Here is a 71,323-nt window from a genome sequence, read left to right as displayed (position 1 = left end):
AAGACCATGGTGACGTATCTCCTAAACAAATTTTGAGTCTAATTTGCTTAGTCTACAAGAGCTATTACAAATCAATAATATAATCAATAATCTATAGTCCAATAGAAAAGGGTGCAAAGGATACAAAAAGGCAGCCACCGAAAAAGAAATGGAAATGGTCAATAACCATATGAAAAGACGTATAATCCCACTCATAAAGATATGCACACCAAAACAAATATTCCAGCTTGTGGAGACTGTAGTTTCCAAAGAATGGCCGCACCAATACATCGCATCCCACATGCTCTCTTACAGTGTGATGCTGCCACTCCTCCTTGACGAAGTGGCGTCTATGTTCCCTCTCCCTTAAATGAGGGCAGGCCTGTGACTATGGCAGAAATAATGCCATGTGACTTCTGAAGCTAAATCATAAAATTACCTGGTCCTCTTTACAGGATGCTCTTCCTCAGACTCCAGTCACCCCGCTGTGAGGATGCCCAGCAGCCAAGTGGAAAAGACTTTGCAGGTGTTCTCCTCAGCCCCAGCTGAGAGACCCCAGCTATAACCAGACACGCAAGTGACCATTTCAGTACCCAGCCTCTGAGACGCCAGAAATGACATCAAGTAAAGCACAGACAAGTTGTTCCCACCAAGCCCGAACCAAACTGCATATTCATGAGCAAAATAAATGATGATGTTTTAAGCCACTAAGTTTTTTGTTTGTTACTCAGCAATAGAAAACAAAAAGATCTATCTGATTAACCAAACCATTTTAGTCTCTGTCAGGGTTGATGCTAGTAAGGAAAATAATGTTGGAGAAAATATAAAATGGTCCATTTTGGAAGGACGGTGATTTAGCAACAATTATCAAATTTTAAAATGCACATAATATTTGACCAAGAAATTCCACAAATCACAAAAATGTGTGCAAATATGGGCTATAAAAGCAAAAACTGAATAACCACTCAAACTGTGGTATATTCACACAATGGAAAATTGCATAAGCCTTACAAAAACAAAGTGCTAATATGAAACACAAACAAAAGAACAAGAAATTTTAAATGTCCACATAAATAAATACTACTATATACCCTGAATGATGTAGATCGTGAGTTGTTCTAAAAGGAACAGAAAGTAAATATTTCAAGATTTTCAGGATGCATCCTGTCTCCGCAAATTCTTTGGGTTTTTGTTTGTTTGTCTGTAATCCTTTAACGATGTCAAAACCTTTCTTATTTCATCAGTTGTTATAAAAAACCGGTGACCGTTGGCCACAGTTTGCTGACCCCTAATGTAGATACTCACTGAGTTATGAGAAGTTTTAAAGTAGCATTTGATTTGGAAATGTAGTCAAACTTGTTCTGAATACCGTTCCCCTTTCCTATTTCCAGTTCATTTTTTTTTTCAGGTCAGCCATTTATTCTCAGCCTGGGGCCAGGCTAACTGGCATGGAAGAATTAAGGCCCAGGTTAAGTCAGATTACTGCTACTTTGATACACTTTTTTGAGGGACAACAAAAGCAAACCTGGGAGAAAATTAGTTTTCCACATTTCCATGGAAGGTAAAAATGTTGAATTACCAAATCAAGAATTTAAGCTTGATAAATTAGGTCAATCTTTTTAAGAAAATATAAAAGCCCCTTCTACATTATAGCAGTCTCAATCACCTATTTTTTCTAATCTCTTGATCCCAGCTGAAAGACTCACTGTGAAAACTTTTGAAGAACACAGAAATGCTTTAAAACTAGATGCTGCTGGATAGAAAGCAGATGGTGCCAACACCCAATGTTACAGATTTAAACAAACAAACCACCAACTCTGATCTCTCATAAAAACTTTATAGCTCCTGTTCCTAACTGAGAACTTTCTCTGACACAAATTACACAACCTTGGAACGAAAGCGCTTATTTTGACATTAACTCTCCTCTCACTCAAGTTCAAGTAAGTCCTAGAATTTAATTCAGTCATTTACTATGCACTAACAGGCTTCTCCACAAGAAAAGACAAAATTATCTATGTCTCTGAACTTCCTGCATTTCTTATACATTTTGGCTCTGGGTTTTTTTGGTTTTGGGGTTTTTTTTTTAATCTCTACCCTATTCACCCCAATCTTGGTAGGAAGTCCAAACTTGTCCTTTTTCTCCCATGTTTCCCCTGGGTAGTGCTGGTCTAAGAAACAGGCCTTTGTAGTGACAGATCCAGTATTGTTCTCCATGTATGTCTCTCTCATCCTCCCTCTCTCATTCCCCTTTCTTCTATTTTACTTGCTGTTATTTCCTTTACAGACTATGCTAGAACTGTGGGGATACAAACATGGCATTCCCTAGTTTCAGAGTATGTAATCTTTCTAAAGAACCGGAGTTTGGGCACATGAAAAAGCCAGTTTGAGGTAAAAGTATCCAACATATACTTTCAAAGACCGCTTAATTAAAGAACTGTTATTTTAGAAACGTAAGACAGAAGAAAGACACAGAATTACACAGGATGACCTGGAGGATAAAAACTGCAAGACAGAAGACAGCTTCAATGGTCCAAGTGTTAAAAGTAGTATCATGCCTGTAATTTGCTTCAAAATAATTGGGGTGAGGGAGGGAGGACAAGTATTGTTAGTTAGGTATATAGATAAAATAAGATCTACCATGAGGTGATAGTTATTGATAGTTATTACCAATAACAGGTAATAGGTACCTGGGAGTTTATTACATCCCACCCTGTATGTATGCATTTCAACACACATTTATATATAAAATATACATTATATTTCTTTATGCATTGAAATTTCCATAATAAAAAAAGTTTTAAAGTAATATCAATAAGAACAGAAAGAAAGGATGAGACTATATGGGAGCACAAAGACAAAAATGGGCTTAATGGGGAGACTAACCAGATAACGGATATGGTTGAGGACAAAGAGAAGATTGATAAAAGAAATAAAGGAGTTAAAGGACCTCTAGAAATATAAGAACTAATCAATAAAGGTGTTAGGGCAATAGAGTAGCCAACAGGAAAGGGAAAGGGAAGGAAAGAAAAGAAATATGTATATATACAAGAAACATCCTATACCCTATATCAAATCCCAGATGGTTTAAAAATATTCAAATGTAAATAATTAAAGCATAAAAGTATCAAAAGAAACCATGAAGAATTATTTTATAACCTCAAAGGTCTAAGAATGACATAAAACTCTGAAGCTATAAAAAGAAAGAAAAAAAAAATCAATAAAATTTACTATATAAAATGTTTTTAAATTATGCATGACAAAAACTAGCATATATAAAATCAAAGGAAAAAACCTAACAAAAAGATTTTAATTCATATAACAAAGACAATTTCACTAAAACATAAAGAGTTCATATGGGAATTCCCTGGTGGTCCGTGGTTAGGATTCGGCGCTTTCACTGCCAGGAGCCCAGGTTCAATCCCTGGTCGGGGAACTAAGATCCCACAAGCCATGAGGCGCAGCCAAAAATAAAATAAAGAGTTCATAGAACAAAAAGTTCAACCACCCAACAGAAAAACCGACAAAGAATATTAACAGATTAATTCACAGAAAATACAAATAGCACTTAAATAAGAAAAGACTCTCAACCTCACTCATAAGAGAAATGCAACTTAAAACTACACTAAAATTGGCACAGATCACAAAGTCTGATAACATATTCAGAGGCAGGCAGTGGCAAAACAGACACTTCCCTGAAAAAAGTATAATTGGTAAAACCTCTAAGATGGCAATGTGGCAATACCTACCACAATTACAAGTGCATAGATTCTTTGACCCAGAAATTCCACTTCTGCATTTATGTTAACCTTTGAATTGTGATCCACATGAATATATTACCTATCTTTTAAAATAAAACTAAATTTACATATTTAAAAAAACAGAGATGGCAACCAACCCTTAAGCCCAGGTATCTGTGATAGTCATTACCAGAAGCAGTGTGACATAGTGGTAAGAGAGTCAATAATCCTGAACTCAAGGGTGGTTCTAACCACTCACTAGTGGGCAAACCACTCAGTCTCTCTGAGCCTGTTTTCCTTTCCATAAAACAGAGATATTTCCTGCATGCTTACCTCTGTGGGTTATTTTAAGGATCAAATGAAATAATGGACATAAAAGCTCTCTGAGAAACTGTAAAGTATTTTACAAATATAAGGTATTAACAGAAATAGGGATGTCAAGAAAGGGATGTGGTTAGTGTAAAATGACGAATTGGTTTAGGCATTTCTAATCTGAAGTAAAGAGACAGATTTAGAATTCATCTATCTAAATAGAGGTAATAAAGTCACAAGAGTATAACAGATCTCCAAATGACAAACATTCAATAAAGAGAATTATAGAATTACAGAACTGAAAAGGATCTTGAAAGTCATCTAAGCCTTTGCTACTCAGTATCACCTGGGAACCGGTTGGAAATGCAGATTCTCAGGTCCCACTACAGACCTTACTCAATCAGAATCTACATTTTAACAAGATCCCCAGGTAATTTGTGTGTACATTTTGAGTTTAATAAGCACTAGTCTAAGCCATTTTACTCATTTTTTAGATAATAAAATTGAGGTCCTAAGTAAATGGAGCTACCCATGTTTACACTGTTAGTAAGCAGCAAAATCAAGGTTTGCACCCAGGCCTGATCTCCTAGGCTATGTGTACATGTGTGCATGTACACCATGTATTTGCTTTCCAGATACCCTGTTTCAAAGCCTTTGAGACATCTTTGCCTGGCAGATGTCCCATGCCCCTACTCCCATTTCTAATCAACCACCCAGCCCATCAATCCTTTCTTCACAGTTATCTCTGGCATATGTTTCTTCCTCTCCACACTCTTCATTCATTTCCCTAAAGCTATTGTTGTTTATACTGTAAAAACCAGCTTTCTTCTCTTATACACATATCAACTTCCTCTTCTGCAAACAAGAGCTCACAAATAGTAATCTCTAAACAATTCCTTAAACAAGTACAAGCCATTATGCATTTGGCTGCTTGCGGGGGTAGGGATGGTGGGGGGCCCTGCTAAGCCGCATGGCATTGCTGGATCTTAGTTCCCTGACCAAGGATTGAATCCGTGCCCCCTGCAGTGGAAGCACAGAGTCCTAACCACTGGACCACCAGGATATTCCCCATTATGCATTAAATGTTAACATACTGATTTCAGGGAGACTCTATTTTTAAAACCTACCAAGATTAGCAAAATTAGAATCTTTGTGTCTTCATTTCCATTATTTCTTTCCCATTACCCCCCGCCTTCTCTTTGCCCCAGAAATACCCAGGTTGCCTTTATCTAATAAGGTCCTCCCACTACAATCAAGCTTTACTAAATAAATCCAAAGGCCCTAAATCTACTTTCCAGTACCATCTTCAATCCCAATCTGTCGCAATAAGCTCGCAACATTCACAAACATCCTCATGTCTTCATAATTCTCTCCTATACATTGTACCTTAACAAACCAAAGTATTTCAACATTTTTGGAGTACCCATGATGTGCCAGGAACTACACAATGAAATAGAAGACTAAATACCTCTGACTACCTCTCCTACATAAATTCAATAAAATTAAGAGCCCTGGTCTCTGCCCCATTTCCACATCTGCACCAAGAATTTTTGACTTTTTTAAGAGCCAATAATATGGGACTTTTATAGATGCTCAGCCACGAAAGAAATAGATGAAGAGGCAGATTAAGCCACCCACAACATGAGGACTAACTCCTGTGCAACAGCCAGTACACTGCAGCACTAGGGTAAACAGTTCCAGAGACTCCCAGCTACAAACTGAGTTCAATTAAATCAACCTGAGAAAAAACAAAGGGCATGTGCTTCAGAACAAAATCAGATTGTGAGCTATTTATTCCAGTTATACCAAACATTGGTTTTGTGTTGTGGTATAAACTTAGCCAACTTAGGTTTGAGTCCCAGCTCTGCTATTTCCCTTGGGTATGTAACTAATCTCCCTAACCTTCAGACACCTCATCTGTAAAATGGAGCTAATAACAGCTTCTACCTCACAGAGTTGCAACGAATGAAGAGTAAAGGGAAGAACTGCAAAGCACTTAGACACAGTGCTAGCGCATAAGGTAGTTCAATAATGTAACAATTATTACCCTACAGGTTGCCTCAGCTTTTAGTGGTCAGTTTACCCGTAGGTTCAAAATCTATCCACCTAACCGGAGCTATACGGGTTTGTGAAGGTAGAGACAAAGGTGAAACTGGAAAACTGTGCTTTAAATCCAAGAAGCAAACAGACTAAGATAGTGGGAAAAGCTCCAAATTTAGAACCAAAATAGCTGGGTATTCATTGTTCTTTTCTGGGCCTTGATTCTCTCACTGTTAAGTGGGGGAGATGGTTCTAACTACTGTGGCTAAAAATACTATGAGAATGGTTTTAAAGACACAAGGCAGCATGACAAAAGATAAAAGGGTAAGAGTGGAAAATTCATTCATGAATCATTTTTAAAGGATATTTCTGCAGTAGTGTGTGAAAATGAGCCAAGAATCTTGACTGGAGGAAAATATGACAGCAAATGGTAATCACAAAGTTGGACTAAAATGAGTACCTACAATTAAGCAGACAAATGTCAAATCATTCCTCATGACCCAACTCAGAATCTCCACTTTTGAGACATCCTTCCTGACCACCCTGCCCCATCCACTACCCTAAACCAAGATGATAACTTCTCCCCTCTGTGCCATGACTATGCTATATACATGCCACCATCACAGTACTTACCACAATCATGCTCACAATCATGCTTTATCAACTATGTTTATATGGCTGTGTACCCCCAAAAGAGGGGTGAGCCTTAAATAAAGAAACCAAGTTTCATTCCTCTTTTTAACCGTAGCACTTAGCACCTGACACAAAGTAGATACTCAGTAAGTGTTTGATGGGTGAACCAATGAGTAAACCATGGACAAGATTAGATATTTCACAGTGCCATAAGACAGCAGCCTTATGTATATGTCATATTTAACATACACATTAAAGTTATATTTTATATATACCTCTTAATAGCACTTCTATTTTGTCACCACTCTCGGCCTTTCTGTAGCCTCCAGTGACTATAAACTCCTTAAGAACCAAAACCATCTATTTATCCCAAGCACAGCCACATGGATATTCAATAAATGTTTGCTGAAGGAATAAAGGAATGATGAATGAATGAATATCTCACACTGCCTCACAGCTTAGGCCTCAGTCTCCCCTTATTTAGAAACTTCATCAGCAGCCTTCTCCCCACCACCTTCTCAATGACTCTTCTCACCGCCAGTCTCTTCTCAAAACTATCTTCCTACTCTCACAGTACAATGCCAAGGGCAGACTGATAAATGTGGAGGGAGTGTTAAGAGCTTGGAAATCATAATTTTACCACAATGATAGCCAAGATTACCTCAGACAAAAATCATCAATGGGGACTTCCCTCGTAGTCCAGTGGCTCAGACTCCACACTCCCAATGCAGGGGCCCAGGTTCATCCCTGGTTGGGGAACTAGATCCCACACGCCGCAACTAAGTGTTCGTATGACGCAACTAAAGATCCCGTGTGCCACAACTAAGATCCAGCGCAGCCAAATAAATAATTAAAAAAAAAATCATCAATGGATGATAAATCTGGGGCGGGGGTGCAGCGGGGGAAGCAGGATATATTCATGATCTCAAAGTGTCTCCCTACAGACTGTTTATTAGTTAGTTTCAAGGGCAGACACACACATACAGAGTTATATAGTTGAGAAATCAGATAACATCTTGACCGAGTGACCAAAATAAACATCACCAGTAAGGGACAAATGGACATCATGTGCCTCCAGAAGTGATACCCTATGAAGGACGCATCACCACACATGAAATTCCAATTGAAGGGACTTCCCTGGTGTTCCAGTGGTTAAGACTCCAAGCTTCCAATGCAGGGGGTGCGGGTTCAACCCCTGGTTGGGGAACTAAGATCCCACGTGCCATGCGGCATGGCCAAAAAAATGAAAAAAAAGAAAAAGAAATTCCAATTGAGAGAATGCATAATCTGAATCTAATCATGAGGAAATATCAGATAAACAGAAAATGAAGAATAGTCTATTTCAAAAAGGGAGGAAGGGGTCTATCTGTATAATGACACTGACCTTAAAAAAAGAGACAAAGAAAAGCTGCAGAAATGTTCTACCTTAAAGAAGAGATAAAACCACTAAATGCAATACCTGACTCTAGAATGGATCACGAACTGGAGAAAAGAAATGTTCTATAAAGGACATTATGGGATCAACTGACAGATTGTGAACCACAGATTAGATAAAAGCATTATATCAATGTTAATTTACTGAAACTGATAACTATACTGCAGATATAAAAGAGAACATACCTCTTCTAGGAAATACATACTCAAGTATTTAAGGATAAAAGGTCAGGATGTATGTAACTTAACTTCAAATGATTCACACACAAAAAAAACTTATCTATATCTGTATAGACCTAGGAAGAGATAGCTTGCAAATGACAAGGCAAATGGAATGTTAACAATAGATGACCCTGGGTAAAGGGTAGAAAGGTATTCTTGTACAAGTTTTATTTTTGCAATTTTTCAATAAGCTTGTAATTCTTTCTAAACAAAAAGTTTAAAAAAGAAAAGAAAAACAAGTACTAGCTTGTACTAGCAATAAGACAAGAAAAGGTATAAAAGGTATAGAGATTGGGCTTCCCTGGTGGCGCAGTGATTGAGAGTCCGCCTGCCGATGCAGGGGACACGGGTTCGTGCCCCTGTCCGGGAAGATCCCACATGCCGCAGAGCAGCTGGGCCCTGTGAGCCATGGCCACTGAGTCTGTGCGTCCAGAGCCTGTGCTCCGCAACGGGAGAGGCCACAACAGTGAGAGACCGCCAAAAAAAAAAAAAAAAAAAGGTATAGAGATTGAGAAGGAAGAAATAAAACTGTCTTTGTTCAACAGATAACATGATCATCTATGTAGAAAATCTGAGAAAATCAACCACAAACTCCTGTAACTAAGCAATTATCGCAAGGTTGCAGGGTACGAGGTAAATTTACAAAAGCCCATTGCTTTCCTATATACCAGCAATGAACAAAGGGAATTTGCATTTAAAAACATAATATCGTTTACATTATACTCCCCCAAAATGAAATCCTTAGGTATAAATATGAACAAGATCTACATGAGGAAAACTATACAACTCTAATGAAAGATATCAAAGAAGAACTAAATAAATGGAGAAAATCCATATTCATGGATAGGAAGATGCAATATTGTTAAGATGTCAATTCCTTCCAACTTAATCTATAGATTCAGTGCAATCCCTATCAAAATTCCAGCAAGCTATTCTGTGGATACTGACAAACGGAATAAACAAGTAAATCAAAGGAACAGAATAGAGAGCTCAGAAACTTATACCACATAAGTATAGTCAACTGATCTTTGACAGAGGAGCAAAGGCAATACTACACACCTATTAAAATAGCCAAAATCCAGAATACTGACAACACCAAATGCTAACAAGGATGTGGAGCAATTTTCATTCACTCCTGGTGGGGAGGAAGTTGTAGATGTAGCGCAAGGTGTAGGTGTAGAGCAAAGATAGTCTTTCAACAAATGGTGCTGGAACAACTGGACCTCCACACACAAAAGAAGAATCTAGACACAAACCTTACCCCTTCACAAAACCCAACTCAAAATGGACCACAGACCTAAATGTAAAAACGCGAAACTATAAAATTCATAGAAGAAATCTAGGTGACCTTGGGAATGGCAACTACTTTTTAGATACAACAGCAAACACACTCTCCATGAAAGAAATAATTGATAAACTAGACTTCGTTAAAATTTAAAACTTCTGCTCTCTGAAAGACAATGTCAAGAGAATGAGAAAACAAGCCATGGGGGAAAATATATGCAAAAAACACATCTGACAAAGGACTGTTACCTAAAATATACAAAGAACTCTTAACTCAACAACAGAAAAACAAAACCACCTGATTGAAAAATGGGCCAAAGACCTTAACAGACACCTCACCAAATAAGATATACAGACAGCAAATAAGCATATGAAAAGATGTTCCACATCATTTTTCATTAGGGAAATGCAAACTAAAACAAACAAGATACCACTACACACCTATTAAAATAGCCAAAATCCAGAATACTGACCACACCGAACGCTAACAAGGATGTGGAACAATTTTCATCCATGGCTAGTGGGGAGGGAGCTGTAGATGTAGCGCATGGTGTAGGTGTAGCGCAAGGCATTTTTAGGGCAGTGATGCTACTCTGCGTGATACTATATTGGTGAACACATGTCATCATACATATGTTCAAAACCAGAGAATGTATAACACCAAGAGTAAACCCTAATGTAAACTGTGAACTCTGGCTGATGATGATGTGTCAGCGTAGTTCATCAACTGTAACAAACGTATGACTGTGGTGTGGGGTGCTGCTAATGGGGGAGGCTATGTACGTACAGGGGCAGAAAGTACTTGGAAAATCTCTGTACCTTCTGCTCAATTTTGCTATGAACTTAAAATTGCCCTAAAAAATCAAGTCTATTAAAAAAAAAAGACAGTCCTCCCCTCTACCTCCAGGATAACGTCCAAATTCCAAACCATGGCACACATGGCCCTCCATAATCTAATCCCAAACTATACTCCTCCAGCTCGTTTGTTTCCACCATCCTCCTCCAAGATCCTTAAACTCCAGCCTCACATAATTATCTGCCATTTGCTTTTACACCTACTTACCTTTTTGCTCAAGCTGGTCCCTCTGCTAGAATGCTTTTCCTTCTCTTTCCCACCTCAGTATTTAGTTCAAACCATCTCTTATATTACACTAAAATGGTCTGCTGACATAGCTGCCTTAACCATTAGATTATAAATCCCTCCAGGGCAAGGACAGTGCCTTATTTATCGTATCCTCGGAGCCTGACAAACTGCAGCAGTAGTAGTAGTAATGATAGTAGCAAGAGCAGACATTTAGTGAGCATTGAGCAGTTACTATGTACCAAGCACCTTTTTAGGCAAATTTATGATCCACATAATTCTTTCAACAACCCTACAAGGTAGGTGCTATAATGCCCATTTGATCTGAGCCTCCCTGAGACATAGGGAGATTAAGTAACTTCCAGACTGCCAACTAGGAAATAATGGAACCGGATTTGAACCCAAGCATCAGGCTCTAGAAAACATATTCTTCACCACTGTGGTATACATGGTAGAAATGCAAAAAAAACCACAAACTGTTAAACAAATGATAGTGTAGAACAGAGTTGAGCACAATATTTGTGGAATGAAAATGTCAGGGACAGAGACTTCCCTAGTGGTGCAGCGGTTAAGACTCCGCGCTCCCAATGCAGGAGGCCCGGGTTTGATCCCTGGTCAGGGAACTAGATCCCACATGCATGCCACAACTAAGAGTTCGCATGCCACAACTAAGGAGCCCACCACGTGCCACAGCTTAGACCTGGCACAACCAAATAAATAAATATTAAAGGAAAAAAAAAAGAAAAGAAAAAATTATTTGCTTTTAAGAAATTATAAAACCGTATTCAAAGATATTCTGGTACTCCAACAATAAGAGAAGTTAGAGAAAGAAGTACACCAGAGTCTAACGCAGTATTTGGTACACATCAGAAATTTAGTATCAATTAATTAAATTTTTCCATTTTTTAACAGATTTTATGTTTACTTCTAAGTACCAACTTATTTTGTCTTTATTTTTGATATAATATCTAAAATGCACTGTATATTTTGCTAGCTCATTGAAGAGGGCATTGATAAGGTAACCTATTCTTGAAAATACAAGGTAGTAATAGTGCGCAACGATTTTTAGTAATTTGCAGGTAGTTTTAAAACATCCAAGTTTATAAAATATCAAAAATGCAGCTAATGTACAATTAAGAAATTCTGCAATTCTAGTGTCCCCATATAATAATCAGACTGATTTCTTTTGGTAGAAATAAAGGAATATCAAATGTAAACCAGTCAGTCAAGGGCACTGGGACAACTGTTCTTTATTTTTATATTTATATTAAATACCTTGCATGTAGGAAAAACTCCATTTAGTCAATTCATTAAAACAAGCTTGAAATACCTACTATATGTACAGTTCTGTGATGGGACCAACTCCATCCTGTAATGAGTACAGTCCTGTAAAATATCCGATACCTGAAATGAGCACCCTGCAGCCTACCTGCCTATCTTGCTTTCTGATCTATTTTCAGATTGAAAAATTAGAAAGTCCTTCCCATGTTGCTGCTTTTCATATATACCCTTATATTAATATTTTAGGGACTTCCCTGGTGGTCCAGTGGTTAAGACTCCAAACTTCCTTTGCAGGGGTCACATGTTCAATCCCTGGTCGGGGAACTAAGATCCCACATGCCGCGAGACTAAAAACACAGCTTTTTCATACTCCTAAATTAGGTTCATGTTGTGTTAAAAAAATAAAGTGTAGTTTTCCTGTATTAGCTCTTATACAAAAAAAAAAGACTGGAATTGTGACGGGAAATAATTCATATCCTCTGAAAGACTTAAGTAGGTTGGAGGAAACAAGACATAAAGTTGCTAATCCTGTGCTTAACATAAATCAAAGGAGGTACTTTATAAATATCTGTTGAATAAACGGATTACTCAGTCAGTTTCTTCCACTTCTGCACTTAGAACTAGTTTTGACATAGGTTAACATGAACACATGTAGCTCACAGTTAAGCCCTTAGTCAAAAAAATATAGTTATGTTAAAAGAGATCCAAGTTTTTCCAGGAAAAAAATAGACCATAAAAGTCTGATTTCCACTTTCACTCATTTGTATCTTCTCTTTTTTTCTTACCCAGGAATCTACTGACAAAAGCCAAAGGCAGCTGTCAGTTTCAGCTTCCTTGTTTTCCTCATTATTTTCAAAAAAGCCTGACTGCATCTTGTAGGACATTCTAAAAACCATGGTGGGGAAAAAGTACCAGATATTTCAGTGGACCAGCAAACAGAGATTCCTAATTGCTGGGTTCTAATACTCAGCTTTCTCAGCTTCTCAACCAATAAATGCACTTGACTCCAGTTTTTCAATGACTGATAACATTACTAGTAAATGACATCTATGGCAATCAGCATCAAACATTACACAAATAAAATTCCTCACATCAAAAACCCCACAATCACCAGATGGCTGCTGTTTCAGAAATGTGAAGCGGTAAAGAATCAGGACTTCTTAAGTGGGATATTCAAAAAAGGATAGACAGGAACAAAACAGGAAGACTGATCACTCACATTACACAGGGACATTCCAAAGTTTCACTAATACATACCATAACAGGCGGAAAGGGGATGGAGTCTGACAGCTCAGCCTGAAAAGAGAAGTTTAAAATACAGTCTCTCCTACATTTTAATTCTAGCCTAAAATCCCCAAAGTTGTAGGGATAATGTGTCAAAGCCCAGAGATAAGTTTAAGAAACAAATTCTCAAAACTCCAAGCCAAGCACAGTGAAATAAATGCTCATGAGAGACGCAGGATCTGGTCAGGTCTTTGCCACCAGCAGGAAGAGCAGGGCACTCAATTCACATTTGTTAAATTAATACTCTTTACTGACTCCCTGAGGGTGGAAATAAACAGAGGGACCAAGTCTCTGGCCAGGAGAATAGTTTCACCTCTGAGGGCTTCAGAATTTGCATCTATAAAATTCTATGATTCAAAATTCATGCTTCCATCTTAAAATAAGATGGAAAACAAGGGTATATAATATTAAACCAAAAAAGTATACTATGAAATAGGTTTTGGAAAAAATTCCAATGTCAAGTTTCCATTCTCCACGTGCTCCTCTACATGTATAATCTAAGAACACAACTCCTAAGATACAAGACATTTAAAAACTTTAACTGAGAAGTTACTGATGCCATTAAACCTAAAACAAAGTATAAAACCTAAAAATGTTTCAACCCCTCTCTTAATATAGATCTGTCTAATTTTTCTAAAACATCCCTAGTTTGTATCTGCACTCATTCAAGCACATTAAAAATGACAAGTATTTTTTCCCCCAGTAGTAATATGTCTACTGATGAAAATACACAGATTATCAAAAATATACATTTGGAAAATATGAAAACCTAATTCTTTTTTTTTTCATTTTACTACTCACTCAGGCCTAACTTACTAGTTTCAATTCTTCTCTGGCTCTATTTCCAGTCGGTTTCACTTCTGAATTTTCTGCCGCAAAGTTAAGAATTGTGACCCAGTAGAGAAATTTTAAAGTTAACACTGAATAAGAACATAGCTTTTCCTTTCAAAGGAAAACTAAACATTTTCACACACACACACAAAAATTGAAAAACCTTAAATTCCTAATGGCATTTTATCACGTAAAAATAATGATTTTAGGATGCTGATATCTTCTTTGTTTCTGAAGCTTCCTCACACCGATTTGTTTACAAGAACCAAAACAGCTCAAAAATTGCTATCATTTTACTGTATAGCTATACAACACAGCTATACACTATTTTCTTATTAGAGTCACAAGGAAGGGGCTCAACAAATATTTGTGGAAGGAATAAATATACATAACATTGCACGGGGCACATGTTTCCAATAAGATACGGCCTTCTCTCTGCCTTCAGTGGCCTTGCCAACAAAACAAATCTTTTAAACACATAATAAAAAGATGATTAAATCAGACTGACAGAAGTAAGACATCTAATAAACAGAAACATGTAAAGGAAAAATATATATCCTATACAGCTAAATTAAGTTTTAGAAAGCTTTTGTGCTTCTACCATTTTTTTCTTATATGTGTTTCAATCCCATTTCCTTCCTCTCTTTAGGCTGTTAAGTTCTTCAAAGGAATGATCCATATACAAATAAAATTTTAAAACAAAAAACGTACTGAGTTCCTACTACGTAATCAGCACAGTGCTATGTAAAGGTGCTGTGGGAAATAAAATAAAAAGCGTGATGGTCTCAAACCTTGAGATAACTTAAAGCTTTTGTTTTTCACCAGACTCTGAAAAGAATAGGTATCTATGGAAAGTGGGAATCAAAGACCTAAACTGCAGTCCCTGTGATGACACCCTTTGTGACTTTGAGAAAGTTACCCAGACCTTAGATTCCTCATCTGTAAAAGGAAGTGGTTACTGATAGAACTCTCCTATGCAGAAGAATTCCAAGTAATTTATGTAGATACTCTGCCCTCAAGGAGGGGGAGTATCAATCCCCACTCCTTCAGTGTGGACTGTACAAAGCAACTTCCTCCCAAAGAGGAAGGAGGGATGGAGGGATGAGCGGGAGAAAGTAACCTTACAGCAGAGGAACCTGACAAACACAACTGCACTGGTGATGATGAAGGTTAACATCAATAGTGATAAGTCATGTTAACAGTATGCACACTTGATATGACAGGATGAAAATGGCACTTTACTTCTCCAGCCTTTCTCCCAAAAACCCATAACCCCAATCTAATCATCAGGAAAAAAACAAAAACACCAGACAAATTCCAATAGAGGGACATCCTACAGAATACCTGAGAAGTACTCAAAACGATAAAGGTCATCAAAAAGAAGGAAAGTCTGAGGAACTGTTACGACCAAGAGGAGGTTAAGGAGATAGGTGAACAAAATATAACGTGATGTGCACAATGGGATCCTGAAAAAGTATATTACGTAAACACTAAGGATCCATCAACAGATGAATGAACAAACAAAATGTAGTATATAAACACAATGGAATATTATTCAGCCTTAAAAAGAAATGAAAGTCTGATACATGCTACAACATGGATGAATGTTGAAAACATTATGTTGAATGAAATAAGCCAGACACAAAAGGGCAAATATTGTATGATTCCCTTATAAGAAGAAGGTAGAATAAGCAAAGTCATAGAGACATAAAGTAGAACAGAGTTTACCAGGAGCTGGGGGAAGGAAGAATGGGGAGTTGTTTAATGAGTATGGTTTCTGTTTGAGATGATGAAAAATTCCAGAAATGGATAGTAATGATGGTTGCACAACATTGAGGATGTACCTAATGCCACTGAATTATACTTAAAAATGATTTAAAATGGCAAATTTTATATTATGTATATCTTACCACAATTTTTTAAATGAAGGAAATCTGAATAAAATATAGACTTTAGTTAATAATAATGTATCAGTACTGATTCATCAATTGTAACAAATGTACCATACTAACGAAGATGTTAAAAATAGGGGAAAATGGGTATAGAGTATATGGGAACTTTCTGTACTATCCTCTCAATTTGTCTGTAAATCTAAAATTGTTCTAAAAATTAAAGTCTAGGGAATTCCCTGGCGGTCCAGTGGTTAGGACTCTGTGCTTTCGCTGCTGGGGGCCCGGGTTCAATCCCTGGTTGGGGAATTAATATCCCACAAGCTGTGTGCACAGCCAAAAGGAAAAATAAAATAAAATAAAAAACAAAGTCTATTTTTAAAAATTCAAGGGAGATAAAGGTTAACAGCACTAATATTCCCTACCTCCTCCCATAAAAAGACAAGAAAAATGCTCTTTAAATGAATAAAAAACATGAGCAAGTAATCAGAAAAATTAATGCCAGGGACATGAACAAGCAAGTCACAAAAGAAATGAAAATGCTATAAAAATCTATGCAAAAATATTGAAACTCGTAGGGTTGTGTAAGGATAGAGTTCATATACTTTGCACAGTGTTTGGCATACAATAAATGAAGCTACTAAAACATAACTGATAACTAAAGAAATACAAATTTAAATAACAAAAAATATGTATATGTGTATGTAGGTTATATGTGTGTGTGTGTATATGTGTATATATGTATACATGTGTACGTGTAAATATCCTTTGAGTGAATGATTTCAAAGATACCTGTATATGGATATTCATTGCAACAAAATAACACAGAAAAACTGGAAACAGTCCAAAAGTCTACCAGTGGGGGTTAAACAAACATAACTAAACATTATTATACAAAAATGTGGCAGGTGTATGTATACTGATGACAACTGTCTAAGAAAAATAATAATGAATTGTAAAATTTTTTAAATGGAAGTGATTAAACTAGGTTAGGACTATAACTGCATGCAAAACTATGTGTTTATGTATGTAGTGACCCAAAAAGGGTCACTAAAAAATCACTAAAAAGCCTCCCCAGCTCTGAGTATCTGAGAAATGTAGTTAGGTTATACTCAAAGGAGGAAGCCTTTGGGAAGGAAAGAAATGCTCTAAAACTTTTAAGGACATAATAAATACCTCAACTACAAAACACAAATTTTTATTTCAAAATGCCTAATGTGAAGGAAGTTATTCTTCAGATGAGCTTATATTCACTAGTTAATTACAAACCTCAACCAAAAATTAAAGAGCAAAAACAATCTTCAAAATGTGTGACCAGGGCTTCCCTGGTGGCGCAGTGGTTGAGAGTCCGCCTGCCGATGCAGGGGACACGGGTTCGTGCCCCGGTCCGGGAGGATCCCACATGTCGCGGAGCGGCTGGGCCTGTGAGCCATGGCCGCTAAGCCTGCGCGTCCGGAGCCTGTGCTCCGCAACGGGAGAGGCCACAACAGTGAGAGGCCCGCGTACCGCAAAAAAAAAAAAACAAAAAACAAAAAAATGTGTGACCAGTTCAGGCTTTAATTACAGGTAAAGCAAAATCCTACAGAAGCAAAAGGAGGCAAAATTAAGTAGTAGTCCCATTTGACATAATCAAGTAGCTATAATATTATGGACTGTAGTTAACACTCATAAATGTAAAGGTTCAGGAGTTATGCAGTGTTAACTGAATTTTTTCTTTAAGAAAAGTGGATTAAAATAAGAAAAATAAGTTAGGTCTTACAGTTTTGTGGGCTTTCTTTGAGCCAAAACAAAATAAATCTTTTTCTGGAGGCAGATTGGGGGTAAGGGGGAGTCCAATACTTTTGGAACTAATATACAGTAAATTAATATTTTAAACAATACAGCCACTAGAATCAATGGGACTTAATGAAGACTGGAATAAATGAGTAAATAATAGCAGGGGTACTCTCTATCCTAAAACAAAAATATACCTTAGAACTGTGGTTCTCAACCAGAAGTCATTTTGCCCCCTAAGAGACATTTGGCAACATCTAAAGACATTTTTGACTGTCAGGCCTGAGATGGTGCTGCTGTATACTGTGAGTAGAGGCCATGGAGGTGACAAAACATCTTACAGACCCACCTACCCACCCAAAATGTCAACAGTGCTGAAGTTGAAAAACCCTACCTTAGAAACAGGCTGGAGGTGGCGGGGAGAAACCACTGAATCTATGCTTTGAAATAATCAACTTTATCGTAGAAATCCTAAATCAACAAGGTTTGTTTACCTGTTTAGAAATATTGACATCTTATCAAATAGCATGGAATCTATTAAAGTGACACAATTTTCAAAGTGTTATTCAAAAGAAAGTTAACTGGATTTCCAATTTATCCAAACATTTGAAATTCTGCAAAAGCCACAGGCAAAAAAAAGACAACAAATTAATGCTAAAAGAAAAAAGTTTTTATACACACACATTCTCTGATTCTCATAACCAATATTGAGCAAAAGAAGAATACATTTTGCGTGATTCCATTTATATACAGTTCAAGAACAGTCAAAAACTTTTCTCTTATGTTAGAAATCAGAATAGTGGTTCCTCTGGAGACAAAGAAAAAGTAGAGATGGGAGAGAACATGAGGGGGACTTCTGGGACGGTAATAATTTTGTACTTCTTAATCTGGGTAGTACTTCCATAACTTTCTTTGCTTTGTGACAATTCATCAAGCTGTGTACTAATAATTGGTATACTTTACTGTATACAGATAACCCTTTAATAAAAATGTTTACTTTTTTAAATGGTATATATTTATACCCTAAAAACTTGAGCATTTTGACCCAGAAAGCGAAATTAATGTCAAGAGCAAAAGTAAAGTGCTTTTGTTATACAGGCTGCCTTCCAAGAATTCAAGAAGGATGACACCCCCAGAAAGCTGTAAATACCATACTCAGCGATCACAGAGCATTCAGCCGTACACTTAAGCCACTATATATCCCTTGGCACAAATCCAAAACTTGGACAAACGCTTACAAATGCAGTTGGATTTATTCCACGGACAGTTTGTTTGGATTATTTCCCCCAATGTTAAACTGGGAACTGTTATCAGAGAACAGGCTCTATGAAACAAATGATGCTTTCTCTTTCCTAATCCCACACTTTCCCAAAGCTCTCCCAAACTAAACCCCTCTTGGCTCTTGACTCCTTTAGGATTTCTCCAGGATGCCTGTAACAGTGTCCATCATTGCCTCTCCCAGTATCCACTCTCACAGTCCACCTCCCGCCACACACATGAAAATTCACATTAATGCTCACTCCAGAGGCTAGTCTCCCCCACCAGACTTTCACTCTCCCCCAGCACCTTGCAAATACAATCCAAACTTCAGTACCCTCAAACTCATACCCTCGACAAACTCCCTTCCCAACAGCGCCCCAAAACCAGGGCCCATGCTACCCCAGTCTTTTAGATCCTCTTCTACCACACAGAAAGCCCTTGCTTCTGCAAACAACTCAGCTCCATGGCCACCACTGTAGCTCTGATCTCCAGTCTCCTTCCCTTTAGGGGTCCCCACATCCCCACACTTTCCTGTATTCAAATCCATCCCATTGCCCATCCCCCCTCTGCCCCCAGCCTCTGCTTTCTTCCATCTGACTCTTTCCTAAGTACTAAGACAGGGATGGGAAGTTGGAGGAAGGGTAGGAAAGAACTCTGTCCTGTGTGGAAATGGTGGAGAAAAGACTGTTCAAGTCTGCAGCACAACAACCACGTGCTGAGGCTACAGTCAGAGGCTGGATTCTGAAAGCCCGCCCCACCACTCATTAATGGCAAGGCTTTGGCCAAGCGATTTTACAAACGTAAGCCTCAGTCTCTTGAACTACAAAATGGAGCTAATAAAAACAGCTGCCTCCCAGAGTTGTGAGGTTAAATCAACTACCAGCCAGCTGAGCACTTGGCACAAACCCAACACGGTGAATTCTCAACGACTGACCGTTTCTCTTAGGTCCTCTTCGTGGATGCGGGAAGATGAAAGGTACTTTCTTTCCGCCTCTTTAATGCTAAAGTTCCTGCAAAGTCTCCTCTTGGGGGAGAGCAAGAAGGCAAGGGAGAGAAGGAAAGAAGAAGTACTCTACAGATAGGTGGGTGATACAAAGAATTTTGTCAGGTCCCCAAACTCGGTGTTCTCTCTTTATTATCCGCTTACAATGTGGACGGATCCAAGTTGGATCCAAGAAACCCTTTATGCCTTGCTAAAGGATGGGGGGAAGACATGAATATATACAGCAAATGTGCCTCCACGGATACTCATTTGATGGAATGCAGTAGACCCCCCCCCTCAAATTGCTAAAATGCGTTCCTTGGGGGTCGGAGAATTAGGAAGGAAACCCAAAGTCCCAAAGGATTTTGCTTGAGAGTTTAAGGGAGTACTTCATAATAAGGAGAGATTAAAAGTAAATGCTGGAAACCCTAAAGACTTCTCACTTCGCCTGCAACACAGAGTATCAATTGGTTTGTCAGCAAGTCAGTGAGTTGAGAAAGGAAAAGCGCTTTCCCCCGTCTCTCCTGGGACACCGGGGCTTCCCCGGGTCCCTTCCCAAGAGGGATAAAGGGGAGGGTCTGCGCCAGGGAATCCCCAGCTCCCTACGGAGTGGGACAGGAGGGCCCCCAGGGAGTTTCACTGGGTCCCTTCCCGCCTCTTCCCAGCCCATCTCCTGTAACGGGATGTCTCCTGGGACTCGAGGATCCCCCAGAGGTTCGGCCATCCCTGGATTCCTACCCTCCCAAGACCTCTGGACAGCCCTCCTCGGTCCTCAGAGTTCTTCCCAGTCACTTCTCAGGGTCTCCCGGCCTGTACAGGGTCAGCCCGCCGCCCACGGGGTCCCCTCATGGGCCTCCTCCCGGCCCCTCCCGAGCGCCGCGAGCCCGCGGGGTTACCTGCTGAGACGGCAGCTCCACATGCAGGGCCCGCGCGGCAGAACCGGGAGGCAGCGCGGCGGCCGGGCCCGGGGGCGGCGGGGGGACCGGTCCCCCGACCGACGCTGAAGCGCTCATCTTGACCCGGGAGCCGCCAAGCGGCGGGGCCGGCGCTCCTCCGGCATCCGCCACCACAGCCTAGTCACGACCCGCTGAGCCTCTGAAGCCCAGAAACCAGCCACCCGGGAGGCAGAACCGCTCTACCCCACCGCCGGCCACCGCCGCTGGCTAAGGAAGAGCCATATTACCGCAGTGCAACCCCCACCACTCGCTGAGACCTGGCTTGCCCATTGGTTCAGCTCCCACGGGGGCGGGACCCAATCACAGAAAACGGACGCGCTATTGGGCAGAAGGTCTGTCTATCGCCGGCAGGAACAGGCTGGGGGCGGAGGAACCCAGGGATGGCCTAAATTGCGTCTGTCAAGGGGAGGTAAAACCTGGGGCGTTGCTTCATTTTTTCCCAGTCTAATTGGTTCTTCCACTACCACGGGGCGGGGTCTCCTGGGGGAGCCGCAAGGACCATTGCTCGAGGTCGCTGTCAGTTGTCAGTAAAGGAAAAGAGGGGCGGAGTCTGATTAGGTAGACCTTGCGCCTGGGCTGTGGTGTCACGTGCAGAAGGCAGGAGAGTCACCTGATTAGTGAGAGTCAGTTTTGGGAGCCACTTCCGCCCTGACCTAGTTGCCATGGTAACCGGCCTCCCTAGGAGGGCGGGGATGTATTTGGCGCCAGCTGGGTCGTGGTGGCCGGTCTGTAGTTGTCTTTTCCTGAGGGACTCTTGTCAACGTGTGAGGATTGAAAAGGAATACTTTATGGTTAGACAGAAAACCACTACGCAGGATGCACCAAGACCAGAAACTTGTCGGGCAGTCCTGCCAGCTCCACCCACGACCAGTTCCAACCCACAAGTCCCCGCCCCTCCTCACACTCCACTAACTGGTAGGCTGAGCCAGGCACCTCGGGACACTGTTTCACTTCTGTGAGTGGGGTGTTTATGCTGTTCTTGAAAAGCCTTTGCTACTTTTCTCCTCCTGACTAATGTTTACTTACCCATCAAATCTCATCTGGGGTTGGGATCCCAAAAGGCTTCTCAGATACACTCTGGGACCCTGAGTTAGGAAACTTGCCTCTACTACATTCCTGATTATTCTATTGCATTCTACTGTCTTTTAATAAGTTTGTAACACACATGTGCAGCCACACATACCCCTCCTGCAAACACACAAACTTACACACTGAATTTCTCAAGCAAAAGAACCTTGTCTGATTCATCTCTGGATTCCCGGTGCCTCGCAGAGAATCAGGACATGTGTTTTTGAAGTGAAGGCACAGTTCCAATGCCACTTCTTCCATGAACACCTCCTTGATCATAATGATAGCATTTATAGCAATTGCTTCTGTAATAAATATCATTGAGTCATTCTGAAGAATAATGATCTGCCTTTTTCCCCCTTAGACTGAATTTCTCCACCACCTGGACTGACCTAGCAGAAAGAGCACAGTGTTTCAGAGTCAGACACAACAGGAATCAGGAACTTTTGGAATCTTGGCTCTGCCACCTTCTAGTTATATGTTCCTAGGCAAGCCAGTTTCCCTCTCTCAGCTTTAGTTTTCCCATCTGTAAAATAGTAACAAGGTTGCTGTGGGGATTAAGTAAATTAATGTTAAGTATAGTGCCCAGTGCAGGACCTGGTATATAATAATTGCACTAAAAATATTTTAATAAAAGGTAAGCATACTATCTTTCTAGGGTATTCAGAAGCCTGAAGACACTTTGGATCTGATCCCAGAGCTGGCTAAGATGTATGTCACACCGTCTCCTATTCTGAAACGTTGAGTAGTTCCTCATGGCTAGAGCCTAGGGTATGCAGTCAGGTGTTTGCTGAGAAGGGAGTAATTGAGAAATCCCAAATACCTGGTTCCAAGATCTGGTGGAATTTCACAGAAAACATTTGTCTGTTTCCAAGCTGTATTAGTTTCCTGAGGCTGCTGTATCAAATTACTACAAACTGCCTAGCTTAAAACAACTGAAAGTTGTTCTTTCACAGCTCTAGAGGCCAGAAGCCCCAAATCAAGGGGCTTAGTGCTAGGTCTGAAGAAGTCCAGGGACTGTGGGAGCCAGAGAAGACAGTCATATTTCACAGTGGAGGTGACATTTAGCCTGGGTATTGAGGGACCAATAAGAGTTCACCAGGCAGGGAGGGAAGAAAGGATGTTCCAGCACAGAGAGCAGGAGCGATTTTCCACAAGCCTTTACTGAGGTTCAACTCTGCATCAGGCAGATCACTAGACACCAGATATACAGAACTGAGGTAAATAACACTTCTCAGACTTTTCCACCTACATGCCACAAACCCTAGGAGAGCTGGCACTCACGCCTAGGGGTATGGCAGAAAACTGAAATAGTCTCCTAAGTGTTCAATAAATGCTACCTATCATTATTTTTTTTTCTTTTTCGTTTTTGTTTTTTTGTTTGTTCCTCTGGCTGTGTTGGGTCTTTGTTGCTGTGCATGGGCTTTCTCTACTTGCAGCGAGTGGGGGCTACTCTTCGTTGAGGTGCGCGGGATTCTCATCGTCATGGCTCCTCTTGTTGCAGAGCACGGGCTCTAGAGCGCAGGCTCAGTAGTTGTGGCTCACGGGCTTGGTTGCTCCATGGCATGTGGGATCTTCCCAGGCCAGGGCTCGAACCCGTGTCCCCTGCATTGGCAGGTCGATTCTTAACCACTGGCCACCAGGGAAGTCCCTGTGCCAGGCATTGTTGTAAGCAGTTCATGTGTACACTCACCACAGTGCTGGAGATTAGAGAGCTAAAGCAAGATTTCTGTCACCTGCCCTAGGTCACATGTTTTGAGTTTTAAGCTGGGGTTTGAAAGTAGTCTAACTCCAATGTTGTTAATCCTACATTTTACTGCCTCTAATAAAAGAGTATTATAGCGTATATTTTAAATTTTATTTATACAGTGAAGTCATGTTTTTCTCAGAATATATTTCTATATCATATACAGGAAATTTTAGAAATACATCATGTGTGTTTAATCAGAGGAAAAATACTTTGTATTGGTTTTCATCAAAAGTAATTAGAAATCTCAAAAATCATTTGGTATTTTAGAAATGAGAAAAGGTGCTTTTTAAATGTGCATAAGGGCATTGTAATGTTATGTAAAAAGTGTAGGAGATACAATTGTGTGTATGCATGATAAAATATGAGCTGAAAATACACAAACCAAAACTCCCTAAGCAATAAGTGGTGAAAAATAGCCTTAAAAAGAGTTTACAAGGAAGAAAAACAGGATTACGCAAAAGAAGTTTAGAATATATACGGGGCAGAAGTTTGTCATAAAAATTGTGGTTGAAGCCAAGGGGTGGGGGAAATTCCTATTTTTCTCCTCCTAGTGATCCCATTATAACCCATTAAATGAGAATTTCTTCCACCTTCTCAGAAGTATTAGAAAAAAGCGTCAGATTTGCAGCCTACCCCAAGTAAAGTGAAATGCTTCACGGATAAGAAGACCAGACTCTGCCATCCACTGGCACAGCCCCTCTAAAAGATTGAAGGTCACTGCTTGTATTAGTTTACACCATAAACTAGCTTGCTTAAAACAGCAGAAATTTATTCTCTCATAGGTCTGGAGGCTGGAAGTCCAAAATCAAGGTGGTGTTAGGACTACACTCCCTCAAAGACTCTTAAGGAGAATCCTTCTTTGCCTCTTCCAGCTTGTGGTGGCGCCAGTTGTTTCTTGGCTTGTGGCTACATAACTCCAGTCCCTGCTTCCTTAACATGGCCTCTCCCCTTTCCCTGTGTCTCTCATTTCTTTTACTTTTAAGGACACTTGTCATAGGATTCAGGGCCCTCCCAGATAATCCAGGATTATTTCATCTTGAGATCCTTAATTATATCTGTAAAGACTTTTTCCAAATAAAGTCACATTCACAAGTTCCAGGGATTAGGACATGTCCATATTATTTTGTGGGTCAGCATTTAACCCATCACACCATTCCTATGTGCGGCCTGCCCCTCTTTTCTCTCAGGCCAACCTGCCCAAAAGATGGAGAAATTAAGTTGGTATTAATCTAAACTAGATAGTTTTAAATTAAGATGTTAGTTGTAATCTCCAGAGTAACCATGAAGAAAATAACTCAAAAATATACAGTAAAAGAGACAACAAGAGAATTAAAATAATATATTAGAAAATACATGTTTAACACGAAGGCAGGAATGGAAGGTGAGAAAGAACAACAAAATGGCAGATGTAAACCCTACCTTAGTAATTGCATTAAATGTAATTAACGCTCCAATCAGAAGGCAGAAAGTAGAAGTACTGTATGTATTTTTTAGAAGTCCAACACTATTGTGTCTACAAAAACACACTTCTTATTTAAAGACACAAATAGGTTGAAAGGGAAAGGATAGAAGATATTCCATGCAAATGGTAACCAAGAGAGAACTGGGGTGCCTATATTATACTAATACAGGCTACACAAAACAGATTTTAAGATAAAAATTGTTACTAGATGTAAAGATATTTTATAATGATAAAAGGGTGACTTCATTAGGAAGATATAAAATTATAAACATATGCACATAACAGCAGAGTCCCAAAATATATGAAGCAAAACTTGCAGAATTGAAGGGAAAAATAAACAGTTCAACAACAATACTTGGTTACTTCAATACCCCACTTTCAGTAATGGATAAAACGACTAGGCAGAAGATCAACAAGGAAAAGGAGACTTGAACAACACAATAAACGAACTTGGCCTAATAGATACCTAATCTATAAAACATTCCAACCAACAAAAGCGGAATACATGCTTTTCTCAAATGCACATGGAATGTTCTCTAAAATAGATCATATGTTTGGTCATTAAAAAAGTCCCAATAAATTAAAAGGGGTTGAAATCATACAAAGTATGTTCTAAGAACATAATGAAATCAAATTAGAAATAAATGGCAAAAGAAATTTGGAAAAATAGCAGATACATGGAAATTAACCGACATACTCTTAATAACCATGGGTCAACAAAGAAATCTGAAGATAAATTATAAAAAACTTTGAGATGAATGAAACAAAAACACAACACACTAAAACGGTGGGATGCAGCTAAAGCAGTTCTTAGAGGGAAACTTATAACTCACCCATATTAAACAAGAAAAAAAATCTCAAATTAATAAACTAAACTTCCACCTTAAGACACTGGAAAAAGAAGAGCAAACTAACTCAGAGGAAATACTAGAGGAAAATACGCTAAATACGTTTACACTAAAGCACAAATAAATGACATAAAAAATAGAAAAAGAACAGAGAAAATCAGTGTAACCAGATGGCTCTTTGGAAAGATCAATTAAACTGGCAAATCTTTAGCTAGACTGATCAAGAAAAAAAAGAGAGAAGCCTCAAATTACTAAAATCAGGACTGAAAGCGAGGACATCACTACCAGCCTTTCAGAAATAAAAAGGATTGGAAGCGAATCTTATGAACAATTGTATAACAACAGATTAGATTATCAAATGAAATGCACAAATTCCTAGAAACACACAAACTACCAAAACTGATTCAAGAACAAAAAGAAAATCTAAAGAGATCTATAACAAGGAGAGTTTAAATTAGTAATCAAAAACTTTCCACAAAGAAAAGCCTAGGCCCAAATGGCTTCAGGGGTGAATTCTACCGAATATTTAAAGAAAAATTAACATCAATCCTTCACAACTCTTCCAAGAACAGAAGAAAAGACGTCCCAAATCATTCTATGAGGCCAGCATTACCCTGATACCAAAATCAGGCAAAGACAAGAAAACTACAGACCAATATCCCTTATTCATTATAAATATAGACATAAAAATCTTCAACAATATACTAGTGAATCAAATACTAGTGAACTAAATCCAAACATATAAATTTTTTTTACCAAGAATGCAAGATTGGTTTAGCATATACAAATCCATTAATGTAATACATCATATTAATAGAATAAAGGACAGAAACTATATGATCATCTCAGCAGATGCAGAAAAAGCATTTGACACAAACAAGTTCCATAAAGTTGCAAGATACATGATCAATATGCAAAAACCAATTGTATTTCTATACACTAACATGGCAATCTGAAACAAAATTAGGAAACTATTCCATTAACAATAGCAACAAAAAAATAAAATGCCTAAGAATTAATTTAACAGAAGTGCAAGACTTGTATACGGAAAACTACAAACACCATTAAAGGAAGTTAAAGAAAACCTAAATGAATGGGAAAACATCCAGAGCACTTAATATTGTTAAAATGGCAACATTCACCAAATTGATCTGTCGCTTCAAATGCAACATCTATCAAAACCCTGGCTGCCTTTTTTGCAAACATTAACAAGCCAATCCTAAAATTCATATGGAAATGCAAGGGACACAGAATAACCAAGACAATCTAAAAGAGAACAAAATCAGGACTCACATTTCCCGATTTCAAAATTTATCACAAAGCTAATCAAGACAGTGTGCTACTAAAGTAAGTATAGAAATAGAGATGAGTGGAATAGAACTGAGAATCCAGAAATAAACCCTTACATTTATGATCAATTGATTTTGGACAAAAGTGCCAAGACAATTTTATGAGGAAAGAATGGTCTTTTCAACAAACGGTGCTGGGATAACTGGATATCCAAAAGAATGGAAATGCAAAAGAATGAAGTGGGACCCTACCTCAACCATACACAAAAATTAACTCAAAGTTGTCCAGATGGGCTTCCCTGGTGGCGCAGTAGTTAAGAATCATCCTGCCAGTGCAGGGGACACGGGTTCGAGCCCTGGTCCGGGAAGATCCCACATTCCGTGGAGCAAATAAGCCCTCAAGCCACAATTACTGAGCCCGGGTGCCACAACTACTGAAGCCGCATGCCTAGAGCCTGTGCTCCGAAACAAAGAGAACCCACCGTAACGAGAAGCCGAGAAGCCTGTGCACCGCCACAAAGAGTAGCCCCCGCTCACTGCAACTAGAGAAAGTCCGTGCGCAGCAGCAAAGACCCAACACAGCCAAAAATTAAATAAATAACTTTATTAAAAAAAATAGTCCAGAGATCTAAATGTAGAAGCTAAGAACTCTAAAACGTTTAGAAGAAAACATAGGAGTAAATCTTTGTGACCTTGGATTAGGCTGTGGCTTCTTAGATATGAAAGCACACACCACAAAAACAAAAAACAAAAAACCTAGATAAATTTGATTACACCAAAATTTAAAACTTTCATGCTCCAAAGGACAAATGGTACATGATTCATGAAACATGCTACATCACAGACACACCTCGAAAACTTTATGCTACATCTAAGAAGCCAGACACAGAAGGCCACCTATTGTATAATTCCACTTGTAGAAAATGTCCAAAACAGGAAAATTCATATAGACAGACAGTAGGTTAGTGATTAGTTTTTAGCCAGGGCCTGACGGGAAGGGTAATAAGGAATAACTGCTAACTGGTATGGGATTACTTTCGGTGGTGATGAAATTGTTCTGGAATTAGAGAGTGGTGATTGAGGCACAACTTTGCGAATATACTAAAACCCGCTGAATTATATACTTCATTTTTTTTCAAATTTATTTCTTTTTTTCTTGAATTTTATTTATTTCTTTATACAGCAGGTTCTTATTAGTTATCTATTTTATACATATTAGTGTATACATGTCAATCACAATCTCCCAATTCATCCCACCACCACCACCACCACCCCACTTCCCCCTTGGTGTCCATACATTTGTTCTCTGCATCTGTGTCTCTATTTCTGCCTTGCAAACCGGTTCATCTGTACCATTTTTCTAGATTCCACATATACGCGTTAATATATGATATTTGTTTTTCTCTCTCTGACTTACATCACTCTGTATAACAGGCTCTAGGTCCATCCACATCTCTACAAATGGCCCAATTTCATTTCTTTTTATGACTGAGTAATATTCCATTGTATATATGTACCACAACTTCTTTATCCATTTGTCTGTCGATGGACATTTAGGTTGCTTCCATGTCCTGGCTATTGTAAATAGAGCTGCAATGAACATTGTGGTACATGACTCTTTTTGAATTATGGTTTTCTCGGGGTATATGCCTAGTAGTGGTATTGCTGGGTTGTATGGTAGTTCTATTTTTAGTTTTTTTTTTTTTTTTTTTTTTTTTTTTTTTTTTTTTTTTTTTTTTTTGCTGTATGCAGGCCTCTCACTGTTGTGGCCTCTCCCGTTGCGGAGCACAGGCTCCGGAAGCGCAGGCTCAGCGGCCATGGCTCATGGGCCCAGCCGCTCCGCGGCATGTGGGATCCTCCCGGACCAGGGCACGAACCCGTGTCCCCTGCATCGGCAGGCGGACTCTCAACCACTGCGCCACCAGGGAAGCCCTATTTTTAGTTTTTTGAGGAACTTCCATACTGTTCCCCATAGTGGCTGTATCAATTTACATTCCCACCAACAGAGGGTTCCCTTTTCTCCACGCGCTCTCCAGCATTTGTTGTTTGTAGATTTTCTGATGATGCCCATTCTAACCGGCGTGAGGTGATACCTCATTATAGTTTTGATTTGTATTTCTCTAATGATTAGTGATGTTGAGCAGCTTTTCATGAGCTTCTTGGCCATCTGTATGTCTTCTTTGGAGAGATGTCTATTTAGGTCTTCTGCCCGTTTTTTGTTTTTTTTAATATTGAGCTGCATGAGCTGTTTATATATTTTGGAGATTTTGTCCACTGATTCATTTGCAAATATTTTCTCCCATTCTGAGGGTTGTCTTTTCGTCTTGTTTATAGTTTCCTGTGCAAAAGCTTTTAAGTTTCATTAGGTCCCATTTGTTTATTTTTGTTTTTATTTCCATTACTCTGGGAGGTGGGTCAAAAAAGATCTTGCTGTGATTTATGTCAAAGGGTGTTCTTCCCATGTTCTCCTCTAAGAGTTTTATAGTGTCTGGTCTTACATTTAGGTCTTTAATCCATTTTGAGTTTATTTTTGTGTGTGGTGTTAGGGAGTGTTCTAATTTCATTCTTTTACATGTAGCTGTCCACTTTTCTCAGCACCACTTATTGACGAGACTGTCTTTTCTCCATTGTATATCCTCGCCTCCTTTGTCATAGATTAGTTGACTGTAGTACATACTTTAAAAGGATGGGCTTTATGATACATGAATTATATCTCAATAAAGCTTTTATTTAAAAAAAAAAATAAGGAAGACTGGCCACTTTGCTGCAGGAACAGCGAGCTGGAGAGAGGCCTGGAAACAGGGAGCTCAATTTAATAGGTCCGGGAGACCCAGTAAGGGTATGATGATGATGATGATGATCACAGCTATTATTTCCTGTTGAGAGAGCTGGATGAATATATTTTATTTTTATATCATATATTTATATACCTATTATCTCATTTACTCAGGAATATAGATTACTCCCATTTACAGATGAGGAAGCTGAGGTTCAGAAAGGTTAAGTGACATGATAATGCAGCTGGTAAGGGCAATGTCACAGGCTGGATCCCACACTCATTCGTATATGTTATCAGGGATGAGAAAGGAGGAAATGATTTGAGAGACAAAAATGTCAGCATCAGCATCAGCAAGCAGCTATGGGAGTGGGGGGCAGGGAAGGGGGAGGAGCGAAGAGCCCACCACGACTGGAGGCTGGTTGTGCTGATGGTGGGCAGTAGTGACATCTAGAACCAGACATGGAATATAAAAGGAGGGAAAGGTTTTTTAAAAGATGCGTGCTTTACGTTTCTGTCGCCCTTTTTACATTTCAAGCACCTGAGAACCGGGGACATTCAATTTGGAAGCCCCTCGTTCCCTGTCAAGAGGAGGAATTCAGTGAATGTTGATTTGCTGAGTAATTAGGGGCAAGTCTGTTGGCCTTTCTGTGCCAAGTTTCCCAGGTTAGGAGGAATTGCTCACGGTGAATGTTAAATTTCTGTCTATCTCTCAGCTTTTGGGAGTCTGTGATTTTATTTATCTCTAGCTTCTAGCCCTGGGTAGGAGCTAGATAAGCGTCATAATGAGAAAAGAAAGCTTAGGAAGCTGCGCAGCGTTCGCCTCAGACCTGTCCTCAGTGCCCCCTAGTGGCCATATCTGGGAACAACAAGCAGCATCGTGGAACTGACCTTCAGGCTGAGACAGCAGCCGCACTCCCACCGTCCAAAGGCAGAGGGTCTTCTGGAAAAGGAGTTTCCAGTTCCCTCTCCCAAGGTAACAACTCCCAACCCCAGGCAATGTTCACAGCATTTACCTAGAGTTCACCACACACAGCTTAGAGTGAGGCATGCCTCTGCTCTGCACAGCTGGCTGCTAGACACGCTTGCTATTTGCAGGGGATCGGTTATAGAGCCCTCCACCCCTACTCCACTCCCCTCCCTCCAGTGGATAACGAAATGAGAGGATGCTCAAGTCCCTCATATAAAATAGAGTAGTACAGTTGGCGCTATGCATCTGCAGATGCAAAACCCATGGATACAGAGGGCCGAGCTTACGTTGCCCTGGGTGGCCCCTCCAAGACTTGGGGCCTGGTTACTGTTCCCGTTCCTAGGCAGAGATGGTGGAGTTCCCTGATGCACAGTGGGTATCCAATCTTCACAAAATTAATGCTGAGAATAACGGCCTATGTTTGTGGGTTGGCCTAGTTTAGCCTGGAGCCAGACGATGGGGGTCATGGCTAGCCTCAGGCTGGGGCTGGTATGGGGCTGAGATGCATCAGAAAACGGGCCTTTCCTCCATCCTAAAGGAAATGTCTGTCCTCTAACCTGGGCTCTGTGGCCTGAGGCCTAAGACCTGCTTGGAGCTACAGAATCTAGCCTCTGTTGGCCTCCAGGGCACCTCTTCTCTGCCCTGCCCTCCTCCCCACCGAAAAACTCTGGAGAAGCCAGCTCCCTGCCCTCCCATGGGAAGCCCCACTGCAGACCTCTCCACCACCACCTCTCAGTGGTTCAAGTCAGCAGCCTCCCCCATTTGCACTTGCTGCTCTGCCCTTCAGCTCCTTCCTGGCAAATTTCCAGTCACCCATTGAGTCCCAGCTCAGGCTGGGGCCCCAGATCAATGAGGCACCCCAGGTTGGATTAGGGGCCTCTCCATCACAGCTCTGACCACCCTGCATATCCTCAGCTGTTTCCAATGTTTGTTTCTGCTCCCACGCAGCCAGCTCACAGCTTCTGGCCCAGAGGAATGGTCCCTGAGGTGAATGGTAAAGACAGGCATTAGGTAGTGGGAAGTGGGAAAGTCACTTCAGTCTCAGGTGGGAAGGGTTCCCCCAGGTACTTGGTACTCATTGAACTGAATGGAATTAGAACAGAGAGAGGTGGCATGTTGTGAGATCCAGGTGTGGTATGAAATCACTAGAGTGACAGCAGGCCAGGCCTCCCTCTTTGTGGTATAACTGAGGCCAGGGGCAAGGAACATGGTTGAGTGACCCATATGGACCTTTCCAGCTCAGCTATTCTAGGACCTTACAGCAGGACAGTAGCCTTTACCACAGGTGGAAGGCAGCTGTGAAGGGGCTCCAGTGAGCCCTGCCTCCTGGCGTTCACTCCGTGTGTAATCCTCAAGAGCGTGAGCTGGACCTAGTGACTTGCATCTAATGAAGAGGATATGGCAAAAGGATAGGTTATCACTTCCAAGATTAGGTTCTAGAAGGCTGTGGCTTCTGTTTGCACTCTCTCTGCTTCTTCTTGCTTACTCTCTCTGATGCAGCAGCTGCCACGCTGTGAGCTACTCTACTGAGAGGCCCGTGTGGCAAGGAACTGGGAGTGGCTTCTGGTCAAAGCCAGTGAGGAGGTGAATCCCGCCAACAGCCAAAAGAATGGCCTTGGAAGTGGATCCTCCCCTGTCAAGCCTTGGGATGATCACAGCCCGGCTGATACCTTGATTGTAGCCTTGTGTGAGACCCTGAAGCAGAGGCCCCAGCTAAGCTGTACCTTGATTACTGACCCTCAGAAAGTGGACACTGTTGTTTGCAGCTACTAAGTTCTGTTTTTTTGTTTTTTTGTTTTTTTTTTTGGCTGTGCTGCAGTGGCATGTGGGATCTTAGTTCCCCAACCAGGGATGGAACCCGTGCCCCTTGCATTGGAAGTGCAGAGTCTTAACCACTGGACTGCCAGGGAAGTCCCAACAGCCACTAAGTTTTGGAGTAATTTATTACACAGCAATTAATAACTAATACACCACACAGGGCCATGTGGGCCAAAGAAGCAAGGGGGAGAGGGCTCAGCAGGCAGCCCGGTGGGGGCGGTGGTCTCCCCAAGTGTCAGCGGCAAGATGCAGATGCGGCCCCTGCAATAACTCATAGAGGACACTCATTTTCATTTATTCATTTAGGAATATACAAAAGTCTGACATGGTATAATGATCTCATCAAGAGAAAACAGAATACACAAAGGACTAGATTTCCTCCCTGGCCCCCTCTCAGAAAGGCACAAATATATGAGGTTTGGGTTTGGGGAACTTCTGCTCTGGACCAATCTGCTGCTCAGAAGGCCAGGTCCCTCTGGAAACAGGAAATGGGACCCCTCGCCCACATCCACTACTGAGGGTGTGGGTTAAACAAACCTAGGCCACTGAGAAGTATGTGATTTAGGCCAATGCGGGGTCTGTGCTGGGTCCATGTCATCAGCTCCCTGAGGAAAACCAGCACTCCAACCAGAACGTGGTGGGGCTTGGTAATCCAAGAGATGATTAAACTGGGCAGCTCCATCCCCCAGCCTGGGATCACGGCCACCTCCATCCTCTCTCTGGAGGCCAGTCCAGGCTCAGATTTCAGAGACTGGGGCCGTGGGGGGTGGCAGAGAGGAGAATTGAGCTTGAATATTCCAGACGTTTATCCCTGAGCTTTTGAAAGTGGGGACCCCTGTTGCCTCTGAGTCTTCCCCTTGGCAGAAGCAGCTGGTCGTGCAGTCAAGCGTGGGGTAGCCGGCCGTAGAGATGTTTGTATTAGAGGAAGATTCTGGCCCCTCATCCCCCAGGGACAAAGGGCAAATAATCTAACTGGCCTGAGTCACTAATGGCTGTCCTTCTTCCCCAGTTAACCAGGACTGAGTTTTCTCTGTAATTTTGGGAAGGAGAGAAGAGGGGTTGGTTGAGAAACCATAAAGGCCCAGATGGGTCAGCCACCACCTAGAACAGGACAAATTGGAAGTGAAAGAGCTTGAAACATTCACTTTTTCCTTCTTAAAAAAAGACCTAACATTGTAATGGTTTAACAAAATTATTATAATTTCTTTTAAATAACCCACAGACACCCATGACGCTTTCACATTTACAGAACGAAAAGCACTAGAGAACTTGGTAGAAAACGATTTGCAGCTGGTTCCTCCCAGAAGCTGTCCCCCGCGGACAGGCTCAGTTCACTTCCAGGACCTCGGTCTCCGGGAGGCCGAACTTGGTCTTGTGCTGGTCGAAGAGCTTCACCAGGGCTTCCACGTACATGGCGTGGTACAGGTCGATGTCCTGCTGGGTCGGGTGCTCCAGCTTGGGGGTAGTGATGGGCTCACCCACTGCAGGGATGGGGCACAGGCCTCTGGTTAGTCAGTGCCATTCGGCCCACGCTCCCCGGGCATCCACCATAACGCCGATGGTAGCGACCCTGCGCTACGTGCCAGCCGCCTGTCAGGAACTGTGCTGAATGTGCCCCATTGCAGGCTGTCCCTTTTACAGGTGAGAAGACTGGGGCCCAGGGGTACGGGAAGGGACCTGCCCAAGGCCGCATCGCCACTAAGCAGCAGATAGGATCAAGTCCAGCTGTACCCACAGTACTCAGCTGGGAGCTCCTGTGAGAGGTGTGGGATCAGGTAATGGCTTTGCTTTTGCCCCGCTCTGGGCACATCACTTCACCTCTCTGCGCCTTAGTTTCCTCACCTATCACATGGGGATCCTTCCTTATAGGGCTATGCCACAGCAATGAAAACCCAGAATCCTAACCACTAGGACACCAGGAAACTCCCCAGTTTTCCATTCTTAAGGTGAGGAGCAAACGCCTTCACGCCGTCCACTAGACCCCCGTCCCTCTCCAGCCACCCTGTGCATGGAAATGTCCCCGCTGCCTCACAGACGTCAGACCTGGTATGGGATTTGTGTGTAACAAGAGTCAAGGGTGAGTCTGGATCGTGTGACCTAAAATGCAGGAAGTTGATCTCTCTGGAAAAAGTACAAAGCAAAACATCTGGCCCTGATAAGAACTCAAAGTATCTATGTGAGCTTTGGCCCCTGAAGTCCATGGCTTGCGGCCTCCATGCTCTTATGTGATCTCTAGATCGTGAACCATTAACAGATGCACACAGACACACATACTCCTACAACAGATAATTCTTTGGAATCCTCTAAATTGTCTCATATGAACGCAAAACAACACAGCTGGGGGCGAAGCGCAGCCAGTTTTTTTGCTACGCTTCTCACAGGCTTCTGCTCCAGGTATATTGATTCGCATCTGTTCCTCAAAAATCTATACAATCTTGCTGCAGGAACCTCATTTAGGCTATTGTTTCTGACAAAAAGTCTCTTCCTCCCCTCTTTTTCAGGATAATTCCTATTCAGCTAATAGTGTAAGAGTCACAGGGACTTCCCTGGTGGCGCAGGGGTTAAGAATCCGCCTGCCGATGCAGGGGACACGGGTTCGAGCCCTGGTCCGGGAAGATCCCACATGCCGCGGAGCAGCTAAGCCCGTGCGCCACTACTACTGAGCTCGTGTGCCACAACTACTGAAGCCCGTGTGCCTAGAGCCCACGCTCCACAACAAGAGAAGCCACCACAATGAGAAGCCCATGCGCCACAACGAAGAGTAGCCCCCACTCGCCACAACTAGAGAAAGCCCGCGCGCAGCAACGAAGACCCAACACAACCAAAAGTAAAACAATAAAATTATAAAAAAAAAAAAGAGTCGCCTCCTCCCTGGGGTCCATTATGACCCTCCAGAGCACCCTGCACGTCCTCCTCACACCCCCTATTGGTCTTTGCTGTAAGGGGGTCTTCCCTGATAGACTTGGGCTCTGAAAACACAGAATTGCTGAGTCCTGTTTTCTCATCTAGCACAGCTTAGCTCGTGGTAATGGAACTATCCCCATCCCCCTCCCGCAACGATCATTCCCATCAGCACCCAAACAGGTCCACGTCCTCATGGTTCAGGGCATGGACATCAGAGCCAGGGATGGATTTGAATCCTAACTCTGCCACTAAACTAGCTGTGGCACCCGAGTTCAGGGTCTGGAGGAAGGGGGGCTCACCCACGGTGGTGATGGGCTTGGAGTAGGGCACCAGCCCCCAGGTGTCGGAGGAGAAGAGGCCTCGGCCGTGGAAGATGCACGGGGCGAAGCCAATGTACTTCTGGAACTTTTTCTGGACCCATCGGCCCCAGGAGCCCTCCTCAAAGATCACCTGCTTGTACACCTCATTCTCCCCGAAGGAGTAGGTGGGAACCAGGTCGGCTCTGGAAGGGAGAGGCCAGGGTCTGTCATAGCCCAATCACTGGCTTCAGTTCCTCCTGGCGGCCCTAGAGGTCCCAGACGCCAGCCGAACTCCCCTCTGTCAGGGGTGCACAAGAATCACCCGGGGGACCCCAAACCACATGTCCCCTCACTGCCAGATGGGGACAGGCCCTCTGCCCCTGTTAGTGACTGGGGAGCATGTCAGGGCTTTCCAATGTGGCCCTGACCAGGTCACTATAGCCTCACTCGGTTTTCTCAAGTGGAAAATGGGGATGGCATCCCTGCGGGATTTTGCAGGAGAATCAAACGGGACCGTAGAAGTAAATGCGCTTTGTCCAGTGAAATGTGCCGAACAGGTGGCTATCCAGAATGTACCCCTAGAAAAGGTCGGAGAAATCAAGCTGCCTAGCTCCTCTCTGCCTGTCCCCGGGGTTACCCCTCCAAGAAGGCTTCCTTGATATTTTGGGCCACAACACCCTCCTTCCTGGCCTTTCGCTCTCCTAGCTGCATGACACGCTCTGGCCCTGGGGCACAGTGCTGCCTCTGGGCTTGGCTGGCCTCTCAGCCCACCTGCCAGGGCCCAGGAGACCCAGGCTGCATCTTTGCCCACTTGGCCGCCCAGCCTGAGCTTGGGCAACCCTGGCCTGAACCCCTGGGCTCCAACCTCCCCTTCCCCACAGGATAGCTAACCCCCTTCTCTGCCTTCCTGGGGTCTGGGTTCTGCCTTCAGGAGGCAAGGAGCTGCTGCCCTGGGCTGCGCAGAACTGTTGACAGGTGTGCGCAGGCGCGTGCACACGTGTTCTGGGAGGCACTCACCCATGGTGCAGGGCCAGTTTCACAAAGCCTTTGCGATTGCGCAGGGTGACTGCGTTCTTGCCGGGCATGGAGCTCAGGGACTCGGCCGCGCCCCCCACCACGATGATGATGGCATTGCCGCTCCCATTCTTTGAAAGCAAGTAGTCTATGGTGTCCCGGTTCACAGGGCAGATGCCTGGGGAGTGGAGGGGGGACACACAGTCAGGGCTGCCCATGGATGCACTCCCTACCCCCTGCACGTGGTCAAATATAGACAGAGCCGTGAACCTGGGTCCCAGACCTAATCCAGCCACTTGGAAGTATGGCCCCACGTAAGCCATTCTTTTTTCTGAGCCTCAGCTTACTTATCTGTAAAGTGGGGACAATGACACAAGGTTGTTTAGGGAATGCATTCATTTGGCAAACGTTCCCTGAGGTCCTAACTGTGTCATGCTGGTGCCAGGTGCTAGGGAATTCGAGTAAGTCAGGCTGGTGGGGATCAAGGTGGATGGATAATGAGAGTCATGGACGATGATTAAGTCGTGCAAAGGGCAGCACAGGGGCTGGGGATGCCTAGAAAAGGGGTCAGAGAAGGCTTTCTAGGGAAGATGTTATCCTAGTTGAACCCTGAAGATTGTATGAACAGCTCTCCCGCTCAGCCCTGACCCACTGTGCCTCAGCAGACCACGTCTCCAACACAGGACCAGGCACCAGGGCACGGTGGGTTGGCTTCCTGGCCAATGGAGTGGCTCAGGCAGGGACACGCAGAGGTGGATTCTCACCTCCAGACATCAGGTACTCCCTCAGCACTGGCATCCGGAAGTTGCCGGCCAGCGTGGCCAGGTAGGGCCTTATGCCAGGGAACTTCTTGCTCACTTCTGTGGCCTCCGTGCTGAAGTTGCAGAAGGCACCCAGGCCCATGATGCCGTGGGGGTGGTATCCGAAGATGTAGTTCCTGGTGGTCAGCAGGTTGTGTGTCTTCACCAGCTGCAGGGAAGACCTCAGGTCAGAGGAAGCTGGCCAAGAGAGGAGTACTGGGGCACACCCAGAGGTAGGGGAGGCACTAGGTGTGCCCTGGCCCCTGGAAGCCTGGGCCTGAAGGACTGGACTGACTCTCTCCTCTGACCTCAGACTCTCATCACTGGGTTCTCAGTGCCGGGTACTTGCAAGTCACCATTTGGACTTCGAGTCCCTGGGAAGGGCGTGGGAAACGTTCTCCCTCATTCCCCTTATTTCTCCAGCCGAACACACCAGGTCCTCTTAATTGCACTCTGCCAGCCTCCTGCATTCCCTCTCTCTGGACCCATCCTCCTCACCACAGCCAGAGTGACTGCTCTAAAACCCCAGTGCAACTCCTGTCACTCTCAGATCAAGAGGGATGTCCAGCTTCCACTGGCATAAAGTCCAAGTCCCTTTCTTTGGCCAGAGAAGGGACAGTGCGGCTGGCCTGAATGGAAACCTCCTTCCAGACAGCCAGACTCAGCTCAGGCTCTGATGCAGGAAGCAGAAGGACGGGCCACAGCCCTTGTGCCAGCCACACTGCGGGCAGGGGAGGTCAGCTGGACAGCTGGGATCACTCACCTGTGGCGCTATCAACAAAGCTGTCCTGGATGCTCTAAAGGACGATTGCCTTCCCGCCCTGGGACTGGTGGCTTGGACAGTGGGTTGGATGGTGCAAAGTTTCCCTAAACCCTGAGCAGCAAGAGGCACCGACCCAGTATTACAGGAAACATGATGGGGTGGAGGGTGCCGAGAGGGATGGAGAGGATTGGCGTCTTGTTCAGAAAAACATCACTTTCTTTTAGGATTAGAAAACGAATGAATAATCAGAGAATTTTAAAAATATGGGCAAGTAGGGAGAAAATCCAAAGCACCTGTCATACCGCCAACCAGATAAACTGCTCTGACTCTGGTGAGCTTTTTTTCTACTCAAATAGACAAATGTTCTGTTTAAAAAACCACAAAACTGAGGTCATATGGTTGATATGATTTTGAAATAATTACCTCCCAAGCATATCATAGCTATTTTTCCTTATCAAAATCCCTCAGTAACATGTCTTCTCACGGCTATGCTACATGGAATAGAATTGTAATCAAACCCTGGCTGATGGGCCTTTAAAAAGCTTCTAAAATTTCCCTCAGAAATAATGCTTCCATAAATACCTTATTTTTGTCCTCATGTCTGCTTGCATTCTTGAGACAAACATCAAGAAATACAGTTCCCGGGTCAAAGGGTATGACCGTTTTGGTCCGGTGGGCTGCCCTGCCTCTGGAGAAGTGGCACTGATGACATTCCCACCTGCAGTGCTTCAAGGTTCCCCCTGCCCCGCACTGGTGCCAGCTGGAGCAGAGCCCCTGGCCACTGGCAGAATGTCAAGAGCCTGGGTTTTCTATGACTCCAGATTTGGGAACTCCCTGACTGAGGGAAGAACCTCGCGCTCAGTTTGGGGGGCGTGGGGTGTTGGTGGTTGGCCTCCAGGAAACTGAAATCTGAATCTTCAGGTGATGGAGGCCAGAAGGGGATGGGAGTGAGGGTGGCTGGCACCCCTCCCAGCTCTGTAAATGCCCGTACGTGTGACTGTGAGAAAGACCCCGTGTCGGGGCATTTGTACTCTTTCTCCTGTTTTGCCTTTGGCGAGCAGATTAAAGCCGCTCAAATCCCCAAGTAATCCTTAGCTGCCCGCCACATAAATGGGGAAGAGCAGCAGCTGAATCCACGGCCAGTGAGGTGGGGGAAGCCCAGCTTTACACGCGCTTCGAGAAGTGGCTGTTCTGAGGTTTTGCCGCAGAGAGCACGTCTGCCCTACCGCGTTAGCTCTCGGGAAAGCCAGAAGGAGAAAGCACCCTGTCCCGGTTTCCATGGGCGAGGAATGCGCTGAGGTGAGAGCGGAGGCAGCCAGTACCGCATTGGAAACTTGCTCCTGAGTTGATGGCTGGGCCTGGGAGCCCCCAGCACAGGATGGGGTGGAAGACCCCTGATCTGGGCCATTCCTTTGATTACAAGGTAGAGACTAAGACCTAGAGAAAGGAGTTGCTGCTTTCCCGGAGGTCACAGCAAATCATCCTCCACCTCTAGACTAGGCCACCCAGCTGTGCTTTTCCCTGGACCTGGGATACAGGTGGGCTACCTGGCGGAACCCTAGCTAGCTCTTTAAATCATTTCCTCCCTCCCCCAAGCCTCTATCTGGTGGGACATTGGTTAAATGAGGTGCCCTGGGGCACAGTGCAGGTTAATGGCCCTTGGGGCAGCACCCAGAAAAGGACGGGCCTCTGATACGGCTTTGATCTGTCTTCATGCCACACTCCCCTCGCCATGGGTGGACAGAGTGTCCATTCAGGAGGGAGGAGGAAGGACACTGCTGATGAAGGCTCTGTTGACATACCTGCTCTCGTGTCCCCTGACTGTTTACCCATGGCAAAGTCTCAGCCCAAGGGGTTGCCCAGGTCAGGCCTGCTGGCTGACATGAGCCTGGGACACATTCCTGGCAAGTCGCCCCTCCCACCCTGCCTCCCCGGGCAGGTAGGGTGTTCAGATAGCCTTGTCCCAGCCTGGCACCATACAGAGGAGGAAACTCAGAACCAGAGAGAAACGAAGACTTGCCTAAGCTGACACAGTGGGGCACCACAGCAGGGGAACAAAGGAATGAGAACACAGGTCCTGAAGCAGACACAGCCTTGGTTTCTATACCAGCCCTGCTCCTGACTTGCTTTGTGACCTTGGGACAGTCCCTCCTCTCTGGGCCTCAGTAGGTCCATCTGTGAAATGAGGCAGTTGGACAGATAGGTGACTATAAGCTCAGAGAGTGTTTCCTAGTCTCTTCTCCAAAGATCCTGCCCATCTCTCGAGGAGAGGTGACCCGGGCACTGCCCACTCCTCTTCCAGGTAGCTGGTGGTCCTGGTGGCTGCTGTTAACACGTGAGCCCCACCTCTGCTGGGAGAAGGGATGCTCTCTGGGCCAGCTGAGCTGCCCTGGTGGCAAAGAGCAAAGAGCTTCACCAATAAGGGAGTGGGGAGGGGTGGGTGGGCACAGTTAGAAATCATTACCCAACCATTGGCAAGAGGCTGGGAAAAGGGGGTGGGACAGGAGGGTCATACACGACTCCACAGAGCATCAGCCCTGACATCAGGTCACTAAGGCCAAACCCTCTACGCACAGAAGAAGAGCCTGAGGCCCCAAGGGGCAGGGGCTTGGCCAAGGTCAACCAGCAGCAAGCACAGAGCCCAGGCTGAGGCATAAATGCCTCAGGCCCAGCTTGGCTTTGGTCCTGGTGCCTAGGGGCCCTCCCAGGGCCAGCTCACATGTGTCACGTGGCTCCAACTCCCAGCTGTCTTCTTGGAACAGAGGTGAGATAAGGGACACGGGGTTTTGTTTTGGTTCTTCGGGAAGGGCAGAGATCAGTGGGGAAGGGTACCTGTCTGTCCCAGCACTGACCAGCGGTCATCAGGTCATCCTGTTCTGGATTGGGGGAGCTACTGGCCTTGAAGAGGCTTCCTGAGGGGCAGGCCACTCTGGGGCCTGGCCCCCAAGGTAAGGGCCCTAGCAGAGAGAAAGAGCATATAATCCCTCACCTCCAACCATAATTTACCACTTTTTAGCATATGAGCAGCTCCATTTCACAGATGAGGGTAATGAGGCTCAGTGAGCTTGAGAAAGCATGCCCACGGTCCCATGGGCAGAAAGTGACAGAATCTAGCAAGATCCATTAGAGGGTGAGCCCAGCCAAGGGCAGGGACCAGGGCTGATTCTTCTGTGTCCCCATGCCCTGCAGGGGCCCAGCAATACACGGGGAGCAACAGTGCTGGCCAGCGAATAGAGCGACAGGCCAGGACCTCAACCCAGGTCTCCAACAGCAAAGCAGAGGGAGGAAGACCCACGGGGTGGGGCTCAATCCAGTGGGGAAGTCTGGGATTGGATCTTTCGCAGAGAAACAGGCAGTAGGGATCCAGTGGGAAAGAATCTGGGGCCTGGATTCTAGTACTGGCCTTGGCATGGAGTCACTGTGCAATTGGGACCAGTCCTTGCCCCTCTTTGGGACTCAGTTTCCTCACCTCCAAAATGAGAGGGTTGGGTCCTATGATGCAACATCCTCCCAGCAACAACAGCCTTGGATTCCTTGCAGCCAGAGAGATGGGGTCAGGGAAAGGGAGGAGCAGGAATTCTGACCCCAAAGGTCCTGGGAAAACTGGGCTCAGGCTGGAATGGGCAGAGGGAGCTGGTCCTGTGAGTGCAGCGGAGAAATGTAGGGTTACCTGGCCACCTCCCCCAGGCAGCACGCCAGGATGTCTCAGTTGCTGACTCACAACAGCAAACATACACCACCCCGTGTCATGCACACTTCCGCATGCACACACGCTGCCTCCACTTTCAAACCCCACCGATTTCTGCTGGGTTACCTCAGCAGCTAGGGTGTGCCGGGGCTGGGGTGCTGAGTGAGCTGGATAGGCATGTCTTTCCCCTGCAGGGAAAACCTTCAGGATTCTGCCAGAGTTACCCACAATCCACCAGCGTCACCAACATGCACCAGGGCCCAGAAGCCTCTGCCCTGCCAACCTAGCTTGCAGACCACCAGCAGGGGGTCTGATAGAATGTTAACTGAAAGCCAGACCAAGCCACTTTTTATCTTGTCAGGACCTTGAGTTTGGCCCCAGAGAAGGCAGGTGCTCAGAAGACCAGTGTGGGGGACCCAGAGCAGCCAGTGGTGCAGGAGGAAGGAAACCCAGAGATCAACTTGGTCTAAACCAGCTTCATATGGGGAGACTGCACCCTGGCTTCACCCAGGGTCTGACTGCCCTGCTTTTCCTGTCTCCGTCCTCCAAGCCTGAGGGAAGCCTGAGGATTCGTCCAAGCTTATTTCCTACAGCTCTGCTGCATAGGGATGCAGCATGCCGTGGTGGGAAGAACCCAGACTTTGAGGCAAGACGGCAACTGGAATCTTGGCTCAACCCCCTATTAGGCTCATTCTGCTGTGCTACTCTCTGACCTTCAGTTTCCTCTTCTGTAAAAATGGGATAAAATTAATACCCGCCTTACAGGGTACTGTGAGGGTTAAAGGACAGACTCCTTGGGGGAAAGTGCTGGCTCCTAGAAGCCTCCCAATAAATGGAGATCCTCCCTCTCCACTCCACCTACTCACCATCTGCCACATCCCAGGCTTCTTCTCAAACTCAGGTGCTCTCATTGTCTTCCCTGCCCCTTCAGTGCTACTTAGCTTCAGGACGGAGTTCCAGCAGCAGTGCCTCCAGAAGCCCTCCCCAAACACTTCTGCAATTAGGCTCTCACTCTCCATTCAGTGCCCACCAAATTTTCTGGGCCCTAATTCCCATGGCCAGGACCCCCAGTGACCTCCCCATGACTGACTGAGGGAAGTGATATTTCTGTAAGAGCTTCAGAAGGAAAGAAAGCCCCTCACACCTGTTGCTATCCTTGGTTCAGCCCAGATGAACTTGGACTACCTTAGTAGTATTGCTCCTGATAAATCACTTCCTTTTTTTTTTTTTTTTTTGGTTGCGCCTTGTGGCTTGTGGGATCTTAGCTCCTGACCAGGGATTGAACCCAGGCCACAGCAGTGAAAGTGCTGAGTCCTAACCACTGGACCACCAGGGAATTCCCAATCACTTCCATTTTAAGTTATGACTTTAATATTCACTGAAAGGCAGACAAGCAATGGCCATAATATCTGCTATTATACCTGCTCCTTACATCACCCAGGATCTCAGTATCTGAAACACCTTTTAGATCCAAATGCTAGAACAACTCTTGTTTCCCCAAGGAATAAACAAACTTCTTCCGTTCCCAAAATGAGGACCAATAACTATCATGTTTCCCCTTTTGCCTTGGCTGCCAGGAAGCTCAGAAGTGACCATGAAGCTCAACCACTGCAACTCTGTTGACGCTTATGGGTGAAATACTTGTATATTTTCCCCGAAGTCCTGATTTTTCTTTTTACCTGGTATAGCACTATACGTATCCTAAATTGCCTCAAATCCTGCATAAAGTGGGGTAGAGTATCAACAGATGCTCATAGTGGGAGATGTCACATGATTCAGCCCAGCACATGCGGTCACTGTGCAGGGGTGGGTTAAGGCTTGAAGTCAGATTTCCCATCCATTCCCACCCTCCCAAGATAACACCCACAAGTCTTTACCTGGATGGGAAAGTAGTCTCGAAAGTAGCGCCACACAGCCCAGTTTCGGACCCACTGTGACCTCCTGCCACCTTCCAGGGAACAAAATACAGCGTTGGGAAGGAGTAGGAGTGGGAGAGAGTGATGTTCAGGCAGAGCCACTGTGAACCCCTGAGCTAGGTGACCAGCGCCCTATGCAGCATCCTCCTCCCTCCCCCTGGGCCCCTTTCCAAGTTCATTCCCTCACGTTTTGCAAACCCTGGACTGAGTGTGAGCTCCGTGAGGACCACTATGTGACCTTAGAGCCACTATTAACCTGCCCCCTCCCCCCCCATCCAGAACCACAGCCTGGCTTAGCCCAATGCTATTCACATAGTAGGTGCTAAGTAAAAAAGGGGTAGCACCCATGATGAGGAACTTCAGCTTGTGCAGGAGGGAGTGTCCCGAGGGCGAGGGGGTCGGACAGGGCGACTTGTGCTCGTACCTTTCTTGGGAGTGTTCCAGTCAAACACCAGCCAGGTGAAGTAGAGCACAGCAATGAGCCAGCAATCGGTGCAGAACGTGTACATGAGGATGACGCTGCAGGTCACTCCTGGGGGGAGGCAGAAGGCTCCCGGTCAGGCCTGTCCTCCCTGGGTGGGCTTCAGTCCCCTCTGGGCATGGGGTCACCAAGTGACTGAGTGTTTACCATGGCACTAAGCTAGGCACAGCTGGGGCCCTGGGCAGAGGGGGCCCACAGCCATGGCGGGGGCAGGGTGGGGGTGCAGGGGAGGAGCCGGCTCACGGGGACACGAGCCTCATCTTCTAGGCTCTGATGGGCTGTCCCGGCATCGAGGGTCACGTGGGCTCCATGTTGTCTGGGCAGCAGTGCCAGAGGTGGTGGATCTCTTGTGAAGCTGTCCTTAGAGCTGTTCTTTCTGCCCCTCCTGGCATGTTCTCCCACCCGAGTGTCCAGCATAGTGACTGTGGACGAGGGGAGGGACCTGCCAAGTGCCTCTATGTCTCAGGACTTGGGATGAGTCACTGTCTCAAGTGTGGGGCAGCGTGACTTTTACCCCATTTTAGAGATGAGAACACTGAGGCTCCAGGGGGAGGTAACTCACCCAAGGTCACCCAGCAGGAATGAGGCAGAGCCAGGATTCAAACTCAAGTCTGACTATTAAGTCCAAAATCTGCACCAGGCTTTAGAGAGTCACTAAAAATTAGAAGCCCCAGACTGCCACTGGAGGGACCTGGGAGAGTGGGATTCCTGCCCCAGGAGGAGGGCTGGCCCCCTTCCAGTATAACCAAGCACCAGGCAGTCCTAGGCCAAAGCCCAGAGCCCATCAGTCCCTCTCTCAAAACCCCCAGCAGGACACTTGAAGACTCCCTGGGACCAGCTTCCAGTGGTCCCTTTATTCTGGGCCTGCCGGCCATAAGGTTGAATAACCTGGCACAGAAAGCCCTCATCAGAGCTTCTATCCTTCCAATTTTTACCGAGCCTTCAAGGCTAAGCTCAGACCTCACCTCAGGAACTGTTCTCCAGTATCATACTGTCCTCCCACACGGACCTCTCACCTCTGAATTCTCCACACTAGCTGGGTCACATTTTCTTTGCCCCCTGTCACTTAGCACAGGACCAGGGACAACAGGTACTCATGCTTGGGAGAAGCATGGCCTCCGTCCAGCATCCCCTCCACTGCCTAGGAAGGGAAGCCAACCCTGGTTGTAGGCACACCCTCTGGTGGGCGCTGCACTAGTCACGGGTGCTCTAGGGCTGCCTGGCTTTGCATTTCATGCTCTCTTCTTCCCACCGTGCTCAGCCTCCTCTGGTTTCCCGAGGGAGAGGGGAGGGCCGGACACAGACACTCCATGAGGCTAAGGGCAGGAAAATGGTGGTCCCTTGTCATCCACAACGCGGTCCTGTTCTAAGCCTCTGAGCTAGCCTCTCCCCAAGGTAGCTAAAAGTGGTACAACTATCTTGGGAGAGGCGTGAACATAGAGTGAACGGGTGTCCAGTTTTTCAGGACCAGCTCAGGAGTGTGATGTCACAGACAGGGAAGGTGAGTCTCTAGGGAAGCATTTGCAGCCTGTAAAACCCTGTTAAAGGCAAACTGTGAAGTACTGGAGGCAGCTTGGTGAATGGCTGTGACTAAGTTAAGACCACTTACAAAGTCACTCACATTGTTGAGCAGTTTGCCTCTGGTCCCCATTCTTAGGCCTAGAAAAGGGGTCACAAGCCCCCTAGACTCCACAGGTATCCAAGCGCCTTCAGCGGCTAGATGGGTGCTCCGGGTGGGCCTGGGCAGGGCCATGAGGTTCAGGCTAGGGTCTGAGCAGCCAGGAAACCCAGCTGCCATCAAACGCCTAACTCTGGCTGAGGGGTAGCGGGATCAGAGGGGGCAGAGCCCCAGGCTGCCCTGCCCAGATGTCTGGGCTCTCTGGGAAGGTGGGAGTCCCTACCCACTGTCCTCACTGTGGTGCTAAGGCAGCCTGCGAGGAGGAAAGAGAACAGATGGAGGGTCCAGAGACTGCATTCTAGTTCTGGACTTTCTCAGCTGGGGGGCCCCGCTCCCTCTCACCCCTGTGTGTCCACAGCCCCTATCATCTGTCTCATCGTTATCTGCGTCCCCCATTAGACTCCTTCCAGCAGACGGCCCTTCAGCCCCTGAGCTCCTTGGGAGCTGGAACCAGGTCAGATGAACTTCTCCAGCCCTAGCAACCAACACAGGAAAGGCTTATTGAGCAAAAATGAATGACACCCACCAAACAACCTGCCTTTCTCAGAGTCTAATCCCAGTACTATGAACAGTGGGCTCCCTGATCTATCCCTGTAGATCACGCGGCTGCAGTAGGAACCAACCCCCCTGGGACCAGGAGATGCAAACAACTTCTGGCTCCACATGCGGAAGGTTCAGGACCCACCTTTACAATCACCCCACCCCACACGTCATGGTCAAGCTGATGATTCAAAACTCTGCTCCCCAAGGCCCGTTAGCGGGCAGCCTATGGCTGCTCACGGCAGGGACGCAGCAGTGGAGCCCAGAAAGAGCACAGACACGCTCTTCCACGAAGCCAGGGCCCTGCCGCTCACTGGCCACGGCCCATCCCTGAGCCTCGATTTCCAACAGGGTATTGGGAGGACGACATGAGATAGTGTGTGAAGAGGACTTAACACAAAGATAAGTGTCCAACCTGGAGATCCATGGACTTGGATAGGGAAAAAAACCAACACCTTAATTTTCACCCATCTCTTATAGAAATTTAATGTTTCCTTCATTTATGTACCAGACCACGGTAGTCTTAGCAGCAGCCCCTGTAGGCAGTGACGCCAATAGAAACCAAAAGTGTTTCCGTATCACATTTATGGCAGTTGGGGATATCTTGAAAAATCATTTATTCTCATCACTAAAGAATTATAGTGGGGGCTTCCCTGGTGGCGCAGTGGTTGGGAATCTGCCTGCCAATGCAGGGGACATGGGTTCGAGCCCCAGTCTGGGAAGATCCCACATGCCGCGGAACAACTAAGCCCGTGAGCCACAACTACTAAGCCTGCGCGTCTGGAGCCTGTGCTCCGCAACGGGAGAGGCCGCGACAGTGAGAGGCCCGCGCACCGCAAGGAAGAGTGGCCCCCACTTGCCACAACTAGAGAAAGCCCTCGCACAGAAACAAAGACCCAACACAGCCATAAATAAATAAATAAATAAATAAATTTATTAAAAAAAAAAAAAGAATTATAGTGGGATTTCCCTGGTGGCACAGTGGTTAAGAATCCACCTGCCATTGCAGGGGACACAGGTTCGGTCCCTGGTCCAGGAAGATCCCACATGCCGCGGAGCAACTAAGCCCATGCGCCACAACTACTGAGCCTGCGCTCTAGAGCCCGTGAGCCACAACTACTGAGCCCGTGTGCCGCAACTACTGAAGCCCGCGTGCCTAGAGCCCGTGCTCCGCAACAAAGACAAGCCACGGCCATGAGAAGCCCGCGCACCGCAATGAAGAGTAGCCCCCGCTCGCCGCAACTGGAGAAAGCCTGCGCGCAGCAACAAAGACCCAACGCAGCTAAAAAAAAGAAAAAGAATTATAGTAATGATTATGCCTGCTGCTAGATCTTTTTAACGTAATAACAAAAAAGAATGTGTCACTGTATGTGGAATTCGATGTCTTAATGTGTACGTATTTATATTTTAACACCATTGATTTCCTTTGAAATCCAGTGTACTTTGTAGTACACATTTTAAAACTCTGAATAAGGTTTATAGCCTTTACCAGAATACCAGAGGGATCCGTGGCACAAAAATGGAGGAGAGTCACTTTGTTCGAGAGGGAGGCCCATGGGGCCACAGCAGCCTTTGCAACTCCAGGCGAGCGCCTGCCAGTAGATTGGGGCGGCGGCGGGAGCGAGTGGCCAGGGCTGCTCGGGACAATAATTAGCAGCAGCTCAGCACACCTGCCCATCCAAGCAGGCTTGGCTCCCACCTACGCAAGGGCTCGGGAAGATGCCGGGCTGGTCTCTGAGCTGTGGTTAGGCTCGGTTTATTATTAACCTACAGCTTGGGGCCAGTCCCTGCCACACGCTGCACGGGTTGGGGTTCTACCAGCTGCTCAGCGCCCCACCAGCCAAGCCACGACTCCCTAAGACAGTGGGATAGTGGTGGCTTCTGGGTGCAGATGGGGACTAAGGGAGCTGGTACAGCAGACGAGGGAGGGGCCTGGAGGCTGGAGTCCATGGGGTCTTGTTCTGGCCCCATGACTTCCTTCTCATGTGATTCTGGGCTAGGCTCTTCCCTCACTGGATCCCTGCTTCTCATCTGAAAATGGAGGGGTTACACGGTGCTCTCTACTCCCGGGATTCTAAAAATTGGCCAAGCAGGCCAAGGTGCAGGTTTGAGCCCTCAGGGAGCCAGTTTAATTTGCTCTGTTCCCTAGACCAGTGTTCCTTTATCTTGTTGAGGCCCATATGCCTCTGCACAAATCTGAGGACAGTGATGGTCCTTCACCCCAGAAAAATGCGAACATACTTTCACATATAATTTTGCGCCTAATTTTAGGGGTTCACGGAACCCCCTAAAGCCCGCTCTTGGGCCTCAAAGTGAAGACTGGCTATTTCAGACCAGGTCCACTAATTCCGGACTCCCTGGTGAGTGCTCTGGGCTTCCGCTTAATCCTTAACTCTGCCTCTGAACGAGCTTCACCATCTCGGAGAGCCACGGAACCTCTGTGAGTCCCTATTTCCTCACCTGTGAAGTGGGAAGTCAAGGAAAGACAGACACATCAAGTGCCCGGTCCACTGAGGGGGTTCTATAGATAGCAAGCCCCGTCCCATCCCTCTGCCCTGCCGAGGGAGGGAGGGGCAGCTGCTGCCCTGGAAATGTGGTCTCAGAGGCCCCCACGCCTACTGGGAGCACGCGGCTCAGCACTGACACGGTAATTTCTGATGATCCCCGTCGGCCTGAACGATCCTGAAGAGTGGGCTGTCCCGAGGGACTCACTCTACAACGCTCGGCAACAGGTCTGTCTGCCCTGAGGTGCTGGGGAAGTCACTTATTATGCTGAGGACACGGGGCCTGGGGAAGAGGAGAGGCTGCTGGGAGAGCAGGGCCTGACCCAGGCCGGGGGCCCTTTCCTCCTCCTGGACAACCTATGGTACCCTGACCCCGGTCTGGATGGCAACCCAGGGGACGGGGGCACCAACCTGGACCTGCCGGAGAAGCAACCAAAGCACTGAAGTGGGAGGTGTTGAGAGAGACAAGGAGAAGCCTTGAATGGGCTGCAGGAAGCAGCTGGGGACCGTGCTCAGCAGAGGGTGGATGAGGCCTGGGCGGGGGCTCTGAGGGCGCTTCCCGACAGCAGCTCCCTACACTGGGGGCCCACCGCGCCCTGGCCCTGTGCGACATGGGAGACAGCGTTTTCCTCACGTTCAAAATGAGGAAACTGACTTTCAGGGAGTTCAAGGAACCTGTGTAAAGTCATAGAGCTTGTTTGTGGTGGAGTCAGGACTCAATCCCAGGACCACACCACCCGAAGGCAAAGCAACATACCTGTGGGAAAATGTCTGCTGGGAGGCAGGGCAGCATGTGGGAACAGCACACACTTTGGGGGTCCTATAGACCTGGACCCAAATCTGTGTGACTTTGGACAAGTTACTTACCCTCTCTGAGACTTGCGCTTTCTATCTATAAAGTGGGAAGCATACCACCACCTCCCAGTGAATCTTGGTGAGTCCTCATGCGTGCCTGGGGTAGAGCACTTGATCGGGGTCCCAAAAGGTGGGAGGTGGGAGGATGCTTTTACCCCTCACCTCTCCAACATCTGCTGGGGAGGTGGCCCCTGCCTGCCCTCACCCTCTAAGCCCCGGCTTACCCAGCATGAGGAAAGACAGGACCCACTGGAGTACCGAGATGACCTGTAGCTGCTTTTCCACCTTGGACCTATTGAGACAAGTGATGGAGAAGAGGTCCTGGAGGGCGGAGAGGATGCTGGAGCCAGTGCCTGCGACAGAAGAGAGATGTCAGCCTGTCCACCCTTCCCTCCAGCCTCAGAGTCCCCATCATCAAGCCATCTCCCACAGACACCTTCCTAGACATGAGAGGCGCACGGGCCAACACATCAGACAGATCTGGACTCACATCCCAGCCCTGCCACACAACAGTTTTGTATTGATAATTCTGGGCTGTTCACATGCTTTGCTTCCCTGTGCCCCAGTTTCTATATATACCCAACGGGAATGATGTCCCCCCTCAAAGGGTCATTTTGGAGAACAAACAGGGTATCCAAAGAGGCTAGGGGGAGGCTTGCCATAGTTGCCAGTTTTCTTCCCTCCCCTTCACCCCAATCAAACTCCTGTCTTTATCCTTTATCTGGATCTAGTACAAATATTTAATCTTTGCTCTCTGTGTCTGTGAGGCCAAGGACAGAGGGCCAACATCCAACCTGCAATGTTTTTTTCCTCCAAGTGTACTTTGCGCACCCCCAATCCTTGACCCACGCCCCACCCCTGTATCTCCAGGACTAATACCCTTTCCCAGTGAGCTGAGCCCTCCTGCCCCACCGCCAACGCCACTGATACCACCTTCAGAGGGATTCACACTTTGAGCTTCATCTCAGTGCCCAAAGCTTGGGGCCCAGAGAGGAACCAGCCAGGAACCCCTGCTTCCAGTGGCCAGTGAGCTTCGGAACACTGAGGGCTGCAATTCTGTTTGCTACCAAGCAAGTGCAAGCCTATAAGTTAGGACAAGATGTGCCCAGTTAATTGGCTCTGTGGCCGTGGCCCGAGGATGGCGCCCTGGACTCCAGCGGCTGATGGGTAGAGGGACCGGAAAGCCTGGCGATTGCAGGAGAGGCAGCGCTGGGGGAGAGCATGGGCGAGGCTCCTGACATAGCCCATTCCTTCTGGCAGCTGGGCCAAAAGAGTGCCCCCCTTCAAACCTCCACATGTGCTGAGCCCCAACTGCACCCCCTTTGCTCAGCACATCTTCCCCGAGTGCCTACCTACCGTGTGCCGGTCAAACATTCCTTCACACGCCCCACTCTGCCAGGCCCCCCGCTGAGTCACAATCTTGTCCTTGAGGGTCTCGTGACCTTTCTCCCTGGCCTACTGCGGAAGTGGGAGGGCGAGCGGTATAAGGGCTTACACTCAAGCCCTTGTGTTTCTTCAAAATCTGTATTTCAACAAGGTTACGGCAGAGATTAGAAAGGGACACGACCCTCATCTGCCGAAAGTTAACAATTACTCTGACTTTCGGGAGGCATGTAAGTAACACCAGGCCTCAAGGCAGACACATCAGTCCTGTCCCCTTCACCTGGTCTAGTGGAGCAGAAGGAAGGGGCTTGGCACGGCAGAAGCGTCGGATCCCAGCGCCAACCGTGGCTCCACTCGCTATGCGACTTCAGGCAAGACCTCGAGGGCGCACAGCCACATCCCCAGGGCATGGCACATACTGGGTGCCCAGCAGCATCTACCGTTCCACAGGACACCTGGGGCGGAGGTGGAAGTATGTGAACTCACCCAAGCAGATGATAGGCTGAGCTACACAGGCATGCCAGGGGTTTAGCGCATAACTGCTCCTTCGCCCTCTACGTAAATATCCTACCATCACAGCCGTTTCTACCTTCACACTTTTCCAACACCCCATCCTGGAGCCCGAGGGCCCTCTGGGGTCATCTGGTACAGCCCAACTGAACATATGGGGATGCTGAGGACAGGAGCAGTGACTTGTCTAGGGTTACCTAGCCAGGGCCAGAACCCAGGATCCCTGCCCCCTGCTCAGGGTACAGCAGGTCCAAGGGTGGCCTGTGCTCAGAAGTGGGGAGAGTGTACTGGGGGAGTACAGGCGGGAGGGAAGTAAGGTCAGGCATAGGCCTGAACCCCAATCCAAGGGCCGGCCTGCCAAGTCATTCCCTCACCACTGGGAATGTGTGGGATGAAGGGAAGCAGGGGCCATGGGAGACGAGTCCCTGCCCTGGGTCTGGGGCAGGCTGGGTGCCTTGGCTGCAGAGAGGATAGAATGTTCTCCAGCACCTTCCTACTCAGAGTCTGGTCTCGGAGCTGTTTAGAAACGCAGGGCCCCAGCCTGGATCTACTGAACCAAAATCTGCATTTTAACAGGACACTCAGTCCAAAGTCTTAGGTAGGGTAAGCTTGGGGTGGGGGAAGGATGCAGGGAGGAGCTGGGGGCCTCCACCTTCTACTGGGCAGGGGAAAAAAGGTGATGGAAGGAAAGGCATCAGACATTGTCTCATCTGACCACTTCCTACTGCAAACAGGACCCCAAAGAGTGCTTGAGGAATGTCTAAGGAGTGCTCAGAGAAAGGGCTATCTAGCCCCTGCCTTTGGGTCAGGACCAACGAACTGGTCGCACTCACTACATGGAGCTCTCCTGCTTTGGAGGTGGGGTACGCAGAGTAAGTCCACATTGGTGACACATCCCCCACTGAAACAACTGGAAAATTCTTCCTTGTTTCCTAATCCAAGTCCATCTGCTATTACAGGTCTCTCACAATTAGCTAAAGTCAGGGTGCAGGAAATGTAGACTGTCTTATTCAACCGTCACCCTATTATCCACACAGAAGAAGAAGGCCTGAAGGGCTCCCACAAGCCCCAGGGCAGCTTAGCCAGAGCTAGGCTTTTCCCACACTCCCCAGTCTGTCCTCCCTGCGTCAGCCCAACTACCACCCATAGCCCGCGCTGCAACCAACTAGGAAATGCAAAGTCCACTGAGGAGTGGCAGGTGTTCCTGTGGGCGGCACAGTGAGGGGGCTGCCTGGAGGGGGAGGCCGGGAGGGTGCTGCCCCTCTGTGTCCCTCAGGCCTGGGCCCACTCGGCTGCCTCCTGGCCAGACCATCCCGACCTGGCTGACCACAGAGCCCAGCCCTGGGAGCTGCACTGCCCAGGATGCTGAACCCCAGGCCCAGTGGAAGCCCCCTGTGGATCTAAGAAATATCCAGTCATTGCTCCCCTGCCTAGAAAGCCGCTCCTTGCCTTGCCCACCTGATGACCCCCAACAATGAGATAAGGCAGCTCGTCCTTCAAAACCCAAACAGGCGAGCCTTTGGAGGGAGGTCACCTTTCCTTCTCTGGGATTATCAGCTCTAAGGCCCATGCAAGCGTGGAACCCTCTAGGGCCATCTCACCAGCCCCCACCCATCTTGGAGAGAAACTGTCAGAAGATGAAGTTGGGAGAGGCCAGCAGAACAGAGAAATAAGAGAGGACTGGAGTCCTCCTTCCAGGTTCCCACAGCCCCTCACCTGGTACCGACTGCTGATTACAAGTCCGCTCTCCCATCACACTGGGAGCTGCCCGAGGGCCTGGGTCTGATCCATGGCTTGGTTCCCAGTGGCCTCTCGGAGCCTGGCCCAGAGTCAACACTCAGCAAGGTTTGCTGAGCCAAAGGACGAGCAGGTCTCTGCTCTGGCTGATCCTCAGGCCCCCCTCCCCAACCCCTGGCTCTCTCTCTGTAGGGCTGGGTGACAGGTAGGCGGCCCGCACGGCCCATGCAGCTTCAGGGCCTCCAATGCACTTCCATAGGCACTCTGGTTCCTCACCAGTCCTGTGAGTTTGGCATCATCACTGCCATTTTGATGGTGATAAAGGCTCAGGGAAGTGACACAGCCAAGGTCACTTGGCCAGAGGGTGGCAAAGTTGGACTCAATTCAGGCCTAACTTCTAGGCCTGCGTTCTGTCCCTGTGCTGCAGGTCTCCCCACGTTCCTTCTCTCTTCTCCCCAAAAGAAAGTGGGGGAAGGCTGGGAGGCGACAGGAGAAAATGCATGACCTATTTTCCTCTAGAGGAGCAGGCATCTTGTGCAGTAAGTTAAATGGCAGCAGGCCTTGGGGTTCCAGTCCCAGTTGTACCACCAACTCCTGTGTCACCTTGGCCAAGTCACTTCACCTCTCTGGGCTTTGGTTTCCCCATATATAAAATGGTGGTGGGGAGGATGAATTTTATGATCTCTCTGACTGCTTGGATTCTGGTGTCCACCCTCCTGAGGATACCACCTAGAGGCTCACCACCCTGCAATAGCCCTGGTACAGCTGCTCGGCAGATGGGAAGTGAGGCTTCAGCTGGGCACCCCCAGGTCATTGCCAGACCTCACCACTCAGCTGTTAGCATCTCCTCTGCCCCAGTTTTGGCTGGGAGAGGTCCTGCAGAAGCTGGTAAGAGATGCCAGTGCTACGATCAGATGTCACCACTGCCACTACCTTCATACCCAGCCTGACTGTCCTCAAGTCCTGGGTGTGACCAGCAGGGAGCCACAGCCTGGCCAAGTCTCAGCTCCAATCTGCTCTCTCGTCACCCCTCCCCCAGCCTCCGCCAGCACACTGCACTCTCTGCGCACCCTCTCAGCGCCGGTCCCACTGCAGCCAGTGTCTATTTCCTTGGTCATCCGCCTTGGCCAGCGTCTCCTGGGTTCCAGGGCTGGTACCTGATTCATCCATGCGCCCAGAGCTCAGCCAGGCTGGCGAGAGAAGGAGCTCATAGGGGTTTATTGCATGAATCAACAAATGCCAAAGTCCCAGAGGCAGCTGAAGGCCTGGATGCCCAGGTCAGACTGAGCTGCCTGACAGGAAGGCCCCCAGCTCTATCACTGAGGACCCCAGAGATGGGGTGGGGGAGTGAGCCTCTCTCGCCCTCTCTGAGCATGAGTTTCCCTCACCCCACGATAAGAACAGAACCCACTTCCTACAGATGTCTTATTTTCATGAAGGAAGACGAGACAGGCCACAGAGTAACTTGACTCATTCTATGAAGAGAAACTGGCAGTAACCAATCCAAATAGCTGCTCCAGGGCACCACTGATTTCACCATTTATTTTATACAGCTCCTTTGCTCCTGGACTTGGGGAGGGCAGAGGGAGTGGAGCTGCCAGAGAGGCCCAGAGCAGCTCTCTTACCCCCAGAGAGGAACCCCCTGCCCCCATGTCTATACGGAGCTTCCCTGCCCCACAGCACTCTCCGGGAAGGTAGACAGGCAGGGATGGGCAGCCCCATTTTACAGAGATGGAAACTGAGGCAAGGTGAGGCCAAAAGATGTTAAGCCACTTGCTTGAGGTCAGGGTATAGGGGAGCCAGGACTCTCGGCAGGCATTTGAGTTCTGAGTCCCTCCTCATTTCCATGATGCCAGGCTCTTGAAGGCTGGTCCCCACTACACAAGCCAGTCTACACCCCGACTTCAGGAACACACCCCTGGTGAAGGGAGGGCTCCCTCTCTGTCCCAACCATATCCCAAGTTTCATGGCATGTGGGGATAGGTGTGTATCGCCTCTTTGCCCAACATCTGATGGTAAAGTGACCAGGCCGCATCCAGGACTGATGCAACCAGGGCTTCCTCTCGCACAGGCTTGAGGGGGCAGCGTCTGAGCCCCAGTCCCCGTAATCTGAGAAAGGGCCCTGGGCCAGCCCTGACCCTGCATTACTCTGTGACCTGGGGCAAGTCACTTAGCCCCTCTCAGCTTTAGTTTCTCATCTGTAAAGTGAAGGTAAGAACCCCTACCTGTCGGGGTGGTTGGGAAGGTAAAAAAAATAAATAAAAATAAAAAATGCATGTAGGTCCATTTGGCATCTCTTAGGTGACTGACACCTGTTAGGTGATTAGCTCTCGTCATGGCTTTTACCACTGACCAGAGTGGGAGGGGAATTGATGAGCAAACACAAAGTTTTTCAAGATGTGTGTGCTCATGAGGTTGTGTGTTACGAGGAGAGGGAGCAGAGCGGGGCCATTGGCCCGGGAGGCCCCAAGGAGGTGGCGAGGCCTCAGCAGGGCCTGGAAGACAAGATCTGGGAGGCGAAGAGGAGGAAAGTGGGCACTCGGGGTTGGGGGCAACTGCTGGAATAGAGACTCAGACGGAGTTACAAAGAGGCAGGCCCAAACCCAGAATGTTCAGTGACCCAGGAACGGGGGTTCACATTTACCCAGAACAGATGCTGAGAATAGGAAAGATGGAAAGGGCTCAAGCAGCCCAAAGTAGGCTCCTGGAGGAGGTGGGTGGGGACAGGGATAAGCATGGAGCACTTCTGAGGTGCCCAGCACTGTGCCAGCCACCGGGGAGATAGCAGTGAATGCAGCAGGTCAACTCTCACCTGTTAGGGGGCTTAAATTCTGCTGAGGGAGAGACAAAGCACTGACACATAAATGTAGGATGTAACATCAGGCAGTGATGAGAGCTATGAAGAAAAATAAGCTAGAGGGATAGGCAAGAGGATCCTCCCCTGTGGAGGGGAGGCAGGGAGCAAGGCTGACTCCCCTCCACAGGGACACTGGGGCACACATGACATTCGTGGGTCAGGCCTCTGGGTGGCCCACACTGCCTCCTCTACCCTCCTTAGCTACTGGCATCCTGGGAAGGGGCTCACCAGCCTGGAGAAGGTGCAGAGGACAGGCGGACGGGCATCAGGAGAACCTGACCTCCAACTCGCAGGAAGTGCAGCCTTGGTGAGTCACTTCCTGTGCAAGCCTCAGTTTCCTCGTCTGTACAGTGGGACTAATACCTACCTTGCCAGATTCTTGGGAGAATTAAATGAGATGATGTATAGGCAAGAGTATCATAAAAAGTAAAGACCCGGGTGAATGTGGGGTAATTACCAAGTAAGGCTGGGTTTCCTCTCCTGTCTAGTGGGTTTCACAACCCCTGCCTTGCTTGGAGCAGAGGCACTGGCCTCAGTAGACTTAGGATTCAAACCCTGGCTCTGACTATTATGTAGTGTGAGACACTGAAAGTCACTTCCCCTGTCGAAGACTCGGCATCCTCCTCTGTTATGATCCAGAATTGTTGGGAGGAATCCAAACAACTTATGGCAAAGGGGCAAACAGCGTCTGGCACCTCTGTTAGAGAGCTAGAAAGGTGCCAGAGAGGTCACAGGGATGTGGACGGCCGCCACAGGTTCCCGAGTGGGGGAGTCGCCCTGCTCACGTCTGCAGCCCCAAGGATGCCACACCTGGGCCCAGCCCGACCTAAGCTCTGCCCTGGTCCAGCAGCTACCAAGTGGACAGTGAGGGAGTCGCCCCAAGCTACTCCAGAGGGCTGGGCCCAGGTGGATAGGGGAGCCAGAGGCAGAGAGATGGACATTCTGGCTCCTGGCAGACCCTTTGAGGTCCAGGAAGCTAGTCCAAGTGCCAAAGAAATGCCACGTCTTCAAGGCCAGAGGCAAGCTCTCTTCCGGGTCCCCTCCCCGCCAAGCACCTTTCAGCAGGAGTCCTCACGTGTGATGATGGGGGACAGTCATGGCTCTGCAGGGTCATGCCTGTTGATCTCAGAGGCCCAGCCTTGGGTTGGGCTCCACTAGCCCTGCACAAGAAGCTGTGCCCGTTCTCTGCCTTACCACATGCTCAGCCAGACCCTTCTTCCCTCGAGGAAGTCTCCCTACACTCTTGGCCCTGCCTGCCATCCCTCCAAACACAGTCCTGTCACCTCCAGGCCCAATCTGCTCAGTCACTGAACTCACACTTACTGGGTACCTACCAGGCCCTGAAAGCTGGTCCGTCAGAGATGGGCCTCATCCTTCCTGGCCGATTCTTCCTCGGGGAAGCCCTCCTCCCCCACCCCATGTGCCCCACCTCACCCTGCACTCAGCCTTTCTCATTCTGGGAGAGAGTGTGCATTTGCTCATCTGGGTCCCTGTGCCCAGCATGGGGTCAGGCACAGAGCAGATGCTTGGTCAATGTTTGCCAACTGGATGCTCGAGGGACCTGCGATGAATAAACAGGGCCTGGACAAGAACAGAGACGATGGACCTGTGCCATGGCAGAGGGTCAAACGGGAACTTTCTGGGGAATCAGGAGGGAAAGGTCTCCTCTAGCTGGAGGGATCACGATTAAAGGCAGGGGCAACGGTGGAAGGTTCCAGAAGGAGGGAGAGAAGGGTGGAGGCCAAACATTAACATTCATTCAGCGAGTACTTTCTGAGTATCCTTCACAGGCCAGGCTGGGCGCTGCTCTAGGGTGGGAGCTGCCACCCTGCCCTGCCTCTGCTTCTTGGGCTCTTGTAGGAGGAAGAGCTCCGCCCCGGGGCTGCCCACCTCAGCTATGGCTGGGGAGACGGGGCTGTGAACAATGAGGCACAGAGGGTAAGCCAGGGCCGGGGAATCCACGGGAGGTACCCAACTGGCCTGGAGGATGCTGTCATGGATGGGTCAGGTGAGATGTAAAGGATGAGTAAGTTTGCCAGGCTGACAGGAGGGAGGTGCAGGGTCAGGACCCCAGGTACTGGACTCCCACAAATGGCACTGGAAAAGGCCTGGAAGGGAGAGAGCGCACAACTTTGAGGAATTAACTGCAAATAGTTCAACCAGGTTGAAGCATAGCAACCGTGTGAATGGGTGAAGCTAGTCGAGAACATGCAGGGGGAGTGAGCCATGGAGGACTGGAAATGCCAGGCTGAGGAGTCCTGGGCTCCATCCTGAAAGCAGGGAAAATTGCTGCCCACCCCTTCCATTCCCTCCACCAGCTTCAGATGGTGGCTAAGGGCCCCGAGGCAACTAGCCAGCCATTCACCTGGTCCCAATCCACTGGTGATTTCCTTTTTCGAAAGACTAATAATCTCCCCTTTAAGGGTTAGGTGTTCTTTAAGTAGGTAACCTTAAAGCAAATTAGGTGTCCTTAAAACAGGGCCCACTGGGACATCTGACCCAAAGGTGTCCCTGGAGGACCCTGGAGGTGACTGCTGAGGACCCCAATGGCCTGCTTTCTCTACTACTCCACCTTCTGACACATCAGAAAAATAGCTACTGAAGTGGGAGGGGTTGCCATGGCAACACCACCAGCTTGTGGGTATGTCACCACCAAGGAGTCCTCAAAATAGGCCCTTATCACAATACATGGGCAAGTGTGGGGAGCTAGGTTCTTCTGGGGCACTTACCTGGGCCCCAAGCAGGACATGAGCCCATTTTCACAAGGACAAGTTGGGGACAAGAATGAGTAGGAGGTTGACCCCCAGGATCCCACAGCCGTCAGGGGCATGATCAGAATCACATTTCTGCAGCAGAGCTGGAATGAACCCAAGGGGGCTGCCTTATGCAGCCCTCCTTACTGTACAGACGAGGAGGCTGAGGCCCCAAGAGGGCAGGGTCTTGCCCAAGGTCACACGGGAGGCAGATGCAGGGTGAGCCTCCTGTCCACTAAATCTGCTCTAATAGTGAAATGAATTCACATTTCCTGCTTCTGTCGATTTGCCCAAAGGGTTTGTGTGTTCAGCTTCCTTGGGTCTGCACCATAACCTGGGCAGATATTCTTATCATGCATTGGCCCGTTCTATAGATGACGATACTGAGACTCCTAGCCCTAAACCCTCAAAACTGCCAGCAGCAACTCCACACCCAGGAGGCTCCAGAAGTGGTGGAGGCCAAGAAACTCTGTGCACCAGGGGCCTCTCCCAGCAGCTCTCAAATCTCCACCCCCAACCCCTGCAAAGGGCATAGGCGAGCCACCCCAGGCCTGGATACAGCAACCTCTGTCTCCCGTGTCTCTCAGCACACCAGGACCTCAGCTCAGGCTGGTAGCCCAGAGACCCTGCAGTCAGACTTTCCCTCCCACACAAATCTCATGTCTCTATTTATTCTGGTCCCTGTACCTGAAGGTTCTTGCCTGTCTTGGTAACACCTGTTCATCTTTCAATATTCAGATTGACTGTCGCCTCTTCCGGGAAGCCTTCCCTGACCCCAGGATGATTTAGCTGCCTAACCCTCACCTCCAGGCCTCCACCCATGCTTCCTTCCCCTTTCACTATGTGGACCACTGTGCACTGTCATCCCCCTAGTCTCACTTCCTCAAAGGCAGGGACCATGGGTTGACCTGTGTGCAGCACAGAGTCTGACACACAGAGGTGCTCCATCAATAAACTGAAGGGCCCACACGCGAGTCCCCACTGTGAGAAGCCTTCCCGGATGTCCCAGAGCTGAGTCTGCCACTCTCCATAGTGTTGGAGGCTGTTGCACGTGTCACACAAAATGAATGACAAGGACTAACAGGCGAGTCACAAGTTAGTTTACAAAGCGCTTTCCATTCGTGTTAACCTAAACCCTCACATCCTTGAGGGTTTGAGATTTTCTGATCCTATTTTCCATTTAGGGGGAGTGAGATATCCAGAGCAGAAGTGAAGCCAGGGCTGGAATCCTGGCTCTCTGGCTTCTAAGCCCTGGAAGTAATGGGGGAAACTGTGGTGAGCCCCCCGCCCTCGGCACTCAGCCCTGGAACCGGCTCCTCGTGAGACTGTGGTGTCTCCAGAGCAGGGAACAGCTGCAGGCCCAGCACCCAGCACGGGTGGGCACAGAGGAGGCCTGAGGAAGAATTGAGAAATCACACTGAAGCAAAAAGCAGGGCTTCCTGCCAAGAGGAAGGAGCAGTGCTCAGGAGGGCTGAGGTCCCATTAATGATTCATTCATTCAACAAATATTTACTGAGCACCTACTATACACCAGGCACTGTGCTAAATGCTGGGACAAACACTGAGAAAGACAGACAGGGTCCCTGTTCCCAAAGGGCTGACATTCTTCTGGGGGAGACAATCACCTAAACAGATAAGTACACATGAGAATTTAGGTAATGAGAGGGGCTATAAAAAATAAAACAAGATGGGGCGGCTCTCCAGATGGTGTGGTCAGAGAAGGCCTCTGAGAGGAGACTGAATGGTTGGAAGCCAGCCATGCAGTGACCTGGGCAGAGGGCAGCACATGCAAAGGCCCTGAAGTAGGACTGAACTGGTGGGAATGCTGGGGGAACTGGAAGACCCCTGGCAGTTCTAGAGCACAACATGGTAGGAGACGAGGTTGTGAGGCCGTGAGGACTGCTCACAGGGGGCTCCACGGCCACAAGGAGGAGTTTGGAAGGTTTGGAGTACGATGAGGGGCAATTGGCTGTTCCCCTGGCCTCAAAACTCTGGGGCTCGTGGTGCATGTACTCATCAAGGCAAGTTGGGGGAGCTTCCTGAAAAAGCTTGGGAAGGGGTGATCTGCCACTCCCAACATGGTCTGGGAGCAACCTACACTCATTCAAGAAACGACCACCTACAGTGGCGAGAGCCCTGCACGCAGCCCTTCACGGCTTCACCACACTTCTCTCTTGGTTTAAGGTGGCCAACGACTGGGAGATGGATCTGGGTTCTAACCCTGGCTTTGATAACCCTGGTCCAGTCCCTTCTCTCTGGGCCCCTCAGTGTCCCATCTGTCATGTGAGGGCCGTGCCAGATGCAGCGTTCCCAGAGAGCTTTGATTTTATGACTCAAGTACTTGTTGCTGAAATCAGGGGTGGGAGGATGGGGGTGTGGCAGGATTTCCACACTGGCTAGTGAATCACCTAGGCTGCTAATAAAATATTACTCTTGGCTCTCCTTTCCCAGCCCAGAAGAGCCCTCAGTAGCGCAGATAGCCCCAAAGTGGCGTTTGTGCATTTGGGGAAGTGGTGTATGCAAGGAAAGAAAGCTATAAAGAATTGGGAGAGGGAGGGACATGAGAATGATGTTCTCATCCTATGATTTAGGACTGGGTTAGGTGACTGTCAATCCTGAGTTCCAGAGTTAGCCTCCAACAATCCAGCCTCTTAGCTCCACCTCCTACCAAGTTCCTGCTTGCACACTCCCAGTGATGGAGAGCTCCATCCCCACCCACACCAAACCTGTTGCAATCCTCAATAGCTATCAGAAAGGATTCCTCCATTACATCAGATCTGCCCCCCATGATGCCACCCCTGTTCCTGGCCTTGCTTTTCGGAGCCTCACAGAGCAAATCAGCTCAGGATTTTACTGGGCTGCCACCATTTCGTGCTGGGTCCTGTGGTGAACCCTGGGGATAGAGGCAGGCATCAGAGGGCTTTGACCTGAAGAGCCTCACATCCAGGGGCAAAGGCAGGGATGCGAATATGACTAACTCTGCATTCTCCACCCCTGGCACAGGTAAATCCTTCAGATATAAGAAGATACCAACAGAGACGCCTGTCTCCCCGACACTTCCAGCACACACCCACCTACCCATGCACCCACAGCTGGCCTTTGCTTTTGGTCAAGAAACCAGACACCAAGGTATCTATTTCAATCTCACCCATCACAGGTATTCCCTTCACAGAAGCCATGGCTCTCCTTGAATACTACCACCAACAGGGTGTTCACCACCTCCCAACAATGGGACCTCACTGGCAGAGGCAAACCAGGCCACTGGGGAGTGTCTTCAAAGACCAAGGATGTAGAAAGCAGGTCTAATGGAGATGCCAGATAACACAAGATTTCCTTCAGCTCTCTCCCTTCCCCACCCAAGTCTTTCACCAAAGCGGAGCCCAGACACCTAAAGCAATTGGTTTGCATTTCATACCAGCCCTTGCTACATCCCATGATGGAACGGTTTGCAGCCAGTTTTTTTCTTTTTTTAATGTTTTCAAGACCTGATAACAACATGGAGAAATGCTCCTGACAGGATAGTAAGTGACTTGGTCAAAATCATTCACTGGAAGTCCTCCTGAACTACAAATTCTAGGTCAAAAATGAGGAGGTCAGGGTCGCCTGCTCCTGGAAGATAGAGCTCACAGCCTGTGGACAGCAGAGGTGAGGGAAGGGGATCTCCAGGAAGGACCACCACAGAGAGCATCCCTATCCCATTCTCTGGAGACAAAAGCATTTTCAAAAGCATGAACGTGGCTAGGTCCCTTCCTTCCCCTGTTATGGGCATTAAATGGCACAGTGAACAGACAAGCTCTTTAAAGTTAGAGAAGGGGCTGTCAGAGGCTGTAGGGCTGGGTGTCTGGGGCAGCTCAGGCTGCTTGTCCAGAAGATGATGACAGCAGCTCGGTACCTCTCCAAGGGCAACGAGCAGCACCCAGACCAAGAGGGGCAGATAATCACACCAACAGTCACACGGGGAACAACGCCAATGCCCCAGACACGGTTAACCTGTGATACAGCTCCAGGGTGCTTACCTGGCAGCCACTAGAATATTATAAGTGATTTGGAGTACCAGAAGGAAATACTCATGATTTAACATTAAGAGGGAGAAAACAGGATTCAGAACTATATCTACATCACGCTTTGAACTTTATCTAAATAATGTGTACAAATAAAACTATAAAGAAATATACTAAAATGCTCTTAGGAAGCTATTTTTGGATAGTCAATTAACCAGCAGTTTTAAATTTTCTTCCTGTTTTTCTATATTTTTCAAAATTCCAATAATTCATATGTTTTATTTTTATAATGAAGATGGGTCGAGTAGGCTACTGTTAGTTACTGAAGAAAACTCCTAAGTAGGAGAGGTTCAGCAAGCAGAATAAAGACTTAGGTGGAGGGAGGGAGGATTCAAGCAAGACCAGGACAGCTGTGAGAATGTCCCAGGCTCTCCTGGATTTGTATTTAATCCCCTGGCCAAGGCACCTGTTAAGGAAACCTTGGGTGGGTCATGCCTCCTCCCATCTCAGTTTCTCCAAGTACAGGTGAGAGGTGGGGGACATGGAAGGGATGCTCTTCCTTGAGGGGGCAAAGCTCTGGAGTTTGATCTCCACTCTGCCCCTGATTCACGGAGGGCCTCAGGTGCACACCGGTGGAACAGGGGCCTGGGCCACACTGGAGGGCACCCAGGGTCCTCTGCCCCACCTTCTAAGTGTGCCAGGCTCACAGTTGCTGCTGAGTGGGCTCCCAAGCCTGGGCTGAAGAATGGGTGTGAGGAAGGAGACAGTGCGAGCACACCTGTCCCAGCCAGGCATGTTCCTTGTCTGGTGGCTGCTTCAGGGGATTGCAAAACCCTTGCCGCTCTGCCCCATCCAGTGCCTCACAGCTTAATCCACCAGGTGAGGAGAGAGGGTGGGAACTGCCAGGGGCCAGGAGCAATGCTGGGGCTTGGAGAGGAGTTCTCAGCTATCACTCCATCTCACAGGCTGGAGAAAGAGAAGTGATGTAACAGAGGTCCCCAAAATCGATGAGTGCCAGAGTGGAGAATGCGCCCACATGACTACCATGCCAGGTTGCCTGGATCAGACCCGGTAACCATTATTCTAACCTCATCTCAGACCCAGGTGAGTTGGGGGGAAGAATGGTAGTGATGGTGGGGGAGAGGGCGGCAAACCATCCCAAAAAGAAAAGAAAGGGGTTGGGACCTCGGCCCCCATAGCGGCCTGTCCTCCAGCAACGTGCCGCCACCTTACCAACACACTCCTGCCTGCCTTAGAGCCTTTCATCACATCCTTTCCTGAAAACCTTCTGGCAGCTGCACTGCCCCAGGAGAAAGCCCGCAAGGCCCTGCAGACCCTGGGCTGTAACAGCTCATGTCCCAGACCCTTAGCCCAGCTCCGAGAGCTCTCACGGGACAGCCCGGTTCCTCAGTCAAAGCTCTCCCTCCAGTCAGCTGGGCCCGATGCTCACCTCGCAGGACCCCGGAGTAGGCGGCTATGAGGGTCTTCATGGCGAAGCCGATGCAGTCGGGGCTCCGCGTGAAGCCGCCTGACCCCGCGCCCCTGGCCCGTGCCCCGGCCGCCTGGGCCAGGGCTTCGCGCCGAGCACGGGAGCGCGGGGGCGGCTACGGCCCGGGGAGCGGGGGGTGGGCGGCCAGATGGGCCCGAGCGGCGGCCGAAATTGGAGCCTTGGCCACGGCCACGGCCACGGCCACTACGCCCGCGGCTCGGCGCGCGGCACTTTGTAACCTCATAAGGGGGCGGGGCCGACGCGGCAGGGGCGGGGTCGGCTGTTCCAACCTCTGCCGCACCAGCTGCGTTGGGATGGGGGAGCGCCGGGCTCGGCTTGGCGCGGGAGAGCTGCTCGGAGGCGCCTGCTCGGCGCGGGTGGGCGGCCCGCGAAGCCGAGTCCTCCTTGCAAGGGGCTGCCTGGTTATTCCTGCCGCTCCCTCCGCCCGCCCCTCGCCGCACCCCCGCGGCGGTTGGTGCAGCCCGCCAGCAGGAACTTGGGCCAGGAGCCCCGGCATGGGCAGGACAGGCGGGGCCGGGCGTGGATTTGTGTTTTCCTCTGGGCAAGGCCTCGCCTTGGCTACAGATGCTGAGGTCCCGCCTCTGATTGGTGGTTGTATCGGGCTTAGGTAGGTAGGGGTGGGCTCCTGAAGCCCTCACGCTGCCTCTACTTTTCCATCTGTTTCTGTAGAAACTTCGCCGAGAATCTATACACTGCTGAGTGCTGGGGACCCAAACCAGTCAGTCTCGGCCCTGCCCTGGGGGTGCTCACGTTAGTGAGAGGCAGCCATACGGATGCTGGCAGCAATGCTAGGGCAAGAGAGAAACCTCTGGCTATAGACCAAGAGGAGAGAGGTCCTTTCATTGGGCTGCGGGCCGGGGGCTGGGTGAACTTCCCAGAGAGATTAGTGCACAGCAGAGCTGGAATCAGGCAAACCCGGAGCCCAGTTCTGGCCCTCCCTTTCTTGAACCTCAGTTTCCATATCTGTACAATGGGAACAATAACACTTATTTTGTGATGTGCTTTGAGAACTAAATGAGGTAAAGTGAAAAAAATAGTATAGTGCCAGGTACATAGAAAGTGTTCCAAAATTATTTTCATTGCCCTTTGATGAGTAGTTTTGTAGACGACGGAGGGTGTAGGGGTAAGGCATAAAGTCTTAGAAAAGGCAGCATGTTTGGGGCAGGGTTAGGGCACCTGCAGTGTCTGGAGCCCAGGCAGCTGTGGGATATGAGACTGGGACTAGATCTTAGGAAGGTTCTTGACTGCCACTCTTGAGACATTAGGGGGTATAGCTTCGAGTAGGGAAATGCCAGTGGTCACCTATGTTTTTAAGAATCCTTCAGCCATAGTGTGGGGAGAGGCTAGAGGCTAGGGGGCAGTGAGGAGCCTGCGGGAGGGACCCAGGTGAGAGAGAATGATCCCTGAGCTCGGATGGTGGTGGAAGGATGGAAAGAAGGCCTGGTCTGGAGAAAAGTGCAGGAGGAGATGAGATCTACTGGAATGTGGTGGAATGAATTATTGGATGTGGAGGGTAAAGGGAGGTGTGTGGGCAAAAAGCATGTGAGTGAAGAGACGGATTCCTTGGGGACAGCTTGAGCAAACTGGGTGTGGGCTCACAGCATAAGAGGAGAGGGAGTCTCTGCCATTGAAGTCTTTACCATCTCTTCTTGTCAGAAGTCACAGTTCCAAGGCAGCATGTGACAAATGCCACTGATGGGACCTAGAAACACTGCCATTTGTTCAACCCACTCAAGGCCATAGGAGTAAACCTTGAGAAAAAGTCATGGAGCCCTGAGGCATGAGTTGGCTAAGAGTAGAAGGAAAAGCATTCCAGATAGAGAGACCAGCATGTGGTGAGGCTCTGATGCTGAAAAGAGCTTGGTGCCTTTTAGGAAACTGAGGTAAAGCTAGTGGCTTCCAGGTTTGCGGGGGACATAGGGGTCTGGTATGTGCGAAGGCTGGGAGGTTGGGACAGGTGTGATGTATTTCTGGGGAAAGAGCAGTGCAACAAGGTGGATGCTGAAGGTGCCGTGAATTCTTCAGTCCTCTCCCCAGAGGTGTTTTGGGTCCCCTTGGAAGCAAGACTCCTACTGGCCTGGAAGGACCCCAAGTCAGTGTGTGGCTTGTGCCTTCTCCAGAAGGGTCTCCTGTGGAGGAGGCCTGGGGCTAGAACTCATGGCTCACCCACTCCCCTCATAGTATGATCTAAGGGGCAGAGCTTGGGCTGGGAGGCAGGAGGCCTGCATTCTGGCCTTTCCTGTCCCATTGACTTGCAGTGTGTCCTCGGGCAAGTCATCTTCCCAGCCCAGGTTTTAGTTTCTGCATCATGAAATGGAGGTGACGGTTCTTATCCCATATTTGAGGAGCAAATGAAACCACAGAATGTAGAAGGGTGTCACCACTGTGCTATGAAAGTAAGCTACTGAAATGGCAAGACTTTGGATCAAGACCAAGTCCCCTTTGAAACATTCAGATCCCAGGTTCATCTACTTCAGCACATTTTTCCTGTGCACCTTCCTGGGCCCGGCTCTCATTGGGACACAGATGGTAATCAGACATTGAGGAGCCCCAACCCAGAGGCAGTGTCCCCAAGTCAGTGGTTGCAGCAAGACAGCCAGGCTATGGTGCAGTGCAATGTGGGAGGCTGTGCCGAGTTCCGTCCTTTCCTCTGTGCTGTCACTGTCTGCAGTGTCTGCCTCTCCCGTGGGCCAGGAGCTATCCCAGGATCAGCAGGAACTTCATCACTCTGTGCCCCGGTGCAGGCCTGGCTCAGATTTGTGGTTCAGTTAACAGTGGACTGACCAGTGAATAAGTACAACAAAGTCATGGACAAAGTGCTATGGGGGAGCACCGAGGAGGGAATGGTAATCGAGAAGGTTGAGAGATGACGACATTTGCTGCTGGACCTGAGATGAAGAGTAGGATTCTGCCCAGCAGAAAGGAAGGAGAAGGCCTTCAGGCAGAGGCTACAGCCTAGGCAGAGGCCTGGAGGTGGGAACCATGAGCACCCTGATATGGCTGGAGGAAGGATGCTGGAAGAGGGATGCAGGCAGGGGAGGAGATCAGGCTGGAGAGGTTGACTGGACCAGATCTGAGGGGCCGTGTAATCCCACCTGGGCTTCACCCTGTGGGACGGGACCAAAGGAGGAGTATGACCAGAGCACCTTGATTAGATTGGAGGGTTAGAAAGATCAGGTGGGTGGGTGGTTTGGTGGTGTGAGGGCTTGGGATGGGGCAATAACACATAGTCCAATTTGGGCCTTTCTCACATACATGGGAATATTCACCAAAGGATGCTGAGGCAAGTTCGAGGGCTGAGAGGGGCACTCGCTTCCTTCTGGGTCACCTCACAGAGTGACAACACCCTCCCGTTGGTCCCCAGCTGCCATGCCCAGGGCTCCTGCTTAAACAGCTCAGTCCACTCTGGCTTGGATGGAAAACCAGGCCCAGAGGTAGAGTAACCCAGAGAGGATGTTTCTTAGCAGCTTTCTGTGTCCTGGGATGACTGCTCTTTCCTGCACGAGGTGGGTATGGGGAGCTCATACCAGGCACTGAGTTCTCCTGGCCCCTCCCCACTCATTCCAGCACCCCTCTATGCCCGTCCTAATGCACTGCTCTGCTGCTCCTGCCAGAGTGTGGGCAGGACAGCTCCAGGACCTGGGTCACCTTTCCTGCATCATGTCCCAACCCAGGGCTTTTCCCACAGTGCTTTGGCCAAACCCCAGATGGAGAGGTCAAATCAAGCCACCAAGCTGGGTTTGACCAGGGTGGGCTTCCCCAAAGGTGGCACGTCCCAATGCTCCCTTCAGTCAGGAAGGTTGTGCTGCCATTAGGAATTATGGGTGCAGTTTTATGGTTTGTGAGGGGTTGGATACTGGCACCTCTGAGACCCCTAACAGTGATGGCAGCCTCAGCCCCTCCACTGCACAGAGGAGGAGGTGAGTGGCCGGTCCGCAAGGCAGAGAGGACACCTGTCCTAAGAGAGGCACAGGGCAAAAGGCAGAAACAAACAATTACAAGCGCTCTGCTCCATGCAGGTCCTGGCCTGTGTGAGCTCACCCGGTCCACGTAGCCACCCTGCCAGGAGTGATTACCACCCTGCTTTGCGAATGAGGTACAGGGAGATAAAGGGATTTGTCCAAGATGAGACGGTGACTAAGTAGCGAAGCTGGGATTCACATCCAAGTCTTCCTGAGCCCCAAGTCCATGTGCTTTCTCTGCTTCACAAGGCTGGGGTGGGATGGGGGAGACGGGGAGTTCCTGACACTGGAGCTGCTTGACAAAAGGAAATTCCCATCCTTTTCCTCCTTTAAGCTTCTCTCATAGCCCTGTGAGGTTGTTGCCATTTTGTAGTTGGGAAAACTCAGGCTCAGAGACCCAAAAAGCTTGCCAGATGTCAATGCTGGGGCTGGGATTTGAACCAGTTCTCATGGCCCAAGGCTAGGGCTTGTCTGGGTCAAACTCATTCCCGGTGCTCGGCTCACTTGGAGGGTTGGAGGACAGAGGTGATGGCAAGGGGAGGGGGGCCTGGTGTGGCTTTGCGGTGCCACATGTCACCCACCTCCTCCTTCCCCATCCAGGAATTTGCCAGGCAGGGCTGCTTTGGGACGCGGAACTCCCTCCCTCCCGGGACTCCGTCCCTCCCTTCTAAATCTCTCCTGTCCCCCGTCTGAGTGATTTCACCACATGCTGCTTGTCCATCGGGGCCAGACGGTATACAGTCTCAGGTGCCAGGCTAAGGAGTCTGCACTTTATCCTCAGAGAAATGGGGAGCCACAAAGGGCTTTAGCAGGGATGACATAAGGTCAGTTTTGGCTTTAGAAGGATCACTGTCCAGGTAAGAACACCTTCAGTGCCACCTCCATGGCACCCTTCCTGACTACCTCTGCCCTGTATTAGTCAGGGTCCCCACAGGCAACAGCATAGCTGTAGTTGGGTAATTTGAGGAAATTTTAATACAAAGACTGTTTGCAAAGGTGTAGGCAGGATACAGGGGAAAATTCAAGGGGTGGTGCAGTACCCCAAGGCCAGTGACATTTTGGGGGGCATGTGGCCTGAAGGGCAAAGGGAGGAGGCCAGCTGGAGTGGGAGGTGTGTGGAGAGGGCTGCCTGATGGCAGCTGTGGCACAGACAGCCCATAGTGACCTAGCAAGGTCACTCACTCTCTGTCCCTCCCTCCCTCCCATCTTCTGCCAGGACTTTCCAATGGCCAGAAGGTAAAGGAGCCCAATGACACAGTCTATACAGAGAATCCAGGCAGAGTTTACGGTAGAGAAAGGTGGAGAGTGGGTCTGGAGGGTAATGGCCCTAGGAGGACCCTCTCCACCTCTGTGTCCCCATTAGACCCCTAGCTTCTTTCTTTCAGAGCATCTATAACTCTGAGTGTCTATACACATGTCCTGCAGAGAAGCAGCTACTTGAGGGCAAAGGTAGAATTAGTGTGCTCTCTGTGTCCCAGTGCCCAACACCGTGCCTGGCTCACAGGAGGGACTTGGCTAATGTTGGAAGGAAGAAAGGAAGAAGGAGGCAGGGAAGGAGAGAGGGAGGAAGGAAGCGAGAGGTGCTGAGGATGTAGACTGAACTAAAGCAGTGGTGGGTGAAATGTAAGAAGGGAGGGCTGGGGCTTCCCTGGTGGCGCAGTGGTTGAGAGTCCGCCTGCCAATGCAGGGGACATGGGTTCGTGTCCTGGTCCGGGAAGATCCCACATGCCGCGGAGCTGCTGGGCCCGTAAGCCATGGCCGCTGAGACAGTGCGTCCGGAGCCTGTGCTCCGCAACGGGAGAGGCCACAACAGTGAGAGGCCCACGCACGGCAAAAAAAAAAAAAAAAAAAGAAGGGCGTGCTGGAGAGATGCTGAGGGCTTAGAATCTCTAGGACTTGGTGACATGGAGGTAGGGCTGAAGCACAAAGAGATGATTGAAGATAAGTTCAGGTTTCAGACAAGAACCCAGGAGCACTGACCTCCAGCTCTAATGCCTGACCTGGGGGTACGGGCTCAGTAGTGGCCTTTGGCCCTGTCTTGTGGGACAGGTCTGGCCGACTGGAGAGGAATAGGCCTGAAACACTTGGGAACCAGCCTTCAGAACAATCCCTGCTCCATTTTAGCAAGTTTTTATTGCAAAACATACAGAAAGTGCCCCTTGCATCATTCCATCTGTAAGTTTTTTACTCAAGTCTCCCAGGACCTTTC

General features: G+C 47.8%; 2 protein-coding genes across 6 annotated transcripts in view; both read right to left on the bottom strand.

The window, feature by feature from the left end:
* Positions 1–21,242, bottom strand: part of UVRAG (UV radiation resistance associated) — a 318,729-nt gene extending 297,487 nt beyond the window's left edge. Inside the window, exon 1 of the mRNA XM_027083424.1 lies at positions 20,919–21,242. Within this exon, the coding sequence (XP_026939225.1) occupies positions 20,919–21,035 (117 nt within the window). The 5' untranslated portion in view covers positions 21,036–21,242. The remainder of the gene's footprint in view (positions 1–20,918) is intronic.
* An 8,741-nt stretch (positions 21,243–29,983) lies between these two features.
* Positions 29,984–65,324, bottom strand: DGAT2 (diacylglycerol O-acyltransferase 2). 5 transcript variants are annotated; one of them, XM_027083427.1, is made up of 8 exons: positions 65,093–65,294; positions 50,626–50,754; positions 44,768–44,875; positions 44,305–44,375; positions 37,941–38,145; positions 37,180–37,354; positions 36,163–36,365; positions 29,984–30,271 (listed from the first exon to the last, which is right to left on the bottom strand). In XM_027083427.1, exons 1-8 carry the CDS (start codon positions 65,130–65,132, stop codon positions 30,126–30,128), a joined length of 1,077 nt encoding a protein of 358 aa, XP_026939228.1. In that variant the 5' UTR covers positions 65,133–65,294; the 3' UTR covers positions 29,984–30,125. The 5 variants fall into 5 exon arrangements, with proteins under 5 accessions (XP_026939228.1, XP_026939227.1, XP_026939229.1 ...); XM_027083426.1 differs by lacking the exon at positions 29,984–30,271 and adding an exon at positions 33,067–34,440 and having other exon boundaries at positions 65,093–65,324; XM_027083428.1 differs by lacking the exon at positions 29,984–30,271 and adding an exon at positions 33,067–34,440 and having other exon boundaries at positions 37,180–37,324; positions 65,093–65,293.
* Positions 65,325–71,323: the final 5,999 nt, after the last annotated feature.

This window comes from Aethalodelphis obliquidens, unplaced genomic scaffold (assembly GCF_003676395.1).
Source record: "Aethalodelphis obliquidens isolate GAN/ISIS:26980383/991018 unplaced genomic scaffold, ASM367639v1 scaffold50, whole genome shotgun sequence".
Taxonomy (NCBI): Eukaryota; Metazoa; Chordata; class Mammalia; order Artiodactyla; family Delphinidae; genus Aethalodelphis; species Aethalodelphis obliquidens.
The sequence above is the reverse complement of the archived record's forward strand: the minus strand, read 5'-3'. Positions and strand labels throughout refer to the sequence as shown.

What these genes read in the sequence shown, in the direction of transcription:
- DGAT2 (XM_027083426.1), bottom strand. Translation starts at nt 65,132, where the DNA reads ATGAAGACCCTCATAGCCGCCTACTCCGGGGTCCTGCGAG. An exon ending in CCTGTCTTTCCTCATGCTGG is followed by an intron (nt 44,876 to 50,625) that starts GTAAGCCGGGGC and finishes GCCTCCCCCCAG; the next exon opens with GAGTGACCTGCAGCGTCATC. An exon ending in CAAGCCCATCACCACCGTGG is followed by an intron (nt 34,441 to 36,162) that starts GTGAGCCCCCCT and finishes CCATCCCTGCAG; the next exon opens with TGGGTGAGCCCATCACTACC.